This window comes from Athene noctua, chromosome 5 (assembly GCF_965140245.1).
Source record: "Athene noctua chromosome 5, bAthNoc1.hap1.1, whole genome shotgun sequence".
Taxonomy (NCBI): Eukaryota; Metazoa; Chordata; class Aves; order Strigiformes; family Strigidae; genus Athene; species Athene noctua.
Window position 1 is genome coordinate 48,137,594 of NC_134041.1, and position 53,767 is coordinate 48,191,360.

A 53,767-nucleotide genomic window follows, 5' to 3' on the forward strand; every position below is an offset into this window, starting at 1 on the left:
CCCCTAAGGGAAGCCCTGAGAAACCTCCCATTAAAATACAACTTGTTACACTGTTGCAAGTGATGGAAAAGTAAAAATTAAATGTAATGCGAGTGAAAAATATGAAGCAAAACCACATAATGAGCTACATATAGCTAAAAAAATATATGAGAAAAGACAGTAAGAGCTAATGATTTGAGGTAATAATACAACCCTATCTGAGGCATAGTAGAATCACCCTGAGCAAAATGCAATCCTGTTTCACTTCATTAAGTTTCATGTTATCCTCCAATTTCCCAGCACTAACGGAAATGTTTCCTCATTGCCACTGCAGGAACCGACTTAGAACAACAAACAGACTCAGCTACCCCAACCAGCTTGTTAACTTAATGAAATCAGTTTAGACAGAAGGCTACCACACAAACCCAAATTCATCCCAAGTACTTAATTAACAACTTACCCCTAGAGATATTAAACAGAACACAAAATAAGGGTAATACTCATTGTGTCTTTTGCCTTTTTTTTTTTTTTTTTAATTGAACAGTTTCCTGAACTTCGTCAGTCTGCCTGTGACATATGCCTACAGTACCACCTGGCCTAAGTATATTTTTGCACACCTGGTTAAGACCTGCAAAGGACTAAGTATTCTGGAAACGAATTATGCTAATATCCCAGGAAAACGTATCGAGGCCATTCAGGACAGGGATCACTGCGATTAGCCACTTTCCCAAGTAACTATTTCTGTGGAAGGCTGCAGACCAGCTCTTCCAGCCTGTCCCTGAGCAGTCTGCACCTCAGTTTTCAGAGCTCTTTTGGGAGCCACTTGCACACCCCACCAGGGCCGCAGCCTGCACAAGAGAGGTCTCTGTGCAGCCCGGAGGGTCCCCGTACACATGACACGGTGTGTGCAGCCAAGCCTGGCGCTGCCATCTCTTTCAGTTATCAGCCGACTCTGAACAGGTATATTTTTTCTGCTTATGCAACAGAAAAAAAAGTAATTTAAGTTTTCTTCATACCGTCTAGGAACTCGAAACGCTGTTTGTTCTTTAACTGACTACCGTTTTATCTAACCAACAGCACAGATATACGCACGCCCATACAGACAGTTCCTTAACGGTGGGGTTTACATTTATATTTCTTTACAAACATTTCCGCAGTTCGAGGCTCCATGCTGGAGGCAGGGCACGAAACCAACCGACCCGGCTGAAGCCGCGGCGGAGCGCTGCGCCCCGCCACCGCCGAGCACTGCGCTGCGCATCGCGCTGCCCGCCCCGCTACGCGCCCCTTCCGCGGCCGCGGCGCGGCCCTGCGCTCGCGGCCCCCAGCGATGTGCACACCGCCGCCGCGGCGCGGCCGCCCCCTCCCCTCCGCCCCAAACCCCGCGGCTTGCGCCCCCACGCCCTTGCAGCTCTCGGGCCGAGCCCCGCGCCCCCCGCGCAGCCCCTACCTGCAGGCGGGCGGAGCGCGGCCGCCGGTGCGCGCTGCCCCCCCGGCCCGGGGCGGGGGCTCCCGGCAGCCCGGGGCGGGGGCAGCGCCCGCCCCGCTCAGCGCCGCCGGTCCCCCGGCGCCTGGGGCCGGCAGGCGGGGGCTCGTCCCGGCTCCGAGAGGCGCCGAGGAGCCCGCAGCGGCACCTGGTTCCCCGCTCCCGCCGGCGGGACCCGGTGGGCTCGGCAGGGCGCTGCCCCTGGCCGCGGCTCCGGCTCCCTCGGAGGGACCAGGAATCCGCCCCTGCGTGGTCCCTTCACCACCGTGAAAGGGGCGTCTCAACGGTGCCACGGGTAAAGAGGGGTTTTTCCCCATCGAGGGATGTACTGGGAGTTCGGGATCAGTGCTCCCAGGCGTTTCAGAAGGTATTTTTAAACTGTTCCAAAGCCAGACAACACTCAGGAGTGGAAATAGCATCAAAACTCGTGCGCAGGGATGGCCCTCTGTCACACACAGCGGGCCTGCATGCTCTACGCCCCATCAGGAGTCGTGCTTGATAGTCCCTAAATTTTTTAACTCAATTCAAAACCCCAGACCCGGGGAAGGACACACGGATTTCAGCAGGCTTTGGACCCTAGACTCTTGGGACACGTTTCAAATTCCAGCAGCCTTTTGTTTATCCAAGGAAGATAAACTAAGTGGCCTGCTGAATAGTGCATGGCTTTTCAGACAAGATCTGGAAAACAGCAGGTCTTTGCTCAGAAGGGACATTAAACATCCTGTGACACTTTCCATGAGAACAAAGATAAAATGGGACCTTTTCTTTACCCTTCCCAAACACTGTCTCCAGACAAGGGCTGCCTGGTTCCTGTCTTTCGTCCAGGACCTTGCCACCTTTCAGCACCGCTATAAAGAGAGCAAGCGCAAAGCTCCCAGGAGCGCACAAGCAGAGCCAGAGAGAGGGTGGCTGCGAGATGTTTGCTACACTGGCTCTTCCAGGGTAAATTCAGAATCCTTCAGTATAAGGAAGTATACATGATGTGGAGAAGCACGGCAGCTTCAGGGTGGATTATTAATTGGAAAAGATTCCCCTTTCCACGTGGCAGAGCTACTCTGTCCAGGACAGTGGCATAGGTGTTTGAGAGAAACTGCTCTGCAAGTGCTTCCCCGCTTCCTTCTGTGCACTGTGGGGTGAAGCTGCATGCTGGGCAGCCCACACCGCCTATGCACAGCTTCCCGAGCACAAGTACTCGCCTTCCTGTGGCTCACAGCAGCTGTAGAGAAAAGGGGCTAGGTTTTTTCCACCAGCTGTGTGGGTAACAAAAACTTGGTTCTTGAACAAGGAAAAAAATGCAGCTCTTGGTTTCTTGGTGAGATCTTGATTTTTTCCTCTTTTTTACAGTTCCATAATATTTTGGAAAGATTTTTAACCTTACCTGAATTAAACTGTGCTTCACATTGAAGCATTTTACTTGCCAAAATACACTGCTAATGTAATTGCAAGAGGTTTTATTTGTACAGCGTAACACTGCCAGATAATAGACAGCTCTGAACAAGATGGCCTGCACATTAAGCTACTACTCAGGAGACTGGGGATCTCAGCATTGCAGAAAACTTCCTCTGTAAATCTGGTTGGCACCGTCTCTATGACAACTCCCCATCAGCGACGGGAACACCAGTGGTTATCTATGTTGGCTGCTGACATTTTGATGTCTGGGTCAACAACAGGTAATGTTTTCTGCTCTGTGGTGAGCGCACCACAGACCCACATCGTGTGTTGTATGTACCAGGAATACACAAAGAGGCAGTTAACACCGCTCATACTCTGCTAACTTGGCCACTGGCATTGTAACAACTGTTAAAACACACTTTTGTGCTATTTAAGTTTTATATAAATTTTCAGCACTGAAGTATCAGAACTAGATAACACTAAAACAATACACATTACTTCATTTGGCTCTTAGAAGCAACATTCTAACAATAATAGAAATACAAGCTTTTGGTTTACAGTCATATTTTACACATTCATGACAGGGTTCCTCTTCTCACCGCTAGAACGGATTTTTCTCATTCAAGTTTTAACTGCTGACACCAGCCAAATGATCCACTGCATCGCTCCATCTAGCAATTTGACAAGCAACACAATATAGCTCGCCTGTAATGACCTTAATCCCTCCTGGGTTTCAGGACTATGCATGTTGCTCCTCTAGAATTGCTGTCATCACCATATCAGAGGAGTACATTCTCTCACCTGGAGTGTTCCAGCAAGAAAGACAACACATCTGGGAAGTGGATTGTTTTGGTTTGGTTCCTATACAAATAATACCTTTACACTTTTTTATACTTTCCAAATCACAAAAATAATCAGAATCTGTAACACTATGGAACTAAATGTATGGAAGTAAATGCTTTTACAGTTTGGAGGATGGTTAGGTGCTGTGGTACAGTTGATGAATGTCCTTCGTATGCACTTATGTTCTCTTTAAGCAAGTTCTCTACGATGCTCAGTTGTCTTCTGCGAGTCTCTGGCATAAAATATCTAGTTATACTGGGAAAAAAGCCCTCTCCTATATGGAATTCATCTACCTCAATGTGGACATCCACACGCAGGAGTTCTGGGCTCCTTTGATGGAGACAAAAAGACACTTTCAGGATACTAGGTGTTGAAATGGGCTGCCCTGGGCAGTGGTGGAGTCGCCATCCCTGCAGGTGTTTAAGAGTTGGGTTGACATAGCACTGAGTGATATGGTGAAGTCGAGAGTGGTCAGTTTTAGGTTAATGGTTGGACTAGGTGATCTTCAAGGTCTTTTCCAACCTAGATGATTCTGTGTTTCTGTAATTATCTGTGGTAAACTGAAAACCCCACTACCCTCCTTGCCTTGTCTTCTTCCACCTCTCTGATACAGCCAGCCAACAGCACAGGATATACTGTAACAGTATGCTGAGAGTGACATTTTCAGATCTAGTCACTAACATTTGGATATAGCCAAGGAGACATAGCTTCCCCAACATCTCTGGAAATTAAGCCAAAGACATCATAGGCTGGAGAAACTAGTCGCTACAGTTCCCTCAGTTCCCCCTCTGCAGCTATAATCCAAATCTTGCTGACTGTAAGGAGAGGTTGAGTACTCACCACTTGTGAATGAAGTGAAGGTGAAGGCAAGCTCTGTTGCTTACTGACATACAGGACTTCAGCAGAAGATCAAAAGACTCTGACGATTTCCTCAAGATACATGGGTACGTAAGTCACATATGGAACCTGGGTCAGAAAAAAGAGGGTATGTAATTGTTATTCCATGCCCTCACCTTTTACATGGACATTGGCAATTCCTGGAACATAAGACCATCATACAGCATCAGACCAAAAGATGCATTTAAAACCAGCCTTGTTTCTAATGACACCCAGATGCAGACGCATATACATCTTGCAACCTATTTTGCATAATTGAGCGTATGATCCTCCAGAATCTTCGGAAATTTTGGCAAAGTTATTATCTCTTTCTTCATATAAACTAAGCATAGGCAGATCAACACTTAATGTTAGTTGAAGAGGATGATTCGCCTCTGTGTGATTACAAGCTTTCACATTTCAAATCTCTTGCCTTGTTTATCTGAGGTATTCCTTCTGGTCTGTTGTTGAAGTCCTTGGTCCAAGCACACATAATAAGTTTTCTGGACACATTTTAATGCATGTATTTTACAAAGATCAGCACTCCAACTAGTCTAAGTTTTCCAGTGCAACAATTTTTCAACAGAAAACACAGATTCACCAAAATGGAAATGTGGTTCTGCGGCTATATAAAGACAGGAGCTTTAAAAAAAAAATCTTGTCCATCAAATTACTTTCTTTTGGCCGCCTGCTAGGCCTCCTACTAGCCCGCTTTTTTTGTGTGTGTGTAGAAAGGGAAATGTCAAAATGTCTACATTTCATTTCACATCAGAAGAAAAACTTAATTACATGTTGGAATTTTCCACAGCATGAGAATAACAAATTTGAATTAGTTGTACCTGAAAAGGAAGCCTTTGCACAGCCATTCCAATCTCTCTTCCATATCCATTTGACTGTGGACCAGAGGCTCTGGCTATTTCAATCCATACAGGGATCCAACACAAAACAAGGCCTGCAACGTTGTTTCAGTCTGAAGAGAACTAACCATGTCCACAGCTCTACAACTTTTCATGGCATTGTTTTTTTCCTCCCCGCTGAGTATGATGAGTATGAGTTGCTCTGCTCTTCTGTAGAGCTGGTGTTAGCAGCTTTATCCTGCTCATCATCAACACCCTCACCTGTACCAACTCTCGGGGAAAAGCACAAGCTAAGGAAAACTGAACTGGGGTTCAAAGCCTGAAGGTAGCACAGGTCATCTTTATCCTATTCCCCAAACCAGCACATGATACCAGGTAAAAGATGGCAAATCTCCACCAATTCTCCACACCTTCACAACACAGAAAACCAGTCACTTGGCAAGAATTGGCTGTACCTCAGACCAAACTCCAGCTGGTACTTGCTAACTACTGGGGCTTTCAGGGAGAGCTCATCACCCATCCCATAGTATGTTGCGCCTCCAGACATTTCTTCCCTGGAGCTCACCTGTAAAATGCACAGCTTAACAGTTAGGACTGCTTTCAACTCAGTTTTTACTATCAAATTGTTGTATTTGTTGTGTTCACAGGCTGGTGGAAGAATTTCTTTGCTTTAAACTTTAATATACTCCTTTAAATAAAATATGCACATTGATAATATCTACAGCAAGCATTTACAGAGTTAAACACAGAAACTATTGTCATTCCACCCATAGAGAAAGTTACAAGCATCAAAGATTTCTGTTTTATTTGGAGATGTACCAGATTAGTTCCAGGGGCACTTATGCAACACACAACCTTACAGCAGATTTTTTTTTTTTCCTTTCCACTCCGTGCATGTGCAAGGTAGGTTGTTTCCTCCCCCCCCATTTGTTTGCTTTATTCTCTCAGTTAAGTATATGTGGACAGAGACCTAAACCAGAGCCAGCTAAAAGTACGTCAGAAACTATCTGCTCTGTGTAGCAAGATATTTTGGTAAATATCACGATGTTGACTCTTCACGGCCTTGCATTCTGGTATTGGCCTCACGGCTGCAAACCAGACAAACTCCTGCCATTCTGACACTGAGATGGTTCAGTTCCCTCTGGCCACACAGCAGTGGCTAAGCGAAGTGCCTCATGGGCTCTCAATGAGGTATTTTTAGTGTGGAAATTCAGCAGCCCCTTGAAATGAGAAACATATTTTTGAGACAGGTTCCCCAGGGAGCCATGGGGTGCCCAGAGGTGGATGGGTGCAGGCTGGCTTGCAGCTGTGCTTACCTGCACGGGTACCACACCAGCCTCGGGAGGGGCAAGGGCTGAAATCAGGATGGCAATGCCATCTAGGGGGAAAAACCGCATCAGTGTGTGACCCCTCCTTGTGCTGCTGATAGCATTTGGTAGGAAAAGGTTTGAAGCATCATCTCTTCAAGGGTTAGCAGGTCAGCACAGACCAACCCACCTTCTCACACGGTTTTCCTGCTGAAAAACCACCCAGATACTGTACGAGGTCTGGAGATTTGGCCGTGGGCCTGCAAAGTGAAAGGCCATCTTTTGCACATGCACACACACAAAAGTGCATTCAGGTAGGCCTGGGTAGAGGCACCCTTCACTACTCTTGGGTGAGGAATACATGTCAGCATACAGGCTTGGAGCCTAATCTTACCTGCTCAAGACATGAATTTTAAAACAGTAAAGAGATATGGAATGGTATTATCTACCATCTAATTGCTGTAAGACTAATGCTGCGAATTTTATGACTGGTGACAAACTGGTGTCTTAATTGATAATTTCTGACTCAAGCCTATGTAATATTTTACTAATTAAGGTATTTTGCTTGTTTGTTTTTAAAAGCAGTTATTTGATGTTTGTGTATTCAGGTTTTTTTTTGTGGCCATAAGTTCCCATCACTGCGTTGCCAGTCATATACCATCACCTTCCTACCACAGCAGGGTCAGTGGAAAGGTCAGGGACTGAAAGGAAACTGACTCTAAATTATTTTCTTTCCTCCAACAGGTCTGCAAGGCAAATAGGTTAGAAAAGGAAAGCTAGTTCTTCTCTTACTCTTTTAAATAAAGAGATTTCAATTGCCAAGCCTACTGATCTCCATATATAAGAAAGAGACTTCTAGAAATGTCTTTGTATCAGTAGTCAGTGGAGTCCACAGAGTGGTATTAGTAACAGCTCTTTTTCTCCTATACTGATAAAGGCACTTATAACTCCAGGATTGCTATCGGAGAACTTTATAGCACTGTGTACAAAATGAAACAAAAATAATTCCCATAACGTTCATAATGTTCAAGATGTTCATGGAAACTGACAAAGAAAATTTTATAACCCTTTCAGGTAAGAGAGCAGAACAGGGAGATAGGTTGTATGGCAGCTTAAAAATTAAGCTCCTAGTAGTGGCAAAAAATATCAGAAATTGGAAAAAAAAAAAAAGTATTCCTGACAGAAGCTAAGCTGACCTTGGTGATTCTTCCCATGAATAAAAGGTGAATTGATTTTCAGGGGTTGGTGCCTCTTTTCTTCTGCTTATTTTTTTTTCGATGCAATTTCTCATATGATGAGAGCAAAGGGTGCAAGGGAGAGAAGAATATTATGAAAGTTCAGTTCCTGAATATTTTCACAGTCCTACCTTTAAAAGAACAGCTGTAGTGTGAGATGGGTTATGGGTCAGTCTGCAGCCATTGTCAGAAAGCACCTTTAGGTTCATTTGCACTGTTCCTCCCTCTTCAAAGATGGCAAACCAGTGATGCACAGGAAGCTGCTACACTGCACAGGCAAATCTGCTGGAGAGAAGACATCAAACCATCTATGTTTGAAGAGAAAACTTACTTTCTAAGCTAAAAAAAGAAATTACTAAGACACTGGGAAATTTGGGAGTGTTTTTGGCTTATCTTGTAAATATTTCTGGATTTTTTCTGTGCACAGCCTTTTGTAGCCAAGTGCAATATGCTGAATGCTAGCTGGGTAACAGCATGCTCCATGCTTAGGACATAGGGACAGCATGTATTTGTTTACTTATTCAAATAACACTAGGGGTGAGGTTGCTCAAAAAATAATTCTGCTAAAAGGAACAAAAATTTCTTTTAAGTACATTCAACATTTTGTGATTTAGACAGCCAGCTTTCAAAACAGAAAATTCGTTTAGTTTTTTTGAATATGCATTATTTTACAGTTCATTTTTTTAAAATATAAAGAGTAAAAATAATTTTCAAATACAAGAGAGCGTTCTCACTGTTCAAATCAATTCCAATAATAATTTGTTATTTCAATCTCCAGGTGAAGCTTACGCAACCTTCTCAGAGGAGAAGTTTCTCATAGCTTCAGTTGCCTTGCCCACATTGTACCACTCCGTTTCACAAAACAGATGTTCACAGACCACATTTGCTGTGCTGCCTCAGTTGCATGCTGGGCTGAGGGTACGCTGACAATCAGGGTATCGATGGGATGATGCCAGCAGGAGGACAGAGGGGGAAATTCAGTAGAGCAGACAAAAATACTATTATCTCAACACAGTACTACACCTGCCAGTTGATAGTAATTTACTGATCAACACAAGAATACTTTGATTGCAGTCTCCCAACTGATTCAACTATTATAAAAACTTGCAGGAAAGAACATTTTGATCAGCACATTTTTTCCTACAGGCTTGAGGCATTAAATTCCTCATCCTTACTGGCACTTCCACCCAACCTAGCATAGGAACTCAGATCCTACAAGTTGGGACCAGCTATTTTATTTTGTGTAACTGGCTACCACATATGAATGCAAAAAAAAAAAAATCCCCAAAGAAGAGCAACAAAAAACCCCCCAACCAAGTCTCAACATACCAGTGGCCACACCATCCTCTTGCTTGAAGCACCGATGTCTCTGTTGTGACAATCTTTATTTTCATTATCAAACCAGTGGTTGTTCTTGATTTTTCCTCAATGCTTTCAAGGCAGCTAAGAATACGTACTCCCTCACAAGGGAAAGTTCTTCTCACAAAAGAATTTAGACCAAAAAAGTATGCCACTTGGAAAAAAAAAAATTCTAACATATGTGAGAAAGTGGTAACATGGTTAGCTGAGGCCACATCTTCACAGATGGGCATAAGCAGAATCTCAGTAGCAGGGGTAAACTCAACTCTGTACACACATTGCCAAGGCTGCTGTGGTACATCATAGCATGTGTTAAAGGGTAGCTTCTGCTTTGAGTAGATGCAACGTTCAGATTTGCTCAAACTTTTAAGTTTGCAGAGAGATGGATGGGTCACCCATCCAAAAAGCTGGAAAACGGTGAAGTTGTCAACTTGGGAAGACACTTTTGACCCTGGAAGTGCCCTGATCACGACAACAAAGTAAGCAAAACCACTGAAGAATGACACACTGCTGTTTTAAGTACTACATGACACCATTTCAGGCTGTTTGCCCCCCTTCATTGCCTTAAATCATACGTTTAATTCGGTGGTACTTAACAGTTGCATCTACAGTGTTTAGAAATAAAATATGCAGGACCATAGCACTGTGCTCTGGGGTCTCCGCTGGCTGCACCACCCTGCCATTTGTAAGCAGCTTAGGGGTTTACCTCGGGGAAGCTGCAGGAGGCTGCTGACCCCTTGCTGCAACCAGCTGCTTTGCACAGCTGCGCACAATAGAGCAAATTGCTGAAGGCCAGAAGAGAGCTGTGTTTCTGCCAATATGATAGAACTAGTTTTGATGTATAACAAAAAAACCAACAACATTCGGAGGCCAGTACCTCCCCTACTGTGTCTCATGTACGGAGACAAGCAATATCTGAGGCTAGTGTATTGCCTGCACTAGAGAGCACATCTGCATCTGGATAGACCTAATGTGCTTCAGCACAGGTCACTGGGTACTTTACACGGGGTGCTCGACCTAAATAGTAACCATTAAGTAACCATTAACTGCTTTAGGTCACGATCACCCACCCGCATCCTTCCTTCACCTCTGAATTAGGACAACACACTGCCTTGGCATATTCTGTCAAACAACCTGACCTCTACACCTGTGCTACCCTTCTCTCAACGGCTGCACTAACAAAGAGCTGGTTTATTGTCTTCCCTGTCATGCCCTTCCCACTTTGTTCGTGTCACCTCCAGAAACCTCTAAGGATGATGCTGCCACGTCCCTTTCCCAGGCTCAGTAGCTTCCCCTCTTGTGAGCCTCCGTTTTTCTCTCATTTCCCTTCCATCTCTCCAAGTGCCAGTATCTCCTCCTGCTTGAGGTGAATCTGTTCCCAAGGCACATGACAGCTCTCCTAACTTTTACAATTTGAACCACAATTTTTATTCTGCTTTTTACGTTGGGATTTTTTTTTGGGGGGGGGGGGGGGGGGGGGGGGGGGGGGAGGGGAGTTGATAGGGGGAGGTTTGAAGAACAGACTCTTACTGCACAGTCCCTACATCTTTTTCTCCAAACACACTAATACTCATGCAACTAGTTAAGTTCCAATCAGCACCAGTAATGCTTAAAGAATCAGAAACTGTATTCAGTTTTAAGGTATAAAGAAACATTTATTTTCCAGGACATCCCAGAGATTAGATGTCCTCTACCTCCCAGTTACTGAGAGGTGACAAGACAGAAAACACCTTTAGCCTTTTTCATAGCCTGCATTTCATTTAGTCCCAAATTCAAAGACACCTTGTACTTCAAAATAAACAGATCGCAGTAGAAGAACTCATCCAACTGGAAACAATCATGTATGTTTATTTTGTCACCACTTCAACCCCATACAGTTTTCCCATCTCTAAAATTCTGCTGTGTCCTGCCAAAAATCACTTGCAAGTATCTTGTAACAGTCTAACAGGAACATAAGTGCTGATAACAGTCAAACACCAGGACAGCTTTGCTGAGGTTGGAATGCGTTGCAAATACCCCACTTGTCCTAGAAGTCAAATTCTTGTACTGTACCCCATGATAGTCTTCCCTATCAAATCTGATCAAGCAAATACTCTTAGTCTTTCACTGTTCAGCCAGCATTTGCAGCAACTTTTTCCCAGTAGTTTAGCCCAAAAACTTTACTTTAAAGCATAGACCCTTCTTCCTATGGGACTTGCTTTTGTCAAAACCATTAAAAATTGGGGTTCCTCAGCAAGGGGGAGTGAATGAGGAGAGTAGCATGTGTTTCAGCAAGAACAAATGCTTGAGTCTAAAACAAGCAGGCCTTGGCACAAGCCATCACAACTGTGAGCAAGGAATCCCACTCATTCTGCTCCAACTAACCTTAATTACCTTACCATGTTTCAGAAAGACAAGCTAGATTACACAGTCTAGTTTGTGAAGAGATCTCATCAATTTATACCAAAACAAGTGCTTTGGATACAAACTAAACCTGCAGACTCACTGATCGTCCTTAGGGAAGTTTGCTCCTTCACCCTCACCATTCCCAGAATAAAGATCTAAGAATCTGGGTTATTCTAGGTTCTCAATACAACTCTTTGAATGTTCAACACAGCTTTACTTGCTCAAGTTTCCAGTTTGTACCAGTTATAGTAGAGGTTCATCTATGGAGTCAAGTAAGACTGTTTTCAGACTCTTTAAATACCTCTGGATGAGGAAGCAAGGCAAAGAACCCTCCCATCAGATGACTGTAGCCAGCAACTGGATACAAAACACAATCAGAAAAATTCAAGACAACAGCAATGCTCTTAGAAGAGCACCAAAGTGCTCCCCTATAGCAAAAATATAGGAACAGTGCTAGGAATCAATCACACTGTCATTTGTCCATTACCTTAATTAAGGAGGAGGTACACAGGAGGAAAACAAAAGTTGTGACTAGTGAAGGCAGGCAAAGCCTAAAGGTAAATAAGCACATTACAGTAGTAGCAGATTCCTGTGATGGTGCTGGTGGGGAAGGAGGAAAAATGTCAACTGTAGATTTCAAGGTAACAAAGAAATACTTTCCCTCAGAAAAGGAAGAATTTAACTTACAATGTCATCTTCCTCTTACACCAGGCTCCTCTTAATTTCTCCTACTTAGTGACTCTCCACTTTATTTAGTTTGCTAATATTTTTCCAAACCAAATGTACTCATTTGTGTAGTATATACTTGAGAGTATTTTTTCAAGTCTTATAAACTACAGCAATTTACCTATTAAGTATTTTAAATTTCAAATCAGCATTTTGAAGTTCAACATTTATTCCGTGCTTCTCTTAGAGCTGCTGTGATCAACCCACTTGACGATCCCTGAACCTAACTAACATCAGGGCTAGAGAATTGTGTGTTTGTTCTTCAACCACACAGCCTCAATTTGTGCATCTCGCATAGCCCATACATATTCTCCTGAATGACTTGCTAGGGTTATTTTTTATTTTTGAGGACTAGAGGATTTTAATCTCAAAAGAAGTGTTATTTTATATTTGTTTATTTGACACTATATTGTTCCTTCACATAACTATAAATTCTAAGAATGCAAGGACATCTACGTGACAGATATTCCTGTATCAAATTCCCTTCAAAAACTGACCAGGGAGAAAAAGATGGAATCTTTCTCAGAAACAAACCAACCAATCCCACAAATTGCTCCAAGCTCCACTGCTTTAGCAAATCATATTTACATTGTTGATGTTATGCTTCCCTCTACTGTTTATCATAAGAAGCACAGTTACCTCAACATTCTGAAGTCTTCCTTAAAAAATATAAAATATACAAACTAATCTTTAGGTGCAGCAAAATCTATCAAATAAGCTTAAAAAAACCACCAAGGGCCAAAGATTCATCATGGAAATAACTAGTCATGTGTCACAAACCAGCGTTATGTATTTCACATCACTGATTTCAAGAAATGAATTCCACAGATACATTAAAACCGTCAGAACAGTAGTGGTCTTTATTTCCATCAGACAAGTTAACACTTCAGTTAGTATTAATTTATTTCAACATTTGGGAGATACGGAAATTAATGACTATTAAAAAAGTGAAATAAACCCCCTTCCAAAAATATACTGGATAACATGTGTCTGAATTTTATACTGTTCCTCTGATGAGCCCTTTATATTATGTGACATCACATACAGTTTTGCAAGACACAATAATTTATGGACTGTTTTTCAGCCTCTGATTTGTGAACCCTCATGGTGTCTGAGCAAGTTTATACATGTTATGCAGCAAACTAAGTACATAGATTTCAAAGGGGTGTCAATTCAGCAGGAAAAAAAATAATTTGGAAACATCCACAAGTGAAAAAAGAAGGTAGAAAATACCAGATTGGAATAAACTCTCAAATCTTAGTGTCCTGGAGGGAAAGTTAACATTAGCTTAAAACCAGAAAATACACTAGTCAATATTTTTATAATTTTAGAAATTGGGCTTTGAATAATGCAGCTATCCATTGTTTTCAATTATGATTGAGTTAAAAACTGCAGACTACAGAAAAGTCATCAAATAAATGAAAACAATCTCCTCCCTTTGTAATCTAAGCCAAGTATGTACCATATAAATAACATCTGTAGTACAGAAATCTTCATATTGAGAGATATTTTCAACAGAAACAGGATTTCATTTTAGTGTCAAGCCAATAATTAAAATTTTAGTTTGCATCTTGTTTAAAATTTTTAATATAGAGGAAAGTTAGTCCTGCAAAACCAGTTAGCAGTTTGTTCCTGTTTCAAGTCACAGCTACTGAAAAGTTACCATCTTAACCCCCCTGCCCCCGCCAGGTTTTCTTGCAGTTTTGCCAAGAAACACATGCCATCGCAGAAAGCTTGTACAACTGGGTTTTTTTGGGTTTTTTTGGTTTGGGGTTGGGGGGGGGGGGGGGGGGGGGGGCGGCGGGGGGCAGTGGCACAGGGGGGCAGGGCAGGGGTGTGTTAAATAAAAAAGTGTCTCATCTAATGAGGAAAGGAAAGGCAAAAAATCAATGGCTAGTTTTCACAGTAAAACGCATCAGCTTTGTAGTTTCATTTGAAACCAAGAACAAATCATGAAACGTCATGAAAATAAGATAAAAAAATCTCCTAGAGTGATTACTAAATGAAGTTAAAATTACCACACTGATCAGTAAACCCCAGAAGAAAAGCAGATGCCTCATATCACAGGTCCTACATTAAACAGTATCCACTTTTTAAAATAAATCCATAAAATCTGTATTTTGGCCACTTTGCACATTTTTCCCCTAAAAAATACAGTGTACAGAAAAAAAATTTCTCATTATTCCCAGTATGAATTCTGAAGTATAAGCTCAAAACCCAGAAGTTAAAGATCAGCTAAAAGGATTTTAAATTATTTACAAATCCAGCAGGTAGAACTACCATAATGGCTTCATTTCCATCCTTGTAGTGGCTTTCACTCTTATCCAGCAGCATCTGCAATAGGAATCTCTTCAGACAGCTTCATCACTGATCGTCTGTCATTTTAAGCAACTCCAGAAGAGCCCCAACAGCTCCAAAATAACCCTTTAAACAAGGCAAAAGCAAAACAAACCCAATCAAATTCCAAAATAAGACATGAGCATGTGAAATCATCAGTTTTGTTAAGGCGATTAAAAGATCCTTCTTACAAGATCAGACATGATGTGCCAGCTGTTTACTGTATCCAAATTACAATTTAACATGATCTTGTTTAGGTCCAAGAAAAGGCCTTATACTGGGAGAAATCTTACACAGTTCTTTAAAATTCTTGAAAAAGAAAAAATTAAGAGAACCACTATAATGATGCTGTACTGAGGCAGGACAGTTACCATTATGAACACAACCATCTGACAGTTACCTCAAAATTGTGCTTACAAAAATTAATTCTAATTAAGGTTATTATATCAGACCGTGCAAATGAACACTGTTGGTACTAGGGTCAGAAAGCAAAAATAAGAGATGTGCAACATTTAGCAGCACATACCATGAGATTAGTGATCAAGTCATGGAGTTAAAAAGGGGTATTTTCAACTGAATTTGTATTTAAATTATATTTATGCAGAACTTACTTTGTGCATTCACTTCTAAGCAATGACATTGAAATTCTCCCTTTTAACTTCACCAAGTCAAGAACCCTAAGATTTTTGTACTTACAAATAAAAGTAAGTTCAACATGTATTTCCTTACCTCATGTTCCAAAAACAGAGCTTTCAGCTGTCCCTTGGACCAATAATCCATAGCGTATGCTAGCACCTTCATAGAAATCATATTAATTCTGAGGAAGTTGCCAACAAATACCACCTTGTCGATTCTCTGTAAAATTGAAATGCACACCAGCAAAAATTATATTCAGCTGCATTATTTGCCTCATTCAACATGTACTTCTGCCTCTACTATAAAGTTAAATGGGAAGTTTGGGTTACATTTAAATTCTCCAGACTGAAGAGTCATAAAAATAATTGCAGTTCCTGACTGCTAAGTAGAGATGTTGCAAGAAGGAAAAAAAAAAAAAAAAATAGTTTTATTCCAAAGAAAGTGAGAGGCTGATATGACAGATGGTGAGTATTTGCTTAAAAGCCCAGGACCTTCCCAATATGAACAGGATTATGAGTGTTTTCTTGGTTTGTTTTTTTTTTTTTTTAATTGTACATGACGTGGCTGCACTGAAGACATCTTTTCCCTCTGCTTGTTAAATGAAGCAACTTCCCAGAGATCACTATGATTATTAAATCCAGATGAAGAACCTCTGAAGGATATCTGAGAAGGGTTACATTAGAGATGGGAAGAAGCATGTTTCATTAGCTGTTATCAGGACTGTGGTTCCATTTTTAAAGAGCAAGCGAAACCATGCATTTCACCCTTTGTTTTGAAGCTCACTTGAACTCAGCTTTCATAGAGAAGCTTGAGAGTTTTGAACAATCACCACTATGCCATCAATGAGAAAGCCACATACTATCCTTACTTGTATGCACATCAGTGCATGTAACCAACAGTTTTGGTGCTTAAACAATGCCCATAACTATCTCACCAAGCTCAGTTTTGCCTGTTATGCACAAAAATCGCACTTGCATTTTGAATTGGTGTACCATATAATGTTCACCATACACTAGAACTGGTCTAGAAAGTTCAGTAGAAGGCCAAATCCTAGAAACATAAACTGCTGAAGATTATGAGCAAAAATGTCCATAGAGGCTAGAATTACCAAGTGTTAACCTCTGTACGCAACTCTATAAAGCCCAACACTTGGTTCTGCAGCAGTTACTTTGCTACAGATCAGAGTCTTGTCACGTCCAGTACTGTGCATGTGACATATCACAGAGAACATCCTCACTCAGTATTGGAGAGTGCTGATATCCAGATACAATAATTAATTTATTCAGCCTCTGATGACTGAGTTACATGTCTGATTGTCCTCAGACCAAACACATCAAGACAAACTTTATTTAAATAATTCAGGTTTCTAGTCATCTATACCCTTAGACTCTGCAGTCACATCAGCATGCATCCATACTCATTCCTAGAAACTTCTACGGCCAAAACCCAAAAACTTCTCAAACTTCAAAAGGCTGCTATTAAACATGGCCAAGAGCACTTTGTGTCCTCTGACAAGGCAGTTTTGTCTCTGAAGTAATTTCTGATGAGGGACAAATATGTAACTAATTAATTTCCTGTAATGCAATATAATCTAATTGATTAGAATCTATATTTGAATTTAATTTTCACAACCTTTTTGCTGACTATACACACAAAGCTACTGTTAGCAGAAATCCAAGCAAGCAGTACCTAACACTGAGTATAAAAGTTACTGAAAATTAATCTTAAGTCTAAAAATACTTGTCATATCTCCTAAAATAAAAGCGTGTCTATCAACATGCAAATTTCATATCAGTTTTGTTTTCCAACATTCCTTGACAAGGTTAAAAAATTATGTTAAAGATGTCAAGTTTCCTAGATTTTTGAACTGAACGAAAACAGCTTTAGCATTTTTCAGGAGTTGGAAAATGAAGAAATGCTACTTTTATCTCTTAAGTGAGTCTTGCCAATTTACTTTTAAAATGTTCACTGCTGAAATATTCAAAGCCGAAAGATGCAAGTCCTAAACTGATGAAGGGATAGTGATGAAATGCTTACTTAAGCTAACAAAACTACAACATCCTGGAAAAGACATGCACTCTTTCACTCTGTGGGGTTTTGCTAAATTGGTCACCTACCCTGCAATAGAAAGCTATAGTACAGCTTCAATATAGTGTATACACAAATTTGCCAATATAATTGAATAGGGGAATCTATATTAAAGATGCAATGAAAAAATCTGCACATACTTTTGCAAGCAGCCTTGTTCAGATGCAACTTACATGCTCTGCTAGTAGGAAAAGTATAAACCAGGGAAATTGGTTTCCTTTAATGCAGTTCTGCTGTGTCTAAGACAGACTGTTTCAAATGACATATAGTCAAATGGTTCCAGACTATGGAATTTTTCTACCCCACTGCCAACTTTGTGCAAGCAAACTTTGCTTTGAAGTTCTGTGGACAGAATATTTCATTTATTCCCTAGCCTCATTTTTTCCTGCACATATGCAAGTAATTTTCAACACAATATTAAAGCTGCAATAATTGAAAACTAAACAAAACAAAAGCCAACCCCAGAAAAAAAACCCTTATCAAAACTCACACTTCAGGACATAAATTGATTTTGTCAAAGAATCTAGAAGTGAGCTTCACCATAACTCTAATATACACAAACTCCACAAAAGAATATATCATATTTAATTATTTTTTAAGTTCTTATTTGGGCATTTCATTCATCAAGCTTAGTGAGTCAGAGCCGTATCTCCTAAAGGCAATTTAGGTATCTAGATTATTTAGCAGAATAACATTACTTTTTTTCCCCCCAACAGTAAGCTATTTGGAGAACAGCTTATTTGCAATTAAATACATGTTTGAATTTTTAATAGTATGTAAAGCTACTGAATGAAGTTTTTATTCTCTGAAGCTACAGAATAATTTATTTCAAGTGTTGGAGCAATTGTATTTTGACATTGTCTGCGAAATGAAGAATACTTCACACATCAATCCACATTCCTCCACAAAATTCTATGGTTCATGTCTAGTTTTTAAGTAAGCCTGCCCACAAAACAAAGATGTTTAGGAACTTTTTCACAATGACTCGGAAACATTAGTTTCATTATTAGCCTATTTCCTCCTCTGAATGCATCTTGTGGTTCCCTGCTGCAACTCTCCATGCTTTGATAGCCCTGTACAATGCTGCTTGAACTCCATGCCACAAGGCAACACTGTAAAGAAGCTGAAAGCAAAGAGAACACTGAAAGAGAATCATCCTGACTGAAAGAGTGAAACTGCCAAAAACAGAAGTCTGTAACCACTTTTCATGAAGGGATGTAATCTGTGACATTTGATGGGGGCATACACTAAGACTTGTGCCGTTCAACATATTTGAAATGTGCTCTATAGAATATTAGCAACAAACCTAACATTTATTGGCATAAAGTTATTCAGGAGAGTCAAAATAAAAAATGAACAGCATAGCAACACTGATGAGACTTACACCTAGTGACTAAGGAACAAAATGACAGATGAAGTTAAAAAAGTGAAATGACACAAATGGAAGAGGGAAGAGACAGAGAGACATCAGTATTCAGACACAATGATATGCTCCAAATTAACCACCATCACTCAAGAAAGACTGCAGAGGGAGTGCGGATTGTTTCTTAAAAGTGAGGTCCATCCTCACAAAAATAAAATAGTAATAACTGTCAGTAAGGACATCAGAACACAAAATTCATCTATATGCCATCACATAAACTCATTGTGCAACCAGACTGTGAATACTGCATGAAGATCTGATCATTTGAGCTCAAAAACAGATTTATAAACGATTAAAAAACCAAAATGAAGCAGTAGAAGAGAGACACACAGTGTCTCTATAGGAGAGGACACCAAGTGTTAGGACTTCCTGTCTTGGAAATACCAAGAGGGAGATGTGGTAAAGGTTTATTAAAACCCACCAAAAGCACCAGTGATTAATTATTTGCTAAGACCCAATAAAGTAATCAGATGGTAGCTTGGTGAGCTTCTTGGTTTTATTTTCCTGGGGTTTTATTGGGCTGGGTGTGTTGTTCATTTAAAAAAAAATAAGAGGCACTTTCTGCTAATTATAGAACGCTGTGGAGCTAGAGATACCTATGTATTAAAGATAAATTCACCGACAGCAGATAAAAGATTAGTTATCACATAACATTAAATGATGCCATTTACAGTTCAAACCAAGTGCCTAAATGTTTTTTTCAGTTGGTTTGGTTTTGGTTTTTTTCTAAACTGCTGGAAGCTGGAAAGGTGTATGAATGGAACAATCCATCCAGAGTTATCATATCAAAGAAAAGAACATAACAAGCATCTGATAGTTTGAGGTAGGATAATGAACTACATTTTTCTTCCTGCTGACCCAATATAATGGATCTTATATCTATCAAAATATTTAACACAAAACACAATTCAAACCCACCATGCTATGGAAACAAGCCAAGCAAAATTCTCTTTAAAAAAAAAAAAACAACCTGTCTAGTATAGTAAGATCTGTTAATAACTACAAGATAATCGAGAGTATTAGTTTGGATTACAAAGGTGTTAATATCTATGTATTGCAGCTGGAGAACAACTGAACGGCTCTAGGCATCAACAGTTCAAGACAATCTTTACAGTTAACTTTTCTCCCCTCTTCCCTACCTTTGAAGCTCAAAGTATGTTACTCTTCGCATCAAAGCATACACATAACACAAATCATGAGAGTTGGGACAGCACATTAAATATATGCATCTTTACCAAGGCCAGTTACACACCTGCTATATCAGCAATTAGCACTTTTCTGAATTCTGAAAATTTTACTATGCTGTTTCTAAAGCTTTTAAGCTCATAGTAAATATGCTATCTTACCTCATTCAATGCACACATGCGAGCAATAGAACCTATGTTGTTGGTGATGGTGACCAAAGTAGCTCTGGCCAAGTCCTCTTTACTGATGGAATCCCTCTTTTCTTTACTCATCATATGACCAAAGCTGTGTGGGGAAGATTATTCCTTTTAATACAAGTTATTTAGGAGTGCTAAAAGCCCTTAGAAATTCCATCATTTAATAAGCTTTGCTTGGATTTGATATCCATTGATTTGAGACAGATTTGAAATGGGAAAAGGGATCTCATTGGAAAGACAGAAAAATGAGCAAATACTTCTTCTAAAATAACCACAATTTAAATGGAAGCAAACTACATCAAGCATTGCTTATATCTGTTTAAAAAAACCCCAAGAAGTAGGTGAGAGATAAGAATTAACCACATGATACATTCAGAGTGACATTTCCACATGGACATAGTGCACAGTCCAGGGATTCCACACTCCACACTCAGTTTAGCATAAACAGTAAGTTTCCCAATGAACTCCTTAATACCAACTCAATTAACACATACCTTGAGGCTACAGCAGACCCTTGAAGGCCAAACCGCTCATAGTCTCCTCCATAAATATCTTTCACCAGCTTATCCACATTGGTGCTGTCTCCTTTCGCAGCCATTTCGAGTGCTTCTTCAAATGTCTCACAGCCAGTCAGCAGACAGCACAGGCCCAGGAATGTTCCTCCTCCAAGACTAGAAAAGCACAGTTTCCTCAGCCCAGCAGCTTGAATCAGCTTTTACCACTGCTCTTTAGACTGCTGTTTGCAACATGGTCTATGTGGCTACCAACTGTATCTTGCAACTCCTCCCTCAGAGAAGTGAAGACAGACACCCTAAATTGAGTTTCTGTTTAACACAAATGTCATCCAGCATGGCTTTAACTGAACTACTCTTAAGTCCTTAATATTTAAATAGGAAAAATGAGGCTAAATAAAGGGGTAGCTGAAAGGTCCAATCCAATACCACTGATGTCAATTTGCTATTTGTAGAACTCGAGCAAGTTTTCCTTGTGCAAGAATAATTAGCCAACAGATCACGTAAAGAATAAACAGCGATCAAAGCTAAATATCTATGCAGGGGCAGGCAGCCAAGACAGATCTGGTCCCCCTAGCCAGCGGCAGGAAGCAGTCTGGTAGGTTGCTGTTCAAAGCAAGGCTAGCATCAGCCCCAAATGTCTCAACCCTCCAAAGAACTCCGAGCAAGAAGCAGACAGTTTAATACCTTGCAAAGGCTCAAGTACAATATTTACTGACTGTATAAATTTAGCAGGGTGTATTTGATTGTGCGTAACAGGTTGCTAACTCATTTAATTAAAATTCTACTTTGGACTCTTCAGTCTTAACAGACATGAACTTCAACTTACTAACTTCTACATCCTTCCTCATTCTTTCTTAACCCTTGAGGAAGTTAGCTTATTTGCACTAATTGCAGTCACACTGACTGGAGCCACTGTAAACAAGAGGATCAGTGAGACACCGCACTTGCACTTCACAAAAAAGCACAGGTCAGATAGGAACACCATTCAGTCAGTGCTCTTGGATAAGCAGGCAAGTTTTTCAGAACACATCTAGTAGCACTGTAATAATATATTCAGTATCTGAACAGCAGGAAACTCTGCACACCAACCACAAGACTATTGATTTCCTCATCTATAACAAGTCAGCAACCCACTGCAGTCATGTTTTTCCTTTCATAGTGGAAAGGATCAGAAGCACATCTACAGATGCCAAAAGGGCTACGCTTGAAAAACAACCAGAATTGCAAGAAAATACACATGCAATACCTCATCCATTCAACTTCTGTTCGTCTGTACTGTATACAGAAAAATGCCTCATGGCTACCATTATGGCAAAGATATGCCCTAGGTGAGGCAACAGAAGACACATATGCAGTCATGTGCAGTATACAGGAGAAACTTTATTAATAGGTACCATGCACTGAAGAACAGAATGCAGCTTTGGAAGGGACTATAGAAAATCCAAAAAGCTTCTCTGGCTGTTGTTTTGGAAGGGTTTTTTTTAGGCTTCTGTTTTGGTGGTTTGTTTGGTTTTGTTTTTAAGATTACAAGACTACTACAAATGAAGTATATCAATGTAGTTTGCAGGTATGAGGAAAAAGTGGGATAGATTTATTGGTATTTTTACTACTTGTCTGGATGGACACATTTGTAACTAAAGTGGTTGACTATAAGTAAGGATTGTTGCCACATGTACAGAGTAAACTTAAACATGCCTCAGGCTGGTTTTTGGCCTTGAGAAAAAAATTCTGCATCCACACTACTGCATTCTGGAATTCCTAAACAGAGCATTCACACTTAAGTCTCTTACTGAACACAGGCCAGAGACCATTTCAACTCAGCTGCACCCTACAAATAATTTCTAGTCTTTACATGCTGGCATTCCATAATTTACCAGCACAGTCCAAAGACTAGTGCAATCAGGAAAAAAACCAAGAGATCTAGTGAGACTCCTCTGCGAAAATCCAGCAGGTAATTCTATAAAGTTTTCCTACATCCTGGACACATCCTAACACCTAAGCAAGAGATTTTTGTTTAGCACAAACATTTTTATTTCACTGCTCTGGCTGTTCTGGGGCATCAAAACAGGGGAGAGAAGATTCATTTACTGGCACAACTTTATTTTGGTAATTCACAGCAAGAGACAGGAAGTAGGCAAGAACACCAAGGAGAGACTAAGACAGCACTAAAGTTGAATGAATCAATGATTTTCCTGATGTAGACCCCATCTCTGAAGGAATTCTAGGATATTTCAAGCATTGCTACTGGTGGACTTTTTAAAAGAAACAGGAAGACAAGCACAATTTGGGGCTGCATGTGCTAGTCGCACTGTCTGGTTCTATCCGTTCAGTTACTAAGGAGAAAAGAAAATAGAATTAAAAGAACATGGAATTAAATTTACCTGGATCCTGTGACTCTCTTATAGTTGTCCTTAGAATACACAGCTAGTATGCTGACCCCTGAGCCTATGTTAACCAGCAGCATAGGATATGGATTATCAAGGCAGTAAGGCTTTTTCTGGCACTGTCCAGGATCTGTAGGATTTTCAAAATAATAGCACTCTGGTTGGCCATTGAAACCAACAGAATCAACGTAAAGGAGGCCCTGGATCAAACAGTCCAATTCATCCAATTTATGGAGTTGCAGATCAGCAATCTGGAAAAGAACAATAAGAAATTAATAAATATTTCCTAGTATAATACAACACTGAGAAGGACAAAAGGCTCCACTGAAGCACTTTGATCACTTCAATAGTAACACATTATGCTATTTAAACAGTACAAAGATCTGTCTAAACATGAAGTCCAAAATAAAAATAGTTTTGTATCCACCTGACAATGGGTACCTCCCAAAACAATGATATGCAGTAATGTCTTTTAGTTCCTCTGCCTTTAAGATGCTTCCTGCTCGCAGAGCAGGGAATATTTCCCCCCCTCTCAATATTCTGAAGCAGTAAATTTCTCTTCCCTCATCCTCATCCCAAGAGGAGCTGTGTTCTGAAGCTTTTGGACAGTATCTGACACATGCCTGCACAGCAGCATTCCTCAGGATGCAAAGTGTTTTAACACATCATTTAACTATATTTCCCAGCAATTTGATGAAATATTCAATAGAAGCATTAAGATCAAGAATCTTCAGTTAAAAACAAGATAATTAACGCCTTACAAAGTGCACATGCTTATGTTAATATACATTAAAAATGCAGTGGATTATGCTTTACTGGTGACATATACTAAAAAAAAAAAATCTTTAATCTGAGAAAACAATTTCTTTAAATTATGATGAGCACTTTAAAATGCCATGTGAAAAATAGGGTATTCACAATGTTTGGTGAAAAACAATATAAAAAACCCAAACAAAAAATACTGTCAGTCCCACGCCCCCTGCAAAATGTTCATAAAAATATAACTGTTACAGAAGGCAGGAAAAAATTTTAAGAGCTTAAAAAGGACATCTCCTCTGAGATCTCACAGGTCACCCATGACTGTACTTAAACAGGCATGTCTACTTGTCATAGCATTCTGTTTACTAGAATTAGAAATCACATCCCTTTCTTGAAATAGGATACAGTGACGATTTGTAGAAAGTCTCCTTTCCAGATGACATTGAGCTTAATTAAGAGTTGTGTTAGGGAGAGGAGAGGGAGAAAAATAGTAAAGTTGACTATCCAAACCTTGAGGTTATTTGCATCCTCACACCTGCAAAGTAGGTCTTACCTAACTCCACCTTCTAGCAGAAAAAGCAACAGAGTATTAGTAACAAAAGGAAGTTATACAACACAGAGCTGGTTCTCAAACATTTGCATATCACAGGATGTTTTTATAACAGCTAATGGAGAAGATTTACAAGGCTAACTACCTCCTATTTTTAATTCTGGAAGCTATATTAAGCCACTATAAAGAGAATACATTTCTGTGGAACAGACCTGGTCAATAGGTTACATTCTTTTGAGCTATTTAAATACCTCCCCTTAAGTTTGTTCTTTACTTGTGCATAGCTCTGACTTGCCTTAACTGAAAGCTATTCTACTCTTTGGGTCTGCCCTTTCGTTGGATTTGCTACTCCTCAAGTCCTGGAACCATAGAAAGGAAGTAAGATTAAAAAAACCCAAACCAGGAGTCTCAGAGACCTCAATAAAGATCCAGTTATTCACAGGATAATAGAGACAGGTGGAGATAGTTTCTTCTTGTTTCAGGAATTCCTCCAGTAACTTCTGCAATCCCTTCCTATTTTTTTCTTCGTTAACATATGGCTACACAAATTACAATTACACAAATGCAGCATGCAGCTTGATCCACTTAGCCAGCAAATAAAAAGAATGAACACAAATTAGGAGAGAAGGTTTTTCAAAGAAATGTTACAAAAATCTTGAGGCTACTCTGCAAATACCTTGGATTTCAGCACTTTCTTGCTATTAGACTAAGAGCAAAAGCTCCAATCAAGAGATATATAAGATATTAACAGAAATGTTTAATGCATTCTTTCTCACAATGGACACTGTATGGAGTCCACTAAGTCATCACTCATTAGAGGATTTATTTATTCTGTTAAAACCCAACTAACATTGAACACAGGTAGTCAAAATAAGGAAAGATTCTATACTAATTGTGATCTTCCTATAGGTTACGTGCTGTACAGTGTCTATTTCCCCATCTTACTGTATAAGCTAGATACATCATGACCAAACACAATTTAAAACAGATACAGCATGCACAAACACGCTATGAACCAGAAGCCTGCTTTACAAAGACAAGTCATTCACAGATTTATGGCCCCTGCTCTTAAAACCTCTATTCTCCCATAAGCCAAATACCCAGCTGTTTTTGTCTCATCCATGTTACATTTTTACAAATTAGTAAGCATTGGTAAGAGACCTTCAAAGACACAAGCAAGCCATACAAATCTAAGACTAAAATACTTCTGGCATCAGTGCCAAAACACAGACAAAATCTTTGTTTCTACAAACTCTCCAGTCAGCCCACCAGTTCTGTAAGGTCAGAACAAAAGAAAACTAATCAAAGGTTCTTTTTCAAGCACTAATAAGCACAGAAGTTTTATGAGGTCCATCCCTCCATGTATAAGACACACCAGAATTTACTGTGCTTTTTATAGCTCTGTGCTATATTTAACAGCTGATATACTGTAAGCAGAAAAGCCCTATTAGTGCTTTCTTTAGTGTATGACATTTGTAACAGACTGAAAAACCATTTTCTTGTGTTGTTGCAGCAGTCTGGTTTTCATTTTTGGAAGGAGCAAGACTGGCATCAGTATTCCACATTAATCCGCCTCCGTTCAGAGAACTGCAGGCTCTGCTGCCACCAGACCTCTGGGGCTCCAAACAGCCCAGTGAGGCACCACTGTTCTTGTTTCTAAACACGAATTAGGGCACAGCTGCAAGAAATGTAGTGACCCAGTCTTGTACAAGAAGACATGATAGAGCCAGGGTCACAATTCCCGGTCCCCTTCCCTGCATACAGAACTGCCTTTTCTCCATTCGTTACTTTGCTCAGGACTCCAGCAGCAAAACTGCATCAAAATAGATGTGCCTGTAAACACTGTAGCTAATGTATGAGTAAGCAAACATTTTTTCTGGTGCCATCACCTGACCTACCACACTCTACTTGTCCTCATCCTTCAGCTGTTCAAACCACTTTTCCTTGCAGGAACCTAAACTTACATGCAAAAAATGCAAATCAAAAACAGGAGCTGTGTGAAGAAGGACATTTTAATTAGATGTTTTTCCTACAACTTTTTACAAAATACATTTGCAGGTATTTTCCAGCCCTTTACAGTCCCTAATGTGAGGGCAGATATCATAATGGACAACTGATCCTGCTCTGCACTCCTGTAACTCAGAAAGTTACCCACTCCTCTAGAAAAGTTTTTTGTCAGAAAGTTGTGCTAGGAGAGGAAGAACTGCAGAATGAAGTACTACAAAGGTCCCTAAGAGGGAAAAATTTACAATGGTTACAGGGAAACCATACGTACATTTTTTAAAAGAACAATTTCTCTGCATTATACCCAGACTGTAGAAATGCCTCTTTAGTTTAGGCTGTTTTTTAAATACTGGAGGGAGGGTAGAAAACACTTTGGACTTCAAGGAATTTTTTAGGACCATCAAAAGGAGGGACTTGCGACTTTAACCATGCTTACAAATGGGTGCAACACAGCAAGGAAGTAGCTAACACTTCCATATCTGTTCACACCATAGCAACAAAATACCTGAAACCCAGCTGATTTCAAGGATACACAAAAGGTCTGTTACTACTGTGTACAGATGCTATTCTAAGGAGAATGAAAGCCCACTTCTTGTTGTAGACTCACAAGAAGTGCTGGAAAATGCTGCTGTCTGTTCAAGTTTAGGGTTTTTTTTTGTGTTTTATATTTTTTTTTTTTAATAATACACATAGCATCAAACAATTTTTAGCTGTATTCAAGTACCAGGCAGTATAAAACCAAGAAACGTGGTACCAACTTGCTGCTGCTTTAAAACATGGAAGCACAGTAGTCAGACTTGGGTCATGTTTGTTTCTTTTTCTGGACAAGTAAGTATTTCCACTTCAGCAAAGAAAATACAAAACAGCCCAGTCCTCTAGAAGTGAGCTGAGGGCAGCCATGACATATACTCATCAGGGTTGATGCCTAATGGATCAACACTGGTGTGCAGACATCTTTTCAGTGAAGCTCCAGCTCATGAAAGATTTCACCCAGTTTGAATTTTCACACTGTTACCAAGTTCTGGTGAGCTCAGCAGTGTACAAACCTAGATGCAGTTATGGACTTTCAATCAGAAGTATGATTTTTTTCCTGTAAGAAACTGTTAGGAACATAGCATCTTGCAATTCTTAATTAATTACAACAGCTTCATTTACTCTATCACTCTGGCTTTTATATGCCTTCTGTGCATTGCTCCAGTTTTTATTTCTTATAACAGCTTACAGTTTAGCTTTTCCTTCCATCTCCCTCCCATTACCTCTCCTCCACTTTCATAAAGACGTACTTTGCTTCCTTTATATTTTGATTGTGTTCACCTCAACCCCCAAACCTCCTTTTTGAGCTCAGATGGGATACTCACCCCAGCTCATTTCACACTCTGAGGCTGAAAAATATCCACTCACATTAAAACAAGACAAAAATCTAATGCAAATAAAGGGTAAACCAAACATTTGCTGAGGCACAAGAGAAGACAGACTCTGCACCAACTTTGGGCGAAAAAAGGACTACTCTGGGATCCTCTGCAGAGGATCCGCTCTCTCGCCCAGATAGCTATAAGGATCTCTTCCATCTCAACAGGGAAAAGATGCACATGGCTTCTCCCCACTCCCTCTGAAGTCTCCTAGCTTCTTGAGGTGGTGGTAACAGAAGGTATCATGGTTACCTTCGCCCATTCTTTGGATGCCACTTTCAATTCCAGCCCAGTCTACACACTATAGCTTGAGCAGCAGTGTCCAGCCTCAAGCAAATAAGGTGCAACAAGAGTTCTGAGTGTCTTACACTAACCTAGAGTTACAGAGTTTACTCATCCTATAACACGGAACAGCAGGTTTATTTAAAGTAAATACAACAGCCTACAAGTCCTTCACAGGCATTCAGTACATACCACAAAGTCAAGCCTCAGAATTAGCCAATAACTGACAAAACAAAAATCACTCTCCAGCAACCAAGCTTACTCTTAAAGACTTTTCCTTGTAGGTTATAGGGAAGGTCAAGGCCTGAGTTTAAGTTTGTGCTGGCAACAGACTTCCTTCCTCCCTGCCCCAAATGTTATTAAGTGATTGGTTTTTGGCCCAGGACCTGCTTCCACTGAAGCCAGCAATAAAATTTATATCATGACAAGTTAGGTTCTTTAGCTGTCCACTCAGGGAAGAAATACAAAGATCCCACCTTTGAGCCACTGCAATCGAGAGGAATTTTGTAGTAGAGCAGGTTATGGACAGAAGCCTGAATAGTGCTTTCTTCCCTCATCCCCCATGTAACCCTTGAGTTGCTTTACAAAACTGAGTGACAGTCTAAGAATTTATTCCTTATGACATTAACAGCATATTTTTGTGCAAGTAGTATGCGTGTGCTAGCATGGAGGAATCACAGAGTATAAAGAGATTTATATTACAGGTACACAACACAAGCAAATAAGTCTATGTACTCCTTTTACAGAAGTGATATTGAGCATTTACAGAATATGCAAGGTGACAGTAAGGAGGATTATCAGAATTAGGTGACAGATTCATCCATGTCAACACCACTTTTACCTGAATGTAAAGTCAGTCAGCCATGAAGACTAGTCATTCAGAAATGGGGGAAAAAAAAACAAACAGCCAAACCACAGACCAAAAAAACAAAAACAAGAAAAGACATCCTAAGCTGGAAACAGTCCTTTTAGTGAATTACTGATGCTCTTTAATGGACATCAAGTACAACCATATAGTTGGTATAATTATTTCTGTGGGCTAGTTTAATGAATAGAGTCAGTTTTCCTACTTCTAGGGGAAGCATTCAGATCTTAAGAATGAAGCAAATTATTTTCCAGGCTACTGACTGTTATTGCCGGCAGTCACCAAGCAGTCCATGGAGACTTCTTGAGGTCACCTCCTATCCAGTGCTGTGGATCCCATGCGAGGGAGGTTAGATAGCTAAACCTAGCTACCTTTGTAGATTTAGTTGCTTTTCTATGGCACAGAAGACAGGCTTAAGGTAAACAGAAGATGCATCCCAATTTTATTGTATAATGCACAAAAGGAACAGAGATGTCTAGATCAAACCTATTTAACTCATTTAGGGATTCAGAATTAGACACTGGAACAGGCCACTAACAACAAGGTATTTGTCTATTTTAAGGAAGAAAAGCTGCTGTAATCTTAGAAGGATTCCTTCTTTGGGATTTCAGTGCTCTTTTGCAATATGTTGGATCTTTTGTCCTAACTCTACGCAATCCTGAAAGTCCCATAAGCATTTAGAAAACCATGATAGACAAATAAAAGCATGTACACAGAGAAATAGGGGCCAGAACAAACCCATGTTATTTATATCAGTTTGATGAGCTTCCTAGAATTTAGGCATATTTTTTGATGAAATTAACAATGTTCACAAACATACTTTAGTTTTTCTGCATTGCTTTTAAGTAACAGAAACAGGAAAATTTAAGGCCTCCTCCATATAAGGCATTATACAGTACTGAATCCAGCAAGAGCAGGATATTAGACTTGGCACATGTTCTCTACTTCTACAGGTGCATTAGAGTGATCAAATATTTGAAACAGACTTTTCAATGCTTTGAGAAAGCAATCCTGAAGCTGTTGTCCAATGTCAATTTACAGTCAGTTGGACATTGAGATAGCTAGCTGTGGTTACAATGGCTAATGAAGTGCAACAATTTAAGTGCCAGTACCCCAGACACTCAGCCCTTCGAGAGAGATTAAGCAAGAAAACCTTCATGTAACGGATAGTATTTTGCTTCTAGAATACTCTACAAATACTACAGTTTGAGCCAAGAAACACATGCTGTAACAGAAGCTGTGGAACTGGATAGCTGTAAGAAGAGTTGTCCAAAGCACGCACTCAGGTGTGAGTGCACTTCACTGGTTGCTCTATGCTACAAAACACCCCAGCCAGCTTTTATAGTGTTTTTCTTAAACTACCTGCAAGTGTTGCAGCACAAAGAGTGTTAATGAACACTGCTGAGATGCGGAGTTTCATGCCTAAATCCACCAGCAGCTTGCTATATGACCTCATATTTTGTATAATATCTAGCAAAACAGCCCTAACTTCAACCATGGCCTCCAGTGCCACACCGATGATACTGCAGCTGAGATGACAAGACTGGTAAATTGCATATTTATGCCAGAAAAAGACAAAACTAAGGGAAGAAATGCCTAGCTGTGATAGCCACTGGCTAACTTCCAGTTCAATCCTAAAGCTGTGGGAGTGAGGGACTTTATTAAGTAAGCAACTTCAGCTGCTATTGCATGATGCAGGAGAGATGGGAAGACTGACCATTCCAAAGGGACAGTCAGCCTCCTCAGAAAGTCTCAAAGTGACCTCCCACTGTCACTAGAGAACATGACCTGAATCATCCCCTGGACACATGAACACTCAAAAACTTGAACTAAAGCCAGATTGACTAGCATTAGAACTCACCACCTACTGTGATGCCAACATCCTTACACAATGCAAGACAAACTAAAAGTTTAAGGACTCAGTCAATAGACCCTAACACATAAGGGACTTGCAATCAGCCTAAAGGACAAGAAATCCGGCACTAGTAGCTGGCTACTACAGCAATCCAGAAACTTGACAGCCCTTCATTAGCCGAGCTGCTTCCATGTCCAACATTTATTGAAAATGACTGCACAAGAGTGTAACAGCTGGAATTCATGTTAAGCTCTTACAGCATTCTCTTGCCCCCTGCGAATCTTGGTCATCTGGTAGGTGAGGGGTATCAACAAAGAAAAAACTATTTGTACTGCAGGAATGGATGCTTAGATTTAAAAATGAAGCACGCAAAGCCAAGGACTGCAGTCAGCAGTTGGTAAATCAGTATGATAGCTCCGTAGACTGTAGCAGAGACAGAAAAGCAACGGATGTAACCTGTCATACCCAGCAGCCATCCCTCAGCCATAAGATCGGGTCAAAAACTAGGAACAAAAGTGTCAGACCTTCCTGCCTAGTAAATCATTCACATTAATCTTAGTGAGACTGCTCTGGTACAGACAGACTAGTCATTCTTTTACAGAAAATAAATGAAGATACGTTCCAGTAGAGACAGTCAGCTGCCTGTCAAACAACAGACAACTGCCTCCTGAATGACTATTTCTCCCTAATGCAAGTTGTACAACAGCTCTCTATGCCTCTGTCGCCACAATCAATTTTTGCAATGTGCTTTAGTGCACTCATCTGGGAGCTAGGACCATTGCCAAAGTTAATACGAACAGCAGCATCTCAATTCTTCAGATTTACATCAGCTTCTGGAGCTCCCTGCAGAGGTTATTTTTAAGCTCTAGGGGATCTGGGACCTAGTCACTTCATGAACTGCCTGTCTTCATATGACATACTCCCAGAACTGATATCAAAAGCTAGCTTGCTACTGTCATGCTTCCATACACTATTCCTCCCCCTGCTCCACACTTGGTCTTCTAGACTCTTGACTTAAGTCTGCTTGAAGATTAACACAAGGGGAAAGGAACCTGAATCTGATCTCCAGCTTGTATGGTTTAGTTTCTGGTTTTCTCATAGATACCCAGTTTGCAAGATGAGTACCTAGTCTCAGACTTCTAGGTTGTCATAACACACCCTCAGCTGATCATGAGGCATCTGATCATCACAGCTGCACTCTAAAAAAACCCATTTACTGAAGACATCCTGCACAGCAATACTTCAGTAGAGTATCCAGCAAGCAGAATGCCCTCCCCTGCCCCCTCCACATTCTCAGCAATTCCACCAGTTAACAAATGTGAATTGATTCTGTTCATCTTAACCACTTAGGATAGACAAAAAAATGTTTTCTCTGTAAGTTTTAACAGGACTCCCACTATGTCTTCCCATAGTACTTCCCACTGAACCCTGAGGAAGTGTTCACATACCGTTCTAAAGTCCTCCTCAAACTTGTAAGCTCCACCTCCTGTGGCACAGAGCGTAGTGTGCAAACTGGAGAAGTTCTTTTCGCTACCCATCTGTATGAACCTGTGCATGGCACAGCTGGGAAAGCGGATGAAGTGCAGGTTTCCTTTGCGTCCACACATAGTCAAATTTTTCAGTTCAAGATGGACATCACGAATACCAGTTTTGCCATAGGCTGTATTGGAGGTCAAGTATTTCCTAATGCTTTTCAGGTTTTCTACCTCCTCCTGTTCCTCTTCTGCAGTAATGTCCTTAGGTTCAAAGTAGACCAGTTTAACCAACGTTCCACCAATATCCATTCCAAACCATGGAAATGCTAAGGACAAGGAGGTTGGGGAGGAAAAAAGAGAAAAATCACTATAAATATACAAGTTAGACATATCCCTTAAAACATTTGCTGAATTACAATTCAGTGCAGTCACAGTAGCAGCATCCACTCCTGAAAAGTGCCTGTAGGGCACTTATGTGTTCAATTCACATGTATTAAACACCTAAGACTTCATAAACCCTCAGTTAAGAAAAAGACTAAAGAAAATCTCAAAATACTCTTCTCTGGAGAAGTAGGTTTTAATAAAGTAAAAATATTTTTTCCCAAGAAAATTTTACCCTTCAGTCAGCGCCTCTTGACAGAGCACATTTACTGCATTTCAACCATTGTGACTCCTGGCACCAATTCTTAAAATAGACTAAGGAGGGGAGGAGGAAGAAACAACCAAACAGGAGAACAAGATTTCTCAAGTCACATTCCCACTGCATAACATCTACAATTGCCTTTCCAAGACCAGTTGGAATTTCCACAGCCACAAGGGTCTGTCTGAGGAGCAGCAATACATAACTCTCCCATTACGCTGGGAGTCTCCAGACTTCATCCCACCAGAACTAGCAGCTCTGCTGGAACTACATCACCTGCGTATATTAGTGGAAAGAGGATGAGCTGCTTTAAGTTCAATATTTACGACTGACAGTCCTCCTCTTTAAGCATAGATTCCCTTTGCTAGTATATGTATTAGCCTATCACACAACTATACAAGAAATGCCACTATTTGCTTCTCAGCATATATATACATATATATATATATTTATTTTTGAAACCACCAGCCTAGGTTTACCAAAGCCTTTGTTCTGTTAACAGCAAGAGAAAATCACTATGGAGAACACACAGACAGAAGATACTAACTGAACCAGGTTGGTCTGCCTGCTCTGCTTATATATTTACATGCATACATTCCAAACGGTAAACCAGGTAACTTTATGAAGCAGTAAGAAGTGAGAATACAAAAATCTATACACGGGTACTGAAGAAGGAGGTCGCTAGTAAATTTTTCTGAGAGAAATTAAAAGTATTAAGTATGTGGCTAACATCTAAGATCCGTATCTAATATTTCAGTCAATACTCACCTCTCTGCTTTTAGGGAGAATCAGGTAGACTTGCTAGAAATGTGATTCTACCTAGTTGGTAGTGCTTAGTGCTGATACAAACTCCAAACTATGGACACCGTATGTATTACTGGTATTTCTGCCAACGAACCTAGACGTAAACAACTTGGGGCAAAGATTTCAATAAGCATAGGAGGTACTGATCACACTGTTCTTCCTCAGGTAATCAAAGTTCAGTATTACATTATTCAACTTCAGGCTGAAAGGAGCTTAGTCTTCTAACCACAAGGGTCTCAGTGTCATTCTTGTCTGGCTGAATAATTCTAAAGTCTAAATTTCACACTTGTTAATACACACCACCACCACCACCCAATCCTTAGATGACAGATGTTTAAAACAGTTATTTGGCTCCACTGATATATGGAATCATCAGTTTCTCCCCCCTTTCCCTAAGGACAAGGAAGGCATAATACACAAACTCCCACCTTGCCTACCATTTAGTTTTTCTAAGAGCACCTACTGTTACCTGTTGCAAAGCCTAATTTCTTTTTCTATGCCCTACAAGATGCAAGACACAAAGATACTGAAATGAATCTAATTTGAGGTTTGGGAAGATACCTCCTATGCAGATGCATAAAAGCTCCCTGAAATTAGAAGAATGAGAAAAAAGTTTTTTAAAATAGGCTTTATTTTAGAGAGGAAAAATACGTTACCATACACTAACCTGTATCTCAAACACTTTTAGAAGTACACGGAAAACATTTAAGCAAAAGTGGTCTGGCCCACGTCATACACTGGCATCCTGAGTTCCACCGCATTGTAATCTCATTAGTGATTTACACAAATCTTTATTTAAGGTACTGAAAACTTTAATTACCTCTCTCACTGGAACAGTAAGTCTCCTCCTTAGATGTATCTTAACTGCGCAAGCAGTAAGTTTAATTTTAAAAGCAGGATGGTTGGACTGTGTCATACAGAACCAGCCTTTACCTACGTGTAAACCAACTTCCAATATTCTACATTAAGGGCATAAAATCTGCTACAATATACCTGCACCGACAGTTGCTTTAAAGCTATAGTGTAGATTTAATCTTTAAGAGAGGCAAGATGCAGTCTATCCTATCAAACACAGGCCTGGCAATAGAAGTGTTAAGTACTAACAGCTGAAAGTTATTCATAAATGGCTGCCAAGACATTCACTGTTGTATCTTAACATTTTGAGGAGTCATAACTAAATGATTAACAAAGAATATTAAGTACTGTAAAAAACAACCATGAAGTTATTTCTAGACTGTGTAGTTCTTGGGATAGGTACACATAATACATTTAAAAAGCAAGCAGAAATGCCAAGAGACTACTTAGACTACTTTTTTTTTAGTTTATTCTCTCTGTGAATTTAAGTTCCTTTCATTTTGTTGTGAGCCAAAGGGAGAGCTGCAGAAAGAAAAGAACTTTGCTCCTAGAACAGCGGCATTTTTATTCACCACAAATAAAGAGCACAACATCAGTCCACAACCAGTGATATTTCAGTAGCTTCATTTTCTTCGTAGCTGCTAACACCAGCTATCTGTTGGAATCACTTGTAATAAAGATGACAACTACTTTGACTGGTTGACCAATTAGAACAAAAGCCAAGTCTCAAAGTTCCTCACAAGTCCCACTGAAATTCATGTAACTTCCACACAACTGCAGTGACAGTAAAAACACTTTTTTGTATCCCAGTGATTATTTTTAAAATGTATTAATTCTATCTTTCTTTACTATCAATATGTTCCAAAACAAAAAACACCACCGAAGCACCATCAGCTCTTTTCAGTATCTTTAGATAACCCACCTTATCTGGTACCTATACACTTCAACTTTCCTGACACGACTGAATGTGGTCCTAACAGGAGCATGCATGCAGGCTGCAAGGTGCTCCTGGGTTTTGCTGTTTCCCTGAATACAGACAGTAAAACCATTCAGAGGCCATCAAAATTATTAGGGCCCTCACTGCTACAACCAGGGCAGGTATGAAGCAAGAAAGGTATCTATGTAGATACAGGCTCCACAGAGGTGAGGGAAAATGGGAGGGGTGTGTGTGGGGGGGTGTTGTTTAGTATTTTGTTTGTTTTAAACTGGAAGTCCAGCATTTCATTGATAACCTGAATACACATCCGGTTTCTTGAGTTATTAAAAGCCAGGAAAGCAAGGAGAAGAAAGTAAAATCCGTCACATCCACATCTTAGGCTGATAACAATTATTCAAAATTGTGTGATTTACTATGAAACACGAAGACACCAGATATGTTGCAGAAATGTTTTCACAGTGTAAAAAATGCACTTAACTAAAATTGTCTGATAAGACTGTTATGAGCCAATTTCTCTGTTCTCAGCATATCAACTGGATCAATGTAATCTATTATTGTGGAGAAAAGAAAACTGTTCTACTGTATTGCTACACTGCAGTAAGTAATAAAAAATAACAACAGTATAAAACCTAATTCTAGGTCCCATAGAACCGATACAGAAAACATCAAGATTAATCTTGCATTCTTAAAAGCGTAGCATAAATCAAAAGACTCTGCTTATCTTCTTAAGAATATTAATTATCTTTATGTTACACTACACCAACTACTTACTGGTTTGTTTTCCTGAGATAAAAATCTCCATTACTCCAAAATTTATCTGCAGAAGCATGTGACAATGCAAACAGAAGTTATCTACAGCATTGCATAATGAGGTAATCTGATGCACACTGACAGCTGTGCTATCTGGGGGAAAGGTTCACTCATGAGAAATTCCATGATACATTTTACCTAGTTTCTGCACAGACTGAAGAATATGAATCTATAAGGCTATTGCCACAAGGCATATTACATTCAGAATCGAACACATTTGATTTTTAAAAATTGCATGTGCTTAACATACAATATAAGAGAGGGGTGTGTGGAGGGTAAATACGAAATCACAACATGGACATGATCAGGGGAAGCAAGAATGAATGGGAACTCCTAGGTCACTAAGTAATATTTCCTCCCATTAAAGAAGATAACCAAGGGCAATCCTTTTCATATGTTTAAATAACCACCACATAAGGTTAGCTGAATCCTTTTACTCCTCAACTCTCAGATTGTGCCTGAATCCTGCTGGTTAGAACTTTCTTCTCTCTACCTGGACCCTACATTTAGCCATGACCAATTTGCAGCAGTTTCTTCTTTTGCCAAAACAGTTTCAGCTTATACACATCTCTCTTACAAGACCTGTATTTCCCTGAACACAGGTACAGTATCTCAGTTTTTTATCAATAATTTGAATGGCGGTATCAGTACTCTGATATTGTTGTAATAAATATCTCAAATGAAATATCTTGGGTCCAGATGCTTTTGTTCCTAGACACACATAGGATGAAGTCCTATTACTTCATTTACATTTTTTCATTTGCATTTAATTTGCACTGCTTGATGCTTTGATTATCTAAGAACTTCCTGTTTTAATTAGGACTAGAATTGGGGAGAGAGCACCAAAAATAACAGAAAAAAAAACAAAACAAGAGGCACATATAAGATGGGATAGTATTCTCTCAGCTTCTGAAAGCTGCTTTATATTACAAAAGAAGCTGATAATAGCTTATATGTATTTTTCAATTACTTCTTCCTATTTTAGTTATTTTGAGCAATCCAAACATGGTGTAAAATGGAATGTAAAATGTTCTCCTTTGAACAAAAATAGAATACATATCTTATAAAATTAATTATCCTTGCTTAGTAATGGAAGTTTCTTCAAACCTTACAAAGCTAGAGCTAAATCATGTACAGGTATCAGGTGAAGCCTTCCAGTTCATTTTCAGCAGCAAGGGTTTACTGAACATCTAACACCTCACAAAGCACAGAATTGTTTGTTAAACAGTTGTGACCATTCACACATATGCAGTCATATTAACACAAACTGATTTCTGAAGATAGCGCTGAGAGACTTGGTCATTACCTATCCTGGAGAGATTCACTAAGAAAACCCCTAACAAAAAAAAAGCCAAATTTACAAAGCTACAAAAATCAACAGTGAGCTACTGAGAATCTCCTTCTTGGATGTGACAGCACCCAGAGCCTGATGGAAGTGATTTGCGTAAGTTTCCCACTCCTGTTGGCAATGTGTTATCATCTTGTTGGTACAGTTGCTACACAGTTTTAACTCACAGGATGCTGGACCACAACACACCAAATAGTTTGTTATGACCAGTCCTATTCCTTAAGCAACCCTTACACTCACCTAAGTTAAAATCAACTGGAGACTAACTTTACACAGCATGTCACCTGAAGCAGTTCTAAAGATTAAAAGACTGAAATATTCCAATGCGTTGGACAGACTTTCAGTAACCAGTAATGTACTTATTCGCTGTCAAACAACAGCAAGATCAAAAATTTTCACTCCCATATTCTTCACCAAAATATACTAAATAATCATGGCATTCCATATTTAACAAGTGAAAAAGCCAGTTTCCACTTGACTTTAAGTAGTACTACATAATCATGCTGCAGCCAAACACCACGGGTATAACAACCTCAATATTGGTCTAAAGGCTTCTTTACTGTGAAGTCACAACTCAAAGTGTTCAGAAATTACAACTAATATGCATTATAACTGCCATGATTAAATGGTCACAATGTCTCAAAATACAGATTCTCTGACCCCTAATAATTACCAGCTGACTTGGAGTGAGATCTAAGATGCTGATTTGAATAGAGAGCCCAAAGCTTTATCTTAAGAAAAGCAACAGAACTAAAATGTCCAGCTGGCTTCTCCCCTAGGTCTGATGTAGAATAAAGCTGTGAAGCATCAGTCTAGCTAACTGACATGCTGAAATCTTTGTCCTTACTTGGCTACAATGTTGTTTCACAGGGATCAATGAAGGCACTTAACTGCTTTTTCTTTCTTCTGTTCAAAGATCACATTTAACCGGAACAACATGACACTTCAGCAAGCTTTTGAAATTTACAGAATTCACACCGGTTTAGTCTCTTCTGGAGTGCTTCACAGAGCAAGGCATCACAACAGATACTTACCTGTATTCATTACCCTGTACTGTGACAGAGAAAGGAAATATAAAGCCTAGTCTCACAAAGGGTGTGCACTAATGTTTTGAACCAGAAAACTGACATAAGCCTAACATCCCTGACAACTCAGCTAGTTCAGCTAAGAAAAACACAAAGCACATACAACCTTCTAAGCAGAAGGTGAGTCAAGGAAGGTAAGTTAGTCCCCAGATCCTCTCTCACCACGGGCTAATCAGCATAGCACTCTGGTTTCACAGGGAATCTTACCTTCTCAGAGGGGGAAAAGACTTGGGAATATAGAAGTCTATGTCACTTTGGCAGAAAGCAAAAGCAATCAATAAAACATACTTCATATGGATTTAAAGGAATAGTCACTGCAGAAAGATGTTTCACTTATTGAAATATTGGGAAATGCCAATTATCTCATTATCTTTTCCACTACGCAAAGCAAACCCCACAATCAATATTGAAGTCTTACATGTCATGTGGCAACTGCACTTCATTTTGCAATGTGTCCTTAAGCACAGAACAAACATCTGCAAAGGCCAGGATTAAATACAAAATCCAGTAAAATGGGACTGTAGTGTTCACTAGAGATGGATACAGTGGAGAGCTATGCAGTAGCAGGATAACTCAATTTATTAAATTTTTTAAGCTGGTGACAACATGCCATCATATTTTCCTGCAAGACTAATACTAAATTGCAAATTCTTCTTGTACAAAATTAACCATATAAATCAAAAAGATCAGCAAGAATTCATGTCTTCCACTCAAAGAAACTTTCCACAAAATAGTTCTAAAAAGTGCTTCCCTCACCTGCTGTCTTCCTTAAAGCCTCACGTCATTAAAACCCCACAACTGAAGACATGGTTGTCATTCATCTTGGGCAATATAGCCAGTCACCTACGCTCTTTACTTTGATGGGCTCTTTTTTCCCCTCAAGATGTGAGGGAAATACCAAATTCCCCATTCTTTCTTATTCAAGTGATTACATGAATACATAAAAACCTTGTTCTTTGTTTCAGAATAGTTTTTAACATTATGAGGAGTTTGATATGCAAGTGCTGACCCTTCTTAGTTACACCAAAACAGAAGTTAGTCCAAGTTCTGCAGTTTTTGTTCCTGAATGAAAGTGTGAAAGCTAGACAAAGACTACAAAACTAGTTTGTGACAGAGAATGAGTTTGTCACCAATATGTTAAATTTGGTAGAAGACTAAATTAAATATCTACAAATACTATACATGATTAATCAATACTGAGAACATTCTAAGGTACAGTAGCATGTGTAGCTCAGCAAAAACATTTAAAAAAAAAGCTGGAGAAGGCACTGGTGAGTAAGTAGCCTTGTGAAAGCTGCAGCTCTTCAAGGCCTTCAAGGCTCCTTCTGACTATTTTTCTGACATACAGAAAAGTTTTTTTAAGTATTAATTTCAAAAGAAAGAAAAAAAAGTGGTAATCCAGACTAGCTGAATACATACTACTTCCAACTGAGTAAGAAACATCTTTAAGTTTTGGCAGCAGGTAGCTGTGATCCTGGCTATCCTTGTTTACCCTTTCAGAACATGCTGAACTTTTAACAAAGAAGAAAGCACTTGTTGGCTTTATTTGAAGGGCTGCTAAAGTGAGACTGTAAAGAAACAGAGTACTCCAATTCCATGGGATTGCTTTACTTGTAGAGTTTACCAAGAAATTATTGAATAGCTCCATACCTAAATGCAGTAAGTTAGCAGTAATCAAGTAAGTAAAACATACCATTAATCAACAAACTTTATACAATTAAGTATATTACAAATATGGATGTCTGAGACTCACAGCCTTACAACAAAACATGAGCAGCCAATTCATTGACACCTCCCAAACCAACCAAAGCCACAGGCAATGACTGTAAGGAGCGTATTACAAATTTCTGGCGCTTGCAATATACTCGCCCCCCCACCTCAGTCCGAGTGATTTGCACTCAGCTCCCAGGACTGCTTCTTTCTTAATTCTGACAGCCTCTGGGGAAGGAGAAGGCGCATGTACTGAAGCCGCTGCGCCCTCCCGGCGCATAGCGGCATCCAGATCGACCCCCGCCCGCCCGGGCGTTACTCACAGCTCTGCTTGGCCTCTATGAGCTTCATGGGCGCGCCCGGGAGGCGGCGGAGGCCGGCAGGACCCTGGGCGCCGCCCGACGCGGGACACGGCACAGCGCGGCGCGAAGATGCCGCCCGCCCGCCCGCGTTTGTGCCGGGCCGCCGCTCCCCGCCCGCCGCCGCCCCATTGGCGCAGGGCGGGCCCGGCCCACGCGGCAGCAGGGCCGTGCCCGGGCGCCGCCGCCGCATTGGCCGGCACCGGGGGCCCTCGCTCCGCCCGCCCGGGCCGCCACCGGCGGGGGAGGGGGGCGGGGGGAAACGCCCGCGGCGCGGGAGCCGGGTGGCCGCCAGCCCCGGCCGGGCGGCGATCTGCAGGGCAGGACCCGCGGCCGCCTGACAGCGGGGCCGGCCCGGCCGGGCCGCGGCAGCGCCGCACGGAGGGGGCCGCGCCGCACGGAGGGGGCCGCGCCGCTGAGCCGGCCGCGCTCGTCACTTACGTGGCCTGTGCCGCCGGCCCGAGTCCACCCTCCGGCGCAGCCGGCATTTCTTGGCCGGGGAGCCGTGGCTGAGCGGCGGCAGCTCCGGGCGGAGCAGCAGCGGGTGCGGCGCCTCCCCGCAGCCGCCGTGGCTCAGCGCCTGGCTCGGGGGGTGGAAGCCGTTCTGCAGCAGCCCGCCGAGCAGCGAGCAGGAGGCGGCGGGCGGTGGCGGCCCCGCCGGGGCGGCGGGCTGGGCGCGGAGCGGCTCCCCCATGGCGGCAGACCTCTCCCCTTTGTCTGCCGGCTCAGCTCCGGCTGGGCGCGGCGGAGCCTCCGCTCATGCCGGCGCCCGTGCCCGCAGCTCCGAGCGCTGGGGATGCGGCGCCCGCCCCCCCGCCGCCGGCGGCGCACGGCGCAGGCGTCCTGCCCGCAGCGCGCTGCAGAGGGGCGGCCGCCGCCCTCCGCCGGGGACGCGGCGGCGACCCCCCCTCCCCCCCCACGTGCGCGCTCCCGGCCGCCGCCACCGGCACCTGCGGGGCTCCGGGAGCGCGTCGGGACGGGGGGCGCGGGGCGGCCCCCACTCGCACGGTTCCGCTGGCAGGCGGCACCGCGGCCCTGCCGGCTGGAGCGCACCGGGCAGGCCCGCCCCGGTAACCGGCCGCGGGGTCATTTTCGCTTCAGGGCGCCCACCCGCACGCTCCTGTGACTCGGGTGTCCGCGTCCCGGAGGCCTCTGTGACCCAGGTGTGCCTTGTAACCTGCAAAAAGTTACTTGGGCATTAGCATCAACGTTAAGTTTTTGTCCACGTATACGTGTTTCCTCAACAGCTTAGCGGGACTAGCGTGACCTTGAATGCTTCTGACCTCGTGCTTTTTTAGTATCTTGGCTTTCCCTGCGCAGCACTGATAATCCTGTGACACTGATTTACTCTCTGACCCTTGAGACAGCCAAGTGTAAAAACAACATTTTCTGAATGAAATATGTTAAGTATCAAGTGGACATAAAACCGCATGAGCTGTGCTGTGGTGCCATGCGTGTACTTGAAAAGAAACAGTAATTGAATTCTGGCCCTGCACATGAAGGTCATTTCTTCATACAAACTGCCGGTCCCTACATGGATTGTTCTTAAACTAAAACTAAGTCACATCATGTCTCCTCCTTACACCTAAAATTAGTACAGGACACAGGCCCTCCCCTGTAAAACACCTACAAAGAATGAAGAGCTATTCTAATTGCGTCCAGAAAGGGACGTTGTATTAAGCAACTGCTTCATGAGAGGTAATGTGACATTCTCTCCCCTTCTGGGCTGGGACGACAACATTATATTTAGGTAACTGGGAGCAAGCCACAGAAAAACAGGCACATGAAGCTGGGGAAATTAAGAAAGCACGTTTGAGAACAAAGAACAAGTAGAATTTTCTTCCTAAAAACCAGTAACCAGTGTTCTGATGATTAAAACACTCCAAATTTTCCTTTTCCCCATATCATAAGGCCTAAGCAACTATTGTAATTGTTAGCCCAAATGCAATTGCCCTGAAGAGGGCAGGAAGGTAAGCATACTATGTATGTTTACTGCTAGAAGGAACAGTACTGCTTCCAAACCCGTGAAATTCTTTGAGAACTCCCTAACTTACTGAAATATGTTTAAACTAAAACCAATACAGCCGCTGCCTGGACTGGCAGGAACCTTCATACGACTTGTTAGCAGTTCTAGGCAGCTGGCTAGTTATGCTTTGCGAACTTTCCTTGTTAATTCAGACCTCTCAGGGCTTGAGGAATCCTTGCTGCTCTGTCCCCAGCTGGCAACGGTTGCCCCTTTCTCTATGCCTGACACAGAAACTGACTCCACAACCAACCCACCCGATGCAGAACAGGGGATCATTCCTACAAATCTGTTTTTCTCTGCAACTGCAGAGCAGACAGATAGATAGGCAGTTCCTGTATCTCAGCCAAATTTTTCCTTACTGCAACAAAAGACCACCTTCAATTCCATGCTTACATTTCCTTGTGGTAGGATAGCAGCCCACTGACTCTGCAATGGAATACAGTACCTGTTTCAAGTACTGTGCTCAATTTCAGGCACTAAACTTCTGGAATAACTAACAAAGGATTAAATGAAAACATATAGTCTAGGAAATGAAAGATTTGAAGAGATATTCAAATCTGGAACAGCTAACAGCAAAGGAGATATATCATAGTTGCTGAGAAACTAGAAATAATTCATAAGCAATAACTGCAGTAAGGGAGCTTCTCTTTAGACTTCAGGCATTTCCTAGGATGAAGTTAGACAAGCATTAGACTGCACTGGAAGACTCAACTGTCCATTGCTGCAAATTTTTAGGAAAAGTTAAATATCTGTGAGGAACAGTCTACGTCGAGCTGATCCTGACTTAAAGCAAGGAAACGGCATGGCCTAGACACCTTACTGAGGTTCTTTCCAATCTTTTATTTCTAATTAAATATTTCCCTAATATTTTGCTGTAAATATTGCACAATTATGCTCAGGTCACTGAAAAGTTGAGGGGCAGTGTAGACCAATGGCATATAACAACAAACGTCACATCAAATAATGCTGGAGAAAATAAGAAACAGAGCAACATTAAAGACAGTCCAAATAGGTTGACAGGTTCTATGTACAGGGACAGATTCACTTCTAAGTGAGCAAGTTTCCCTGATCTTGTAAGCTCTCCAGCAGGAATGGAGGAAAACACTTTCCTAACATTTTGTGGTATTGTGGAAATACCAAATTTCAGACCAAAGTGCTGCTTTATCAAAACACTTTCAGACCCTTGTACTGGCAAATATCACATAAACTGATTTCTGCACTGAAAAAGTATCACCTTTTACATATTATTTTTGTTTACACTTGCTTAATTTTGGAATGAAAGGTTTTACATACCCTCTTCAGTTCTTATTTCAGAATTCTTCAGCTCTTCTAACGATGTAAACTAAGACAACGGGAATAAAACTAGAATGTTTGATGTATTACGGGATCATCTATAAGGGTTTAAAATGAAGTAATCTCAAGTTCTCAGGTGTATATAGCATTGCTTGTTTTGGGCACAAGCAAACTACAGTGTAATCCATTTGGCATTCAGGGCAAAAAGACCTGAGCCTTTTGCATGAATAAAGTTGAAACTGGGAGCAGATGAATTGTTCGCCCTGTTCTGCATCAGCTGTGAGCCGCAGGTAGAGCCACGGTACAACATTTCATCAATTCATTGCCTGATGTAGACAGCCTGTGCTCCTCTAATATTCTGCACAGGAGCTAAATTGGTGATGTGAAGGTCTCCCATTATACTTAGTGTTTGAAAATCTGGAATGTCGTAGAAAACACAATCCAGAAGAAATATGACAGAAGTGATAATGTCACCTCTTCAAAACAGGACAAAAAGCAGCAATAAACTATCCTGCTACTCCCACAGTTGAGCCATTGGCTCAAGACCTGCTGTCTACTGGGTTTTTTATCCATACTATTTATGAGATGATGCATCACAGCACAACGGGCTGAAAGCAGGTATTGTTTGTAAGAGGTACTGCACTCTCTTGCCTTTATACCACATATACTCCTTCAGTATATTACTGCCTACTCTACATCCCTTTATATTAATTTCTGTATATTTTACATATATATAAGTTGTTGCAAATCAAGAACTAGGCAGAACATACAACACCCGTCAAGGAAGTCATGGCATGTATTACAGGTTGAGTTTCTAACACTTTAGTGCAACCAAAGTGAAGTTTTCCTTGTCCTTTTATCCTAACTTTATAAATAAACCCTGTGAGCCACTTCAGTCTTCAGTCTAACCTGCAAGACAACAATCCAGGTAGAGACGCAATATTGACAAACAAAAGCGAGGATGCTTACTGTTCTTTCAATAGTAACCTTTACTCAGGATTTTCTTTTCTGAACAGGAGTAGGTGGAAACTACTTGCTTCTTTTAAAATATTTTCCTATATATTCCACTAGCAATCTGGTGGGAAGAGGACTACAAACACATAGTACGCTGAAGAAATCCAGAACACAAGTGGACTCAGAACAGTCAACAAGTCTGCTATACTGACTCACTGCATATTACACATTTGCACAGCAAACGCTTCCTGGATTATTCCATACTCGCCTGCACTTCAGACTGCCAGTTTATTATCACCTCTGTTTATTTGTTTATAAACACAGAGAGTTAGGCTGCAATTCTCCAACTCTACAAGTCAGCTTAAGCAAACTAGTGACCACCCTGTGGTTAAGATACTCTGCCACAGGATCAGATATGCTGTGCTACAGCCCGTACAGTTTCAAAACCAATGGAACTGGAAAAAAAAAAACCAAACCAAACCAAACCAAAACACCCTTTCAGGCATGTTATCACAGGCAACCTAGCCTGAAATTTTTAGGCTCCTCCTTCCTCATTCTGTGAACCTCCTGTGTCCCTGGTCTGAGACTAAGCTAAAATAAGCACCAAACAGGTGCAGTCCACATGTAAATCCCTTAACCAAGAACCAAAAAAAAAAATCTTACAGAGCACCAGTGGTGTAATTCTAATTCAAAGGCATCCAGATACAAAGCTTTGGTCATCTTTTGGGGAGAAGTAGTCATGAGGAGCATGTACACATCTTCCCAATTTACACAAACTCTATTAACCAATGCAAAGAGTGTAACGAAATAGGCTTCTGGCAGAGCTGCTGGCAGATTTATGTTCAAGGAGTTGCCGGCACTCTGCCATTTCTGTTTACATTTCTATCCTATGTTTACCCTGTTTCTGTATTACAGGAAGGCCATACTAGTTCTTATTAATTTTTTCCCCATTGAAAATAAAGCAAATACAGTACTGCTTAATAAAGTAACATACAAATATTAATAGCATTCCTTGCAAAAAATCAGATACTGTTGGCTTAGGCATAGTCACACATCACACGTATCAAAAGGAAGGCACCACATCTAGTTCAGTCTTTCTTCCTAATTTCTTTTCAGAACTGGGAAAAAAATATACTAAAACCAACTAGCCTTAGGTAGACACCTGTTTAAAATATATTTTAATGCTCTTTCTCCCTTTAATTGCAGGGCTAGAAGACTAACAGTCAAACATAACTCTGTAATGACATGTGACAAATGTGCAAATCAAACGTGACAAAACAGCTCTAAAACTGTGTAGAATTCTTATCTGGAAAATGCAGTGACAAAGTACTTAGAAAGGGACTCAAAGTGCTCTAGTATTATCAGTGCAATCACAGGAAAGCTAAGCCTTACTATGACAACAGCTAGCTAGCACGAGAATTCTGCTTTCCCCCAACACTAACACATCTGAGAGGGGAAACTGATTACAGATGATAGAGGAAGTGAAGAGCATAAATTTAGTCATATGCCTAAATCTTTGGCAGGTTGAGGCCAAGAAAGATTATATTGAGACCATCAGTTCCTTTCCTTTCCTCCGCACACACCTCTCGGTGCAGGCTCCTTCCAATTATGCCTTCTGTGACACTGTTGATTTAATAAAAAGCCCAGTTTCCCTGCGCAGAGTTGAAGCTCATCTCCCCTTCACTTTCACCAAGGGCGAGAAAGATGGAGAAAGGCACTCATCTAAGCAGGAACTTAGCTTTGGCAGTCTGAACGATCCTCAGGAGGAATGTTCTTTCACTTCACTGATGACAAATAGGGCATAGATAGATCTCCTGGCCCAAGTGCCAAGCTGAATGTCCAGGAAAGGCAGTATGAACACCACCTGGAAAAAGCTGTCTGGACTAGAACATAACAATAGTCAAGAGTAGGGAATAACAGTCAGAAGAGTACACAGGTGTAGTCTGGTTTTACCAGCCTGCCCATCCCTGTGGCCAGACTTTGTTGTGGCCCAGGTGGTTTCTACAGTTATCCTCTGGCAGTGCTGAGATGAGGTTAGAGATTGTGGTTGCCATCTTTCATCCCAACTGAAAAAAGCATGCAGAAATCACAAAACAGCAAGAACCTTTTCCTTCTAAAGCTTTTCCTGCTGATACCTCTGTTTCTCTGTGTCCAACTAGACAATTACAACTTAATTTGCAGGTGCATTTACTCTCCACAACTTTAACTGATACCTGGCAGAGCTGTTGGTTGCCCATCTGCAGCAGGAAACAAAAACCCTCAGTGCCTTAGTTCAGATATTTCAAATAAACTCCGCAAGTTAGTAAACATTTAGAATCTAGTACTTGATTATTTTTTAGGATTACAAACCAGTAAGATAAAGTAGGTGTTAAGAGGTGAATCATCTTTTTTCCATTCCATAGGTTCTATTCTGCAGAGAGTTGGTAAAAAAGGAGAAGCCAGGTAATTGATTCAAACATAAAAAAGCTAAAAATCTCATTGCAAATACACTGTCCTTTGCTCCCATCCTTGTACCTAAGTATTTGGCTCAGTGCACTGCTGCTTAACTATCATACTTAAATATACAAAATGTAATTGGAAAACAGGCAAGTTAACAACCCAGAGATTGAGAATTACTGTTCATCTCCATAAAAATGATTGTAACAAGTGACAGAGCATTTGGTAGAGAGAACTTGGTAGAGAAAAGCCTTTGTTCCTGACTGCTCACACACACACAATTACTCTCAGGTATGTAAACATACTGGTTTTGTTCAACTGAATGTCTTCACTTTTTTTTCAACTCAGCATTTTTATATGGACCTTCATAATACCATCAGGAGGGAAGTAACAGTTCAAAACAAGCACTTTGAAAGACAGTAACAGAATGGCTGACAATTACAAAAGACTCTCTCTCCCTTATTCAGCACTGCCACATCTGAAGAGGAGGAGAAACTGGTTCTCTTATCAGTACTCAGCTGCATGGAGGTTTTTCACTTGTGTTGGTCTGTATTCCCGGAGATTAAATGCTGACATGAAATTCCCATGGATATTAATGATTATGAACTGGATAAGAACAGGGAACCAGACTTTCTATGTCTGTATGTGGAAAAGGGAAAAAAGCATCTCTCTCAACTATTCTAGCTAGACATACATACCTCCAAACCAGACAAAACTTTCTTACTCCTCTAACCCAGGAGGGAACACACAGTGTCCATCAGAGGCTAGAAAGGTCACAGAGCTTCTATTTTCCTTCTTCCAGACTAGTCCACAGATGGGAATCGGTGCAAAACGGAAACACACCACACCTTTGGTTTTTCTCCTCAACCACCTTCAGTAGCAGGGAAGTATATGTCTGAAAGAGCATTTAAGCACAGATTTAAGTCCAAACACCACAACTAATCTGGAGTTAAGACTTTAGTACTTGAACAACATGACTTTGCTTTCTGATAGATAAAACAAACATTTGCTTAGGTTTTTGATGCTGAACAACATTTAATATGTAAAATTAAGTTGAAACCACAGACAATAAAACTCAACTGTTAATCTTTTAAAAAATATCTTTTTAATCTATGTTTGCAAAGAATGAAAGTCTTGTGTAGGAAGCGGCTGTGCTATAAATGACAAATGTGTTCCTAAAGGCTCCAATTACCTAGTAACAAAGAAGGGAAACAACCAAACATGCTAATATTGGGTTGGTTTGCCATAGTTACATCCTCTGATATTTCTGTGACTGGGTGACCTTTCAGAATAAATACTACAGTGAATAGTCTGTTGTGTGCAATGCATTTCATTTTGTTCAAGAGGCCAATTTAGTGCTTTCAGGTTTTCACAGGGTCAATACCATCTATATACACACAAAAAAAGAAAAACAGAACTACACAGACTTCTGTCGTTCCATTAGATACACTGTGAAAAAAACCCAAAACAATAGAAAGGAACTGCCATGGTCTCTCCCGCACAGAAGGCAACTTGCATTTCACTGCAGGAATCTTAGTGTCACCAAAATCTTTGTTTTCTTGCAATAAAACATAACTAAGACACACACTTGGTCTAATGGGAATTTAAGACTCAAAGAGACCATCTGGAACATTGAAACAAGTTCTCTGAATTAATGATTAACCTGAAAGGGTCTAAGAAACATATATGCCAAGTACTACAGAGCACAGAAGATGTTCTCTCATAACGCATGACTGACCACCCTGGGACCAAAGCATTATTTTGACACACATAAAATCCTAATTATACACATTTATCATTTTATACACATTTATCATTCTTTTTAACCCAGAATGGTAAAACAGACTCCTTGATCTCATGAACACTAATCAAATTGGCTGTATTTATCCTTAATTTTGACATAGAAGTCAGATAAAGAAGACTTGGACTTACTTTTGGTGCCAGATATTTCACACATGGGAAAAGAAAACAAAAGCATTGTGTAACTCCTGTACAACAGCAGACAAAGATACCTTTTTTGTTTACACAACCTCTGTATATCCACTGAAAACAGAACTGATAGTGCTAAGACATCAACCTCTCATACTTTTTGCCTGACTGCTCTATATGTGGCAAGCACCAATTGATTTGCTTTTCCTCCCTTTATAAAATTTACTTAAAATACCAAAGGAGACATCTATCTTAATTTCATTTCCTCTTAGAAGGAAAAAAACAGAACAAGCACACAAGCCAGACAGGAAGGTACAGCTACCCCATCAGATGAAGGTATTAGGAAAACACCACTGCAGTGGTTATGAGGCAGCAGTGGTCATGGACTGCAAGTGAGAAAAACCCCAGAAATTACGTGACATGATCTAGTCTCCATTCACAAGCACAGCTGCAATCTAGCATAAACTGGAATTGATATGCCTGACCTAAAATCCTAAACCAAGAAAAGCTGCCTGATTTATGACCTCCTTATTATTGCCAGTTTTCAGTCCTTAGATCCTCCCAGAACATATAAACTAAACAATGCACACATAAACCAAGCAATTTTTAGCATGGATTAATTCCCACATTTTGAAGCAAATGCAAACAGCACTGGATAGACACATAATGACTGTTTTCACAGGAGTGGTAAAGACTACCTAATCAATGAAAAAAAATTTAAAATAAATAAATAAATATTAAAAACTCTCCTGCAGAGAGAAATCAGGCTGGAACCCTACTTTCACTGAATGAGAAAGTCTGTGGTTAAAACATAAAAAAAAAAAAATATTCTCTGCCCCTATTAAATTTGATTGTAAGCAGACTTATTTCAGTCACAGCACAGACTGGCATAAGGAAAAGGAAGAAGACATAACACAGTTCTGAATTTAAATACTTTGCACTAATGTAGTGCTCTGTACCCACAGATCTTCAGACACTTCACAAAGTATGAATAACTGCTCTTCTCATCTCTCATTTGAAGAAACAAAAGCAACAATGCTAAAACAAAAAGTAGTGAGAGAGCTGAGAAAGGACTTGCAGACAGGTCTCACCTCCAAACTGAAACCAGTATTTGGATCAGTTTGACCCAAAATGAAAATTAAAATACCCATGCCCCCCAACTGGAAAATTCAGTTGCAGTATTCCAGAGTCATTCTCAGATTTTTAACTCATTTGCCTAGGCAGGATCAGTGCTAACATGGAAATAAAAAAGACTTCTGTTTGAAAAAATCAGAATATCCTGACTTTCTTAAAAGGAATTCCCATTTTTCTGAGCCAGTCACAGATTCAGGAAACAACTTCAGTTCCTGAGAAGTTGTATTCTCAGCAAAATTGGCTATTAATTTAGCAATGCTTTGCATTGGCCGATTAGCAGTCAAACCTACATCTCATCAGACAGAACATGCTGACTTCTATTTGTTATGGCAGACCCCTGGAAAGACTCTTCCTTCACGCTCTTTATTGAAAACAAGTTCCATTTAGGTTTAAAAAACCAAATAAACAAGAAAAAAAAAAAAAAAACAAACCCTTGCAGTTTCAGCAAATTATCATCAGTACTGGCTTCCTTTGTTGGAGCACCTTGAGCCTATTAGGAACATACATTTTCACTGACATTTTGCTGTTCTGCTTGGAAACTTCAGCAAAAAGCTACCTATTTATCTTTGCATGTACATCCACATAAGTTATGTCAGTTAGCTATCACCAGTGTGACCAAAGTTCTAGGCACACAGGTTACTGACCTCAAAACACGTTGTTTGAAGTCCTTGTTTGACATAATTTGTGTTATGCTCTACGTCAATAGCTATTTCATCTGTTGTCTACTATATTTACAACTGAACAAAATAAAGAGAATAGAAACTATTACTCAATGCAGTTTTCCTTAGACATTCTCCTGTCTCACTACAGGAAAAATTTCAGCTACGCTAGCAAATATCCTACTTTTTAAGAATAAGGATGTATAGGCATCTGGAATGAACATGAATAATTTCTAATGTTATTAAAAACTCAAAACTCCCAGTTTAAGAATCATAGTTGAGAAACCTGAACATCTCACAAAAATGTGCCTGACTTTCCTCTTCATTACTTCAGCTGAAAATCATTCAGAACTACTACAATAAAATCATGCTCCATATTTTCACTGCACGATGAACATGCAACATGGAGGTAATATCTGACTTTTTTAGGGAAGAGTGTATGTGTAGCCAATTGAAACTGGGTTCCCAGCATCCAATAACACTGAACTTCAATATGAGTTAATGATACAGAGGAAGGGCAGAGGCAAAGGGGAAGATAAGCAACAGACTTGCCTAATAAGAGGCCAGAAATCCCAAGCTTGTCGTCTGTGTTCTCTTCTCATGAGAGGCAGGCATGGGTATTAGCTGTGGTTTCACCAGATCAGACCTGCATTGTGATATTACCTTAAATTGCAGCCAAGGAGGAGGGGGGAGGGCAGGGAGAGAAACAGAGTCAGGGAGTTACAGCCAACAATACAATATATCCATCCCAAGCAAAGATGGCATGGATCTTCCCATCATCCCCATGTCAATGTTCTCAATAATATTCATCAAACAATTTATTAAGAATTCTGAGGTGAAAAGTTTATTCATAGGAATGTTCCTGTGATGAGGCTTTAATAAATCACAGTTCTTGTATGCAAAGAAATACATACCACATTAGATTTCCCTTGTCGAAGTTCACTGCTGAGATTCTTGGTGGCCACAGCTGCTTTAGACACCCAGCAGCTACTACAGCATTCACCTAAAACTGAAACCAAAACATCAAATAAGAAAAAGTGGCATGTGTAACACATACTCAAGCAGCACTGTGGCATAATTTGCAGGGTATAGCTACATTTGTTATACCTGAAATCAAGCCTTATATTTATTTGTAATAGGAATAGCCATCTGATTAAAAAAATTATAAAACTATAGTATCTAATTCTGAATCATTTGTCTTGGATAATTAATTTGACAAGAGCATGAGTCACCCAGTTAGAAATGAGTTAGAAAATGACTCATTTCTAACTTTATACTAATATTATCCTTAAAATAAAAGGATTCCTCCCTTACCCCTAAATTGTTGCATGTTTTGTTTCTTTTCACAATGCCAAAATCTGCTTTATACAGAATTTTTGGATTGTTGGAATAATTATCTTAAGTTTATAATGCCATTTACCCAGAAAGACCTTACGGTGCTTTGTCTGTGTATTCTTCAGTGCACCCACATACATGATGAAGCATGATACTACGACAGTACTTGGCAACACTACACAAAAGCACCTGACTGGAACTGCAGTCAGATCCTATAATCTGTCGAAACAGCAAAGGGAAACTCAGATTCACAAAACTGAATTACTAACAACAGAATTTTGCTGGTTACAGCTCAGTTTTTGCAAAATGGGGTTTATTCTTACTACAGAGGGTCAGATCAGCCAGTGCTTGGTAACACTCATAATTTCAGTGGAAACCTTTCAATTTCTTCAGATTTCAGCTGTGAGCAAACTTTCGGTACGGAAAAGCTGGCCTGCTTCAAAACTCTTTATCCTTGACTGCAGCATGTTGTGACAACATCAGAGCAGCATTAAATGGAGAACTTTATGCTGAACAACACTTGGAAATACTCTAACTCTGCAAGTCTGGGCATGCTCGAAAGGCTGCAATCCAGCCAGCCTCCTGCATATTTGACTCCTTGCTGAAGAATTGCCAAAGATGCAACTTCAGAAGCAATTTAGCCAATCTAAGACTGCCTACCGGATGAGAAGCAGCCCTGCTCTTTTGTTCCATCAGCATTTCTGCCTGCTCTTCTGCTGTCCCAGCACCTGTTTGGCCACATAGATCTACTTGCTGATTTGGCTGAAAATAATGGTGTAAAAACACGTTTAAAAAATTAGCTGCTCATTAATCCATCCTTTGAGAAGCCACAGAGACTTCATGAGTTTTCATCATCTTTCATCTGCTGCTTCTCTTCAAGGACTGCAAAGAACACTGTAGTCCCATCGCATGGCACAAATATAGGCTCTTCTTTTCAGGAGTATGACTTCATTCTATGCAGATGTCTAGTGTGTATTAAGCTGCCTGCCTTCTGTTTTTCCTACAGGATGGGCAATGGCCAGCCTCAAATACTACTAAAATATAAGC

General features: G+C 40.5%; 1 protein-coding gene across 5 annotated transcripts; it reads right to left on the minus strand.

Annotated features, from left to right (window-relative positions):
• Positions 1 to 8,146: 8,146 nt before the first annotated feature.
• PANK1 (pantothenate kinase 1) lies at positions 8,147 to 48,401 on the minus strand. 5 transcript variants are annotated; one of them, XR_012633768.1, is made up of 8 exons: positions 41,396 to 41,770; positions 32,380 to 32,732; positions 23,205 to 23,458; positions 20,803 to 20,979; positions 20,273 to 20,396; positions 15,509 to 15,634; positions 14,723 to 14,866; positions 8,147 to 8,254 (listed from the first exon to the last, which is right to left on the minus strand). XR_012633768.1 is itself a non-coding variant. In XM_074908376.1 (7 exons), the coding sequence occupies exons 2-7, from the start codon at positions 32,713 to 32,715 to the stop codon at positions 14,807 to 14,809; spliced, it is 1,077 nt and encodes a 358-aa protein (XP_074764477.1). In that variant the 5' UTR covers positions 32,716 to 32,732; positions 48,362 to 48,401; the 3' UTR covers positions 14,252 to 14,806. The 5 variants fall into 5 exon arrangements, 4 of the variants coding, with proteins under 4 accessions (XP_074764477.1, XP_074764475.1, XP_074764476.1 ...); XM_074908376.1 differs by lacking the exons at positions 8,147 to 8,254; positions 41,396 to 41,770 and adding an exon at positions 48,362 to 48,401 and having other exon boundaries at positions 14,252 to 14,866; XM_074908374.1 differs by lacking the exon at positions 8,147 to 8,254 and having other exon boundaries at positions 14,252 to 14,866.
• Between the last annotated feature and the right edge of the window lie 5,366 nt (positions 48,402 to 53,767).

Bases quoted from the DNA above. Each gene is read 5' to 3' on its own strand.
- PANK1 (XM_074908374.1), bottom strand. From the start codon at position 41,648: ATGGGGGAGCCGCTCCGCGCCCAGCCCGCCGCCCCGGCGGGGCCGCCA. The intron at 32,733-41,395 runs GTAAGTGACGAG...CCTTGTCCTTAG, and splicing joins GGGCCGGCGGCACAGGCCAC to CATTTCCATGGTTTGGAATG. The intron at 15,635-20,272 runs GTAAGATAGCAT...TCAATTTTACAG, and splicing joins GCATGTGTGCATTGAATGAG to AGAATCGACAAGGTGGTATT.